Source organism: Copadichromis virginalis, linkage group LG8 (assembly GCF_057382275.1).
Source record: "Copadichromis virginalis isolate Kocher_CV1m ecotype Utaka linkage group LG8, C_Virginalis_male_GT1.1, whole genome shotgun sequence".
NCBI classification, from domain to species: domain Eukaryota; kingdom Metazoa; phylum Chordata; class Actinopteri; order Cichliformes; family Cichlidae; genus Copadichromis; species Copadichromis virginalis.
The window spans coordinates 3455765-3506571 of record NC_140625.1 but is presented as its reverse complement, the minus strand read 5'-3'; the positions used below and the strand labels follow the sequence as shown (position 1 = coordinate 3506571).

Sequence of the window (50807 nt, the reverse complement as noted above, 5' to 3'; positions counted from 1 at the left end):
AAGTTAAAAGAGCAGACACATGAAAAACTGACACAACATGCATTGTCCCTGAGCAGATGCAGCACATGTTAAAATTTAACACACTATGTAGTGTTTTAACACATCCAAGAGTGTAGATGAATTAAAAGACTTGGAATCATCCAAAGCAAGCAGACAGTGCAGAGAGAAAGACTAAAGAACAAAGCAAACTATGAGGAACACGAAAACAGAAGCTGAGGCAGTGCCTGCGTTGTTCTAAATATTGGTGCTTCCGATACGTTACCATAGCTGTATCGGAAGCTGTTGATTATGAGTTTAAGGATGATAACACCATAACGTCTTCCTCCGCCTGCACTTTTGTTTTTTCACCGGCTCTTCCCCGCCTAGGCTCTCCACGTCACATGCGGCGCATCGTTGCAGGCGAATGGAGCCGAACCGCTATCTTCACTGACCTGGATTGTGGAGGGTCTCGATTCTGCCCAGCTCAGCGGAGAAGATAATACTGCAGGTAAACCCGGTATTTTCTTTTCATCAAATAACCACCTCAAATATTACATCTTATCTGTTTTTTGTTTTTGTTTTTTTTGCGCATGGAAGGCTTCGGCTGTGGTAACAAATAAATTGTGTATGAATAATCACAGCATGAGCACACATGCACGCAAACACGTACAGTCCCGTCATTGTAATCGCCACGTTTTTAGGCAGAAGAAAACATTAGGACGCTGTATTGGTGCCTCTTTATAATATGTGCCGCCAGTGCCATTGCTGCTTTAAGATTCATCATTATTTATTTAAATAATCATTACATTTTTTTTTAAAACAACTGTTTTCATGATCGTCTTATATCTCACCGCCAACATTCGTGGTTACAAAAAGATGTAAAGGCAGATGAATCTTGTCTCTGATCTGCTCCGCCTCGCAGATGGAATCTTGACGTGAACGATGCCGCTGCAGGGCAGCGCTGTGCCAGGAGCGTCCGCCGAGCTGAAGGAGGAGCCGGCTTGAGAAATTCCAGTAATCGTAACACCCTTAACTACACCTGGATTACAGCAAACTCACCTCACTGTTTGCACATCGATCTTCTACATGGATATGGAGGGAGCAGGATAGCGGGAAGATGAGACCAGATCTTCGCAATTTAACGCACCAACGTAGCCAATGGTAAGTTTGTTTTTTAGTTTGTATTTTTTTCAGGTTCAGGTTACCACAAAGCACGTGCAACACGTACACTGTATACTGTATAGGTTAATCAGTGTGTAAACATACTCTGATTAAGCAAGATCATGTGTTTATGTCAGATGCAGAAAAAAAATCCTTTAAATGCATTAATAATAAACAAGCTATTTTATTTACTGAATATGAGTACACTGAAAAATGAAGCAAGTAAATTTACTAATGTAATATCATCTTGAACATGCATATTTCCATTTTATATCACTAACAGAACTATCACACACTATACAGTACAATAAGAATGTAACTAAGCATGCACTGAATCTCCTTGTACTTTTTAAAAAGGCTAAACAATATGTTTTTAAGTTTTCAAAAAGGGACTCTGCCTCATACAGTAGTTTGGTACTCTGCCTACCATTCCCTAACGTGAAACAGAAACCGGATGCAAGTGGGTATGGACACTGAGCTGTTACAGGGCCTGTCATATTTTCTGGGTTGACCCATTGAGACTGATTTGGGTGATTTTCAGTGGAAAATATGTCAAGAGTCACACTCTGAATTTCCAACATGTTATCTTTCAGAATGTTGTTTGACATTAAGTGACTGAACCTCAATCTGTGAACACATTTTAACATAAAATGTTCAGAAACTGACTGTCTGCAGGCTGCATTTAAAACATCATTTAAAACACATTTAGTTCAATGTCAGAGTTCTAAAGTTATTTCACCCTCGTCTTCACTCAAATAGTCACATCAACCCCCAGCTCCAACTGTGACACACCTTTTTCGACAAATGACTGATCATTGATCAGTGTGTAACATACAGTAAATGTTTGCACTGGCAGTGCTGTTGTCCACAATGTCAATGCGTGGACTATAAATGTAATTCAGAGCTGATTATAAATCTGTGATGTTATTGCTGTCTGCAGTCCTTTTACACTGGTGACTGTAAAAATGTTCACGTCAAGTACGCAAAATATAAAAGTAATTGAAATTGGGGGCTTTATGAATGAGGAAATGAATCCAAGTGTCAGTCAAAGGTTCAGGTGTAGCAGGAGGGAGGGATGGAGGGTGGGAGGTCAGAGAAAAACTCTAGGTTTTGGTATCACAGAGTCTGTTAGGTTCACCCAGTCTGTTACTCTGTAACTGACTGTGTGAACTTAAGTCTATTCACAGATTGTTGCAAAAAGAGGCTGGAAAAATAAGCTATACTAAAAAAGAAATATTGTGGAAAATTCTGCAACTAAATAGATGAATTGGAGCAGGTCAGTAACATGGTTAAGTTAAGAAACACATATTAGACAGGGAAGAGATTCTCAGAGGTAAAGATGACCTGTGTGTGGAGATGAGAGAGATGGATGTGAATATTAACAAAAAACAAGCCTTTATTTAGGGCTACACACAACTATAAACAAAAGGCAAGGGAAGACTGAGGTAAACTAAACTAACAAAACAAAAGCAGAAACACCTAAACACCAGATATATCAAGGAAAACACAAAGACTGGAAAACCTGAAACTTGGAAACACAAGAGAAGACAGGCAGATGGGCCAACAACACACGGAGGAGAAGAACTAAATACACACAGGGACAGGAAACAGGAGGGAAACACAGCTGGGGCTAATCAGAAACAACGAGACAGAGAGGAAACAAAAGCTAATGCCCTCAAAGTTTGATTAATCCCCAACACTAACTTAGTCTAATACACTCAAATGACAAACTGTCATGAATGCTGGATTTAGCTTGTACATGTTACATATGTGAACAGCAGTATGCAAAATCCAAGTAATAAGAAAACATTAGTTATCTTATCCAGATGAATGTTTTGTATCTTTCCTAAAAAAAACACTTGACTCTGACACCCTGAAAAATTTTGTTTTTACATGCACAAAGGCAAAAAAAAAAGCTAAATTGCAATATCTTATGTAATGGCACAGTGTCTAGTTGGTCATCCGAGACAAGTGGAGTGTTATGCAGAGCTCTACTGCTGCTGTGTGTGCATGCCTGTGTGTGCATTTTTTCATATTATGGGATCTGCAAAGGATTTTATCAGTCATGCGCTGTCTAATAGATGGGTTGTTCAGTGGCGCGTAATGAGAGAGCATGCTGTCTGAGAGAGAGAGAGAGCGAGAGAGAGCGAGAGACAGAGGAAGAAAGATGAGAAGAGGAATCATGACAGTGTCTCAAAAATATAAAGGTTTGGAAGGCAAAGAGAGAGCGAGTTGACACTGTCGTGAAGATGGGGCCAAATTAGCTTTTGATTTCTGTTTCTAAAGGACTTTTCAGTTTGAATTATACAAATGCAGGAGTGTATTCCAGTGAAAGAACATAGATGGTTTAAATGTTTGGAGCCATGTTTTTCCTCCTAACAGAGACGTGTGCTAAGCCTGCCCAGGACATGCACATCGCTTACTGTCTGTGAGTCACTTTTTCAAAGCCTCCTCCACATTCCTTGCTCCTCCAGGACTAAGTGATCTTAGCTTGGTTTAAATAACACCAGTATATTTGTTGGTCTGAAGTAATCTAAATGCGAAATGCGTTTTTTAATCAATCAGATTAAACGATGATACAGATATCATTTTGACTGATTGCACTCATCACATTTCTTATTGTCCAGATTCACTGTCCAGATCCCAGAAAACTGCACATCAATTACAAGACAATCAAACAGAACTTCTTTGGACTAAAATATTGTTTAAACTTGCCAACAGCATGCTAACATGCTAATGGCTCAACTAAGACCTCCATGTACACATAGTGAGATTATGACATGATTAGCATTTTTTTGCAGGTCATATTTGCAGTTGGGTTAGAAAATCAGCACTGCTCAGTGTTAGTCATTGTTAATCGTTAACATTGACTAGGTTACTGTTAGAAATATAACACTGTCAAAAGTATTAATTTAACACTCAAAAGAGTGGACACATATAGACACTTTCTAGTGTCAATTTAACACTGGAGATTTTGCAGTGTTTGTGTCAGATTTTATGAGGACTTTAGATTTCTCGTCTACCATGCAGGAACTGTAATGTTGTTTGTCAGTTCTGTGAATGTCTTTCTGTAGATATTGTGAGAAAATCTCAGTGTTAACACACTCATCTCCAAACATCCTCCAGGTCATTGGTTGTTCTAGCGTTAGTTGTGACATTAAAGTTAGATTCACTCGCTGGGCCCACGTCCTCATTTTAGGTTTGACAGCGTTTTAGTAGATAAAGGTGAATGCCAATCTCTTCACATTGGAAGCAAGCATAATCAACACGGTCCACATGTTATTTCAAAATATTATAGATTCAACTCATCAATCCCTATGGGGTTTGCTAAATTATGTTTATCTAGAACTCCTCTCTGTCTCTAAATTTTGGAGAATTTCATGCTTGGTGTCACAGTTTAGGAGTTTGACCATAGGTGACATTTATGGTGTTATCACCCCATCGGGGCTTACCTTTCCCACTTTTCGATGATATTCCTCCCTCGACCATTTGACATTACCCTCCTTTGGCGGCGAAAAACTGATGGTGTGGCCACGTGGGTGCTATGGGAAACAAAAGCTCAGGACAAAACAGTTATTAGTCACGTGCTTCATACAAATTTTGCATATATTTTGATTTCATGTTGATTCACTGAGTGTAATGGCACACTTTAATTTGAATTGAACAAAGTTCAACACAATGGCTTTTCTTTATTTTGCTTCTGTTCTTTTTGCAGTACCACATCCTAGCACATGCCCCTGTCGGTTGCATTCTACTTTTAATAATTGACTATTTTAACAGGAAAAGACCTCAGTCACGTGGACCAGTGTTTGTTATTACATAACTCTATTTTGAATGTGACAAATCTACCATTCCCCCTTGCTATTCATAAATATTGTTTTGGTTCTGGCTATTTTCCTCTATAAAATTTAATTGACTTTTTACAGTGGCCCACTATGGTCAATAGTAACATATTCCAGTCATAAGTGATATCAAAGGTTTTCTCCACTGTAGCATTTGGCATTCCCAACAATAATGTGATTCCGTAATCAAAACACAGCCGATAAAACACAATTTTCCTAATGCAAACATCAGTAACTCAAAATTGGCAGCCAAAGGGTTAAGTCTGCAGCTCCACACTCTCATGTGAAGCTACAGTCTCCCCCTCTGGTCCCTCTTATCCTCCTGCTCCTGCAAAACAAAACAAAGCATCCTCCCTTTTCTTACCGGCTGGGTGAATTGTTTGTCAGCATTTACTAATCCTACGGTAGGTGCAGTCTCTCAGTATCAAGTCAGTCAAAACTTTAGTCCACATCGTCACTCCATCACAGTCCAGTCACACGCATTCATTCACACACATCCATACCAGATATTGCTGATAGTGGAGTCTCACGTGCAACCAACCTATTCCAGTCTCCATCAACAGCAAGATGATGTCATAATTTTTAAAAGGAAAACAATTCTTTATCATTTTGGACTGGATTGACTCGCTGCAATCCTTTTAGACTTAGGACTTACCATCTAATGTGGTCAGTGTCCCATATAAGTGAATTTCTCCAAAGCCCATTATTATCATGGAAAAGCACTTTGCACACCGGTGGGTCACACCTGTCAGATTTCTTATCTCAGTGCACTGTAACAAAAGCAAAAACAAAAGTAAACCATAAAATAATAATAAAATAACAAATACTAGGGCCAGTTCCAGACAAGTCCAAGCATAAAACCGTCTCTCTCTCTCTCATAGAGGAAGAAAACAACCCAAACCTCACTGATAAAATCAACCTACTGTTAAGAAAAATCAACAGATAACTCACAGGAGTTCCTCATGAAACAATATTGTTTGGGAATTAGAACCTCAGGTGCCGTAGCATGCAGAGTTGCATTCACTGCTCCTGGCTTTAATTAGTTATTAATTAGTTTCTGATACTTTCTTGGTCTGAACTCAGACTTAAGTGTCACTCCGTGACTCTCCAATTGCGAGCTCTGTTACAATCGTCCACAAATCTGCCCAGGTCTTTCCACCTGCTGTCACTAGACCTATCAAGGGGAAATGCACCTTCTTTTGTTCCTCCAGGAATTAAATCTCAATCATAGAAAATGCAGTGCCCCGAATTAAACACTACACAGTTAGTTTATCTTTTTCACTCTGTACCACTGCTCCTCATATCTCTCACCAGGCTGTGTGAGGCACAGTGAACAATTCAGTCCAGGCCTTAAGCAGCCATAAACATCCTGAGGCATGCAGTCACGTGCAAGAAACTCCACTCTCTCACTACACACAGACAGACACAGCAGAGAATTATAGACCTTGTTTGTTAAATGTACTCTCTGGATGTATATGTGCTCTCTGGATGGTATAAAATATATTATATTATATTAATATTATATTTATTCCCAACAGTTTACATTTTTGCAAAAACTCAAATCCTCGATTTACAATTCAATTCAATTCAATTCAATTTTATTTATATAGCGCCAAATCACAACATAAGTCGCCTCAAGGCGCTTCATAGATACAGAGAAAAACCCAACAATCATATGACCCCCTATGAGCAAGCACTTTGGCAACAGTGGGAAGGAAAAACTCCCTTTTAACAGGAAGAAACCTCCGGCAGAACCAGGCTCAGGGAGGGGCGGGGCCATCTGCTGCGACCGGTTGGGGTGAGAGAAGGAAGACAGGATAAAGACATGCTGTGGAAGAGAGACAGAGGTTAATAACAGATATGATTCAATGCAGAGAGGTCTGTTAATACATAGTGAGTGAGAAAGGTGACTGGAAAGGAAAAACTCAATGCATCATGGGAATCCCCCGGCAGCCTATGTCTATTGCAGCATAACTAAGGGAGGATTCAGGGTCACCTGGTCCAGCCCTAACTATATGCTTTAGCAAAAAGGAAAGTTTGAAGCCTAATCTTGAAAGTAGAGATAGTGTCTGTCTCCCGAATCCAAACTGGAAGCTGGTTCCACAGAAGAGGGGCCTGAAAACTGAAGGCTCTGCCTCCCATTCTACCTTTAAATACTCTAGGAACAACAAGTAGGCCTGCAGAGCAAGAGCGAAGTGCTCTAATAGGGTGATATGGTACTACAAGGTCATTACGATAAGATGGGGCCTGATTATTTAAGACCTTGTATGTGAGGAGCAGGATTTTGAATTCTGGATTTAACAGGAAGCCAATGAAGGGAAGCCAAAACAGGAGAAATCTGCTCTCTCTTTCTAGTCCCTGTCAGGACTCTTGCTGCAGCATTTTGGATTAGCTGAAGGCTTTTCAGTGAGTTTTTTGGACATCCTGATAATAATGAATTACAGTAGTCCAGCCTGGAAGTAATAAATGCATGAACTAGTTTTTCAGCGTCACTCTGAGACAGGATATTTCTAATTTTAGAGATGTTGCGCAAATGGAAGAACGCAGTCTTACATATTTGTTTAATATGTGCATTGAAGGACATGTCCTGGTCAAAAATGACTCCAAGGTTCCTCACAGCGTTACTGGAGGCCAATGTAATGCCATCCAGAGTAGGAATCTGGTTAGATACCATATTTCTAGGCTTTTCAGGGCCGAGTACAATAACCTCAGTTTTATCTGAATTAAGAAGCAGAAAGTTAGCGGCCATCCAGGTCTTTATGTCTTTAAGACATTCCTGCAGTTTAACTAATTGGTGTGTGTTATCTGGCTTCATGGACAGATAGAGCTGGGTGTCATCTGCAAAGCAGTGAAAATGTATGCTATGTCTTCTAATGATGCTGCCTAAGGGAAGCATGTATAATGTAAACAGAATTGGTCCTAGCACTGAACCCTGTGGAACTCCATAATTAACCTCAGTGTGTGAAGAGGACTCTCCATTTACATGAACAAACTAGAGTCTATTAGATAGATATGATACAAACCACTGCAGCACAGTACCTGTAATACCTACAGCATGTTCTAATCGCTCTAATAGGATATTATGGTCGACAGTATTGAACGCTGCACTGAGGTCTAGCAGGACAAGCACAGAGATGAGTCCACTGTCAGAGGCCATAAGAAGATGATTTGTAACCTTCACTAAAGCTGTTTCTGTGCTGTGATGAGCTCTGAAACCTGACTGAAACTCTTCAAATAAACCATTCCTCTGCAGATGATCTGTTAGCTGTTTGACAACTACTCTTTCAAGGATTTTTGATATGAAAGGAAGGTTGGAGATTGGCCTATAATTAGCTAAGACTGCTGGGTCTAGAGATGCTTTTTGAGTAAAGGTTTAACTACAGCCAGCTTGAAGGCCTGTGGTACATAGCCGATCATTAGAGATAGGTTGATCATATTTAAGATCGAAGAATTAATTAATGGCAGGACTTCTTTGAGCAGTTTTGTAGGAATGGGGTCTAAAAGACACGTTGATGGCTTGGAGGAAGTAATTATTGAAGTTAACTCAGAAAGATCAATTGGAGAAAAAGAGTCTAACTTAACATGAATGGTACTAAGAGTAGCTGTAGATAATATTACATCTGTGGGATGATTACTGGTAATTTTTTCTCTAATGATTAAAATTTTATTTGTGAAGAAGTTCATGAAGTCATTACTAGTTAACGTTAAAGGGATTGTTGGCTCAAAAGAGCTCTGACTGTTTGTCAGCCTGGCTACAGAGCTGAAGAGAAACCTGGGGTTGTTCTTATTTTCTTCAATCAGTGATGAATAGTAAGATGTTCTGGCTTTGCGGAGGGCTTTCTTATAAAGCAGCAAACTATTTCTCCAGGCTAAATGATGATCCTCTAAATTTGTGACACGCCATTTCCTCTCCAGCTTACGAGTCATCTGCTTTAGGCTACGTGTTTGAGAATTATACCACGGAGTCAGGTACTTCTGATTAGAGGCCTTAGTTTTCACAGGAGCTACAGTATCCAGAGTCGTACGTAGTGAGGAGGTGAAATTATTAACAAGATAATCGACTTCTGTTGGGGTAGCGTTCAGATAGCTGCTCTGCTCTATGTTGGTACAGGGCATTGAAGATGATAACAGTGGGTGGATTATATTCTTAAACTTAGTTACAGCGCTTTCAGAAAGACATCTACTTTGATAAAGTCTACTCTCCACCGCTGTGTAATCAATTATTGTAAATGTAAATGTTATCAGGAAATGATCAGACAGGAGAGGGTTTTCAGGAAACACTGTTAAATGTTCAGTTTCTATGCCATATGTTAAAACAAGATCTAGAGTGTGATTAAAGTGGTGGGTGGGTTCTTTTACATTTTGAGAGAAACCAATTGAGTCTAATAACAGATTAAATGCCATGTTGAGGCTGTCATTTTTAGCGTCTACATGGATGTTAAAATCACCCACAATAATTATTTTATCTGAGCTGAGAACTAAATTAGATATAAAGTCTGAGAAATCAGACAGAAACTCTGTGTAAGGCCCAGGTGGACGATAGATGATAACAAGTAAGACTGGTTTCTGAATTTTACAGCTGGGGTGGACGAGGCTAAGCATCAGGCTTTCAAATGAATTAAAAGTCTGTCTTGGTCTTTCATTAATTAATAGGCTGGTGTGAAAAATTGCTGCCACACCTCCCCCTCGGCCTGTGCTTCAAGATTTCTGGTAGTTAGAATGACTCGGGGGTGTTGATTCATTTAAACTAACATAATCATCCTGCTGCAACCAGGTTTCTGTAAGGCAGAGTAAATCAATTTGTTGATCAATTATTAAGTCATGTACTAACAGAGACTTGGAGGAGAGAGACCTAATATTTAATAATCCACATTTCACTGTTTTACTCTTTGGTTCAGATGTGGATACTGTATTGTTCTTTCTTTGTAATTGTTTATGTTTAAGTTGTTTGTTGCTGGTTTTTAGTTTGTTATTTGTCTTTTTGGAAGCTGACACAGTCTCTATGGAGATGGGTTTTTGGGGGGGTAGCAGGAGGAGAGAAGCTGCAGAGAGGCGTGTAAGACTGCAACTCTGCTTCCTGGTCCCAACTCTGGATAGTCATATTTTGGGGGGTTTAATAAATTTGTCCATATTTCTAGAAATGAGAGCTGCTCCATCCAAAGTGGGATGGATGCCGTCTCTCCTAACAAGACCAGGTTTCCTCCAGAAGGTTTGCCAATTATCTATGAAGCCCACATCGTTTCTGGGACACCACTCAGACAGCCAGCAATTTAAGGAGAACATGCGGCTAAACATGTCACTCCTGGTCTGATTGGGGAGGGGACCAGAGAAAACTACAGAGTCCGACATTGTTTTGGCAAAGTTGCACACCGATTCAATATTGATTTTAGTGACCTCCGATTGGCGTAACCGGGTGTCATTACTGCCGACGTGAATTATGATCTTACTGAATTTACGTTTACCCTTAGCCAGCAGTTTTAAATTTCCTTCAATGTCGCCTGCTCTGGCCCCTGGAAGACAATTGACTATGGTTGCCGGTGTCTCTAGCTTCACATGTCTGAGAACAGAATCACCAATTACCAGAGTTTGACCCCCGGCGGGTGTGTCGCCGAGTGGGGAAAAACGGTTAGACACATGAACGGGTTGGTGGTGTACCTGGGGCTTCTGTTTAGGACTATGCTTCCTCCTCACCGTGACCCAGCCGCCCTCTTTCCCCAGCTGCTTGGGGTCTGCCGGGGAACAGCTAGCGGGGCCTACGCTATCTTCGGCTGCACCAGTTACAGGGGCCTGGCTAGCTACGGGTGAACGAAGGGTGCGAAGCCGAGTCTCCAATTCAGTAATCCTGGCCTCCAGCGCTGTAAATATGCTACATTTGTTACAGATATCATTACTGCTAAAGGAGGCCGAGGAGTAACTAAACATCTGACACAATGAGCAAGAAAGTGCAGGAGGGACAGGTGTAGCCATGGTGCTAACGAGTCGGCTACGAGATAAGCTAAGCTAGCGAAACAGTACAGAGACAGTGAGTGAATACTTTGGCTATAAATTAGGTAGTGAGTACACAGAAAGTGTGCTTCGGATGAAGCACGTGAAGATTATACTATGAAAGAAGAATGTATTTAAAAGTTGTTAATTAAATTGCTAAGCAAATAAGCTACTCAGAAACACCACTGTGTTTGAGCAGGAACAGGAAGTGATACTCTACCGCAGAGCGAGCGAACACCAAGTGACATTACTTTGCTTTGTGTAGGTTGAAGATGTGTAAAGTGTGAAGGTTGATCTATAGGCTCTGTAATCAGCAAACTGTGTCGTTGGCCACTTGCACAGCAAGATACAGATTCAGACCGGATCATATCCAGATCCAAAACTGTACTGAAGTATCCAAAATCTCTGAAAGTTGAGACATTTGTAATATATTCACCTTTTCCTGTGGTTGTCAGGAAGCCATTATCTACCATTGAAAGCTAATATTAAATATAATTATAAATGCGTATGTGGCGCCCTGAGTATTTTGCGCATTAAGAACAAGTCTCAGATGTGTTCCTTATGTGTTCGTGCCCACCCCCCATCATCATTTTTTGCTATTTGTTGTGACAATAGTTTGCATCATAACACAGAGCGAAAAGCTCATTTGCTCCCACCTGATGTGATGTTAGGGCGATATTTAGTTTCGCCAGTAGGTGGCAGTGGCGGCTCAGCCAAACGGGTAACTGGCAAAATAATCCTTCACAAAAGTAACGCAGGCCAGTTATTACAATGGAAGCCGCCAGTAACACTGAATTGTTTTGCTGTGTTTCAGGTGAGAGCAATATACGAGAACTACATACATTTATGTAAAGTTGATGCTTATTTAACATGTTTGGAGTGTAATTCTTGTTTATATGGTGTTTAATGTGAGCGAATAAAGGAGTTGTTTCACGTTATCTGTGGGTAAGGCTAGTAACATTTGTGCGTTAGCTAAGTCATGTTAGCCTCCTGCATTAATCTCTGTAACCGTGTTGTCCCATCAGTAAGGTGAAAGGAAACTATTAGCTGGTTTCAGTTAAAGTTATAGGAGATAGACCAGCCAGTACATGTTATGTTGTCTATTGTTACTGGTCATTTTCTCTGTGTGTTAAGGGCTGATTAATACGTGGCCATTACACGTAATGCCACAAAAGTAACGCAGGCCAGTTATTACAATGGAAGCCGCCAGTAACACTGAATTGTTTTGCTGTGTTTCAGCGCAATAAATCTTCATGTGCACCTGAATGAACCCTGTCGTCCTTCAGTGTGTAACACGTACAATGGGAACATTATATACGTAAACATTTTTAACCAATAATGGCAGAAATTATGGAATTTTTCATTATTTCTCATTATTTTTTATTTCTTTATTATTATGATTACTGGAATTGTAGAAAAAATGAAATGAGCAGTAGGAAACAGTTTTTTTATTTAATAAAAAACAGAGTTGAGGGAAAGTGTTGCTATCTGGGTAACTAATGTCAGAGGTCCATCTGTAACTGCATCTAAACTGTTTCTCCAGATTTTTTCACTTTCTGTCACTGACGTTTTGTCCCTTTCAGGTTACAGCTAAATAATTAATACTTATTTAAATCAAATAATGAATTTAAAATAAAATTAGGATTCAAGCTTCATTTAACGATAATGATAAATTCTAATTTATCATCTAATGATAAACTCAACTAATTCATGATAGCAGACACTGTAATAAAATATATATTTGATGACAAACCTGTGATCCAACTTTTTTTGGTGGATGTTGCTTGGAAAACATGGCTCTGTCCCGACTGTTTTCAGAGATGTGCTGCTGCCCTCAAATTCAAACAGTAAACATTTGATATGATTTCTATTTCTATGGTGAATAAAGTATGAGTTTATTAGTTTATCAAATCATTGCACTCTGTTTTTATTTACACTCAGTTTAAAGTCAGAGTTTTCAATGACACAAAGTTGATTTCCTTTTTAAAGATGGCTACATCATCAAGTTATGCTGAAAAGACATAACCAAGACCAAGTTATTTCTTACTTGCAGCACCAGTGTTGCTTTTTATTGTTTTATTTATCATATTCTATCTCTATCACCTGTTCCTCTCATGTCTGTGGCTGCAGTATGACACACCCATTTTATGTGGAAAAGGAGTCAAATGATGTGCTAAATGACACATTTATGTGAGCATGCACAGAGTCTGAAGCGGAGAGCATGGGTTAACAAAGAAAGTTGCCAAGCATCATTGTAATACCTGTTCTCTGTGAATGGGCTTTTAGGGTTGACAGTATCGCCGAGGCAAAGAAAGCCTGGCTGTTTTGAGCTTGCTTCCTATTAAGTTATTCATATTTACTCTGCTCTATTTGCAATGTTGCGTCAGTGAAGCACGCAGTCAGAGTGGCCTTGTCATCCTAACAGACCAGCACATAGTTATGTACCATGAACGTGACATGAATAAAAGTGCAGTTTGCTATTGATGAAAAAATAATGTCTTTGTGTTAATTCGTTTTCATTTTTCAAAAGATACTGTTGCCATGTTGTACATGTTTCATGATGTTCACTGAGTTATTTTAAGGTAGTGATGTCAGTGCAGTCAGGCAGCACTGCAGCTACAGCAAGGAGCTGTGCAATGACTTAGAGACTTATAGTTGTTTCACATCTTATTGAATCAAAAAATAATAAACAAACTAGAACTCACAGAATCGTTTTTAATTAGTTTTGGTCAGGCTAAAAGAATTAGCATTAAATTAAAGACTAATTAATGTTCACAGCTTGACTCTGGATTTACTTAGTATTGAAACCAGCTCTACAGAGGTCACACACCTCAAATTCTTTAAGCAGTTAAACATACAAAATTTTCATTATTGATGAATATTAATCGTGTCGAATCAATCAATCATTTTTAATCTTTTATAAAAAATTTTGATCTGCAGAAGGTCCTTTTTCACAGATATGAGTTAATTGAGCTGTTAGAAGAATGATGGGTAAGACAGTCTATTCCATGTAAATGATGTTATTTATTTGAAAGACTCAAATTAGTCTTATAGTCTCAATATTTCTAACTCTGACTTTGTGGACAATAATTCTCTCAGTCAGTTTCCTTGCTTCTGTCAGGACAAGCAGGGCCAAAGTAAAGTGATCTCCCTCCTTTCATCTCAGACAATGCTGTCATGAAGCTCATCACCTGTCAATTAATATCCTTGTGGTCACAGTTAGCTAGTCCGCTATTGTCACTCTGTGCTTATTTCGGTCCCATACGAAGCTGCAGATACTCTATGTTTTGTGGGCGTATCAAGCTCCTGTTAACAATGACTGGAGCTGGGCAAGCAACTGCAAAAGATGAGTCTGAATGCTGTGTTTCGCATACATGTATAAAGTTTGGCACACGCCTATAACTTCCCAAGATGCACAGATCTTTGAATGATGCCATAAATCAGTGAGGAAGGCAGATGTTTTGAATTGAAAATGACATTTTGGTGCAGATTTGACCATTTACCAGATGTTATACTTTTGCAAACTCCTCCTACGGATTTTCTCAATTGTGATAATGTTCCGCCCCAGAACACATTTCGGTTGGAATATTTACACACAGTGTGACCTAGCAGGAAAACGGAATTACATATTTTACACTTTGAGGTATAGTTTCAAGGTGGCTGATCCGAGCAACCTTAAATTTCTGAATCCTGAAGGAGTTGTTCTTACTTTATCTTCAAAACTGTGAGTTTTCACCAAACGGTGTGAACCTGGCAACATAGTGAATTTAGATTTTTCACCATGAAGCAGGAAATTTCTACATAGTGGCTTGCAAAAGTATTCGGCCCCTTGAACTTTTCCACATTTTGTCACATTACAGCCACAAACGTGAATCAATTTTATTGGAATTCCACGTGAAAGACCAACACAAAGTGGTGCACACGTGAGAAGTGGAACGAAAATCATTCATGATTCCAAACATGTTTTACAAATAAATAACTGAAAAGTGGGGTGTGTGTAATTATTCAGCCCCCTGAGTCAACACTTTGTAGAACCACCTTTTGCTGCAGTTACAGCTGCCAGTCTTTTAGGGTCTGTCTCTACCAGCTTTGCACATCTACAGACTGAAATCTTTGCCCATTCTTCTTTGAAACAGCTCCAGCTCAGTCAGATTAGATGGACAGCGTTTGTGAACAGCAGTTTTCAGATCTTGCCACAGATTCTCGATTGGATTTAGATCTGGACTTTGACTGGGCCATTCTAACACATGGATATGTTTTGTTTTAAACCATTCCATTGTTGCTCTGGCTTTATGTTTAGGGTCATTATCCTGCTGGAAGGTGAACCTCCGCCCCAGTCTCAAGTCTTTTTTAGACTTTTGCAATCTTTCTTCCAAGATTGCCCTGTATTTGGCTCCATGGTTTTCTGTTAACAATGGCTTTCTTCTTGCCAGTCTTCCATAAAGGCCAACTTTGTGCAGTGCACAACTAATAGTTGTCCTATGGACAGATTCCCCCACCTGAGCTGTAGATCTCTGCAGCTCGTCCAGAGTCACCATGGGCCTCTTGGCTGCATTTCTGATCAGCGCTCTCCTTGTTCGGCCTGTGAGTTTAGGTGGACGGCCTTGTCTTGGTAGGTTTACAGTTGTGCCATACTCCTTCCATTTCTGAATGATGGCTTGAACAGTGCTCCGTGGATGTTCAAGGCTTGGGAAATCTTTTTGTAGCCTAAGCCTGCTTTAAATTTCTCAATAACTTTATCCCTGACCTGTCTGCTGTGTTCTTTGGACTTCATGGTGTTGTTGCTCCCAGTATTCGCTTAGACAACCTCTGAGGCCGTCACAGAGCAGCTGTATTTGTACTGACGTTAGATTACACACAGGTGCACTCTATTTAGTCATTAGCACTCATCAGGCAACGTCTATGAGTGACTGACTGCACTCAGACCAATGGGGGCTGAATAATTACGCACACCCCACTTTGCAGTTATTTATTTGTAAAAAATGATTGGAGTCATGTATGATTTTGTTCCACTTCTCACGTGTGCACCACTTTGTGTTGGTCTTTCACGTGGAATTCCAATAACATTGATTCATGTTTGTGGCTGTAATGTGACAAAATGTGGGAAAGTTCAAGGGGGCCGAATACTTTTGCAAGCCACTGTAAGTCAAAGACACCTTGTCCAATCTCTCCCAAACTTCACAGTCAATTCAATTCAATTCAATTCAATTTTATTTATATAGCGCCAAATCACAACAAAAGTCGCCTCAAGGCGCTTCATAGATACAGAGAAAAACCCAACAATCATATGACCCCCTATGAGCAAGCACTTTGGCAACAGTGGGAAGGAAAAACTCCCTTTTAACAGGAAGAAACCTCCGGCAGAACCAGGCTCAGGGAGGGGCGGCCATCTGCTGCGACCGGTTGGGGTGAGAGAAGGAAGACAGGATAAAGACATGCTGTGGAAGAGAGACAGAGGTTAATAACAGATATGATTCAATGCAGAGAGGTCTATTAATACATAGTGAGTGAGAAAGGTGACTGGAAAGGAAAAACTCAATGCATCATGGGAATCCCCCGGCAGCCTACATCTATTGCAGCATAACAAAGGGAGGATTCAGGGTCACCTGGTCCAGCCCTAACTATATGCTTTAGAAAAAAGGAAAGTTTTAAGCCTAATCTTAAAAGTAGAGATAGTGTCTGTCTCCCGAATCCAAACTGGAAGCTGGTTCCACAGAAGAGGGGCCTGAAAACTGAAGGCTCTGCCTCCCATTCTACTTTTAAATACTCTAGGAACAACAAGTAGGCCTGCAGAGCGAGAGCGGAGCGCTCTAATAGGGTGATATGGTACTACAAGGTCATTAAGATAAGATGGGGCCTGATTATTTAAGACCTTGTATGTGAGGAGCAGGATTTTGAATTCAATTCTGGATTTAACAGGAAGCCAATGAAGGGAAGCCAAAACAGGAGAAATATGCTCTCTCTTTCTAGTCCCTGTCAGGACTCTTGCTGCAGCATTTTGGATTAGCTGAAGGCTTTTCAGTGAGTTTTTTGGACATCCTGATAATAATGAATTACAGTAGTCCAGCCTGGAAGTAATAAATGCATGAACTAGTTTTTCAGCGTCACTCTGAGACAGGATATTTCTAATTTTAGAGATGTTGCGCAAATGGAAGAAAGCAGTCTTACATATTTGTTTAATATGTGCGTTGAAGGACATGTCCTGGTCAAAAATGACTCCAAGGTTCCTCACAGCGTTACTGGAGGCCAAGGTAATGCCATCCAGAGTAAGAATCTGATTAGATACCATATTTCTAAGATTTTCAGGGCCGAGTACAATAACCTCAGTTTTATCTGAATTAAGAAGCAGAAAGTTAGCGGCCATCCAGGTCTTTATGTCTTTAAGACATTCCTGCAGTTTAACTAATTGGTGTGTGTTATCTGGCTTCATGGACAGATAGAGCTGGGTGTCATCTGCATAGCAGTGAAAATGTATGCTATGTCTTCTAATGATGCTGCCTAAGGGAAGCATGTATAATGTAAACAGAATTGGTCCTAGCACTGAACCCTGTGGAACTCCATAATTAACCTCAGTGTGTGAGGTTAACCTCAGTCCTGATGAGAGTGCTTGACAAATTGATATGCCAATTGTCAGCATTAGTTAATACCAAGTAGTGGGAACCAGAAATGTCATTTTTTAAATGGTTGACAACATCCACCTCAAAATCAATCTGAAAGAACATCAGACCTTGATGAGTTTAGTGGGAATTAAAAAAAAAAAAAGAGGTCTCTGTTCTGCCTGAGCCCGAGCCTGGTTTGTTCCAGCCAAAGGTCTCTATGCCGTCTGGTCCTGCTTCGTCCGCACCAGGATTCCTCCGCCACCAGCCTTCAGCCAAGCTGCAAACGGTGGTCACGCAGCCAGCCCCCTGACTTCCACCATCTCCATTGCTGTCCACGCGGGCAGCCCCCTGAGCTCCACCGTCGCTGCTGCTGGCTTCAGAACCTCAGAGTCTCTCCCTGTGGCCGAGTAGTCCCCTGGAACAGTTTTTTGAACCTTTGCTCCTTGTTATATTGTTTTGAACTTACTCTGATAAGCTCATCAGGAACAGGAAACTTGTTGCAGATCTCAGAGTTAGTAAACCCAGAGTTTATTTTCAAAGTGATTGGCCCTGATTTCAATTACTTTGTTTAGTTGTAGTTGCTGTTTTTAGATGTGTCCTTGATCCATCACAGCTGATTCAGATGGATAAATGACCTCCTCAACATGTCCTGAAGTTCTCCAGAGACCTGGTAATGAACTAATCATGTGATTCAGGTGTGTTGACCCAGGGTGAGATCTAAAACCTGCAGGGACACCGGCCCTTGTGGACTGGGATTGGGGACTCCTGATCTAAGACATCGAGATGGGGTGGTGATCTGAACCAGATCAGAGAGATATGGAGGAGAGAGATGATGAATAGCCTTAAATGTGTACAAGAATATTTTGAAATTGATGCGATATTTGACTGGGAGCCAATGAAGCTGCTGCAGGTGATGTGGTGGACAGAAGGGGTCCTGGTGATAATGCGGGCAGCAGAGTTCTGGATGCGTTGGAGCTTGTGGATGGATTTTTGAGTAAGACCAAAAAGAAGTGAATTACAATAATCAATCCAGGAAGTAACAAGGCTATGGACAAGAATGGCAGCGGCATGTGGGGTGAGAAAAGGACGGAGACGATTAATGTTGTGCAATTGAAAATATGCAGACCGAGTAACATTATTAATGTGTGAATTGAAAGATAGAGTACTGTCAAGGATAGCACCCAAGCTTTTCACAGAGGAAGAAACGATAATAGTAAGTTATTGATAGTAACAGAGAAACTGTTGGTTCTGGATAATGTTGATTTAGTACCTACCAAGAGAAGCTCGGATTTATTACTATTGAGTTTGAGAAAATTAGAAGAGAACCATGAATTTAGTTCGGCTAAACAGAGGGTGAGGGAGGAGGGGGGAAGAGCAGAATCAGATTTTAGCTTGCACAGGTTGCAGGTTAAGGCAACTTGTGACCTACATCTACCATTTATATTATCAGAATCAGAATACTTTATTAATCCCGAAGGAAATTAGGAAATTATCTACCGTTTATATAGCGCTTTTCTAGTCACATGGCCACATAGTGCATTAGAATACAATAATAATACATTTTATTTAAAAGCGCCTTGCAAAACACTCAAGGTCGCTGTACGGGTCAGCCCCCGACTATGAGCATGTCAGAGCTTCTCCTCCAGCTCCGCGAGAACCACCTGCTCCCGTTCAGCGACGTCCCGAACAGTGATCTCTGGGGACATTTCCTCAGAGCCACAAAACACTGCAGACACGGACTCAGAGACAGCTTCGGCCAGCGGTTCCAGCCCAGGCAACTGCTCTGACGATACTCCAGGCTCTGGCTGTGCCGACGTGCGTCGGCGACGAGGGCGCCACTTTTTCCTAGCAGCGGCTGTTAATGCGACATTGATAGCTGTGACGGCTGGCTCCTCATCCTCCGACCACATCCTCACCAGAAATGAGGCTGGAGAAGCGAAGTCCGAACGGAATGGTGAGGGTGAGCAGCTTGTGCATGATGGAATTGATGGAGGCAGCTCAGTGAGCCAACCCTAATCGCCTCGGAGCCCCAAGACTGTGGAAACGGCGATGGGGAAGTTGCGTGACAGCGGGACGGTGGTGACACAGCGGCTGCTGCTGAGGACGGGGTTTGGAGGATGGTGCGGAGGTAATCAGAAATCAGGGGGGGTAACGCCTCCCATAACCAGGGAAACACAGTGACGCTCACCTGCAATGGGTGGAGTAACTCCTCCGTATCCTCCTCCCCAGAACGCTGCATCCACTTACAGCATAGCGCTTCCACTGTCTGAATAATCTCTCTTCTCTGTGTTGCTGGGTCCATACTGGTTGTGTCGTACTGTCACGATCTGAGGAGACAGACCGTGCGGTGGTGCGTGTGGTGAACCCAGGTGCGAACACAAGAGAGTAGACCGAAGTAACTTAAACTGAAAGCGAGCCTTTATTATGGCTGAAGACAGGTCTCAAACAAAGCAGAAATACCGTGACTAAACTGAACTAAACTAAACTGGGGAACGGATACTGATAAACTATGAAGACTCAGAAAGCTATGGCTAAGAATACGAAAGACTGGGCATGAAAACATGGAGGGTGGGAAACACAGATGACGCGACACAGACTGCATGAAACACAGAGACTAAATACACATGAGGGATGATCAGGATCACATCAGGGGAAGTGGCCACACATGGAGCACAGCTGACACACATGAACCTAACGACAGGACAGGAGAGGTGAAACTAAATACACTGACATTGAATACAGACTTTCAAAGTAAAACAGGAAACATGGAGATTAGACATGACATGAACTAAACATAACCACGCAGACATGACGCATGAACCAGGGAGACTTAGTACAGGGGGAGATGACATAAACAACTAAGAAACAAAGGGCTAAACAGCACCCTAGAAATTAACTAGACAAACTAAGCTAAAGCATAAATGAATACAAAAGATACATAAAACTCAACACTGGGTCACACGACCCAGGACCATGACACCACCGTTTGAGAAAGACTGTTGTAGAAGATCCTTTTTCTTCAAGGTCCTTTAATATGCTGAATGGGGTGATACTGAATAAAACATTCAGCACCTTCCTATTCAAAGGATACTTTTTATGTAACGTCACTCTCACTTAGTATGTGCAAAACAGAAGCAATTTAACTTTTTTTGCCATCTTTGACAAAACATAGATTGTGCACTTCTTTTTCAGGATCTAAAGAGAGTGCTATCCTTCCCCCCATACCCCGGGGATTACCTACATCCAGTGGTGTATGCCTGCACCGCAGTTATGCTGCTCTGTCTGCTTGTCTCCATCATGACTTACATTGTCCACCACAGGTGAGACCTTATTACAAGATAATTTCACACTTTTCATTGCACAAAATATTCACATGCCTATATGTATGTTGTGACTTTATATCATAAAGGTGTCTGTATATCTCATAATGTTTCTTTATCCTCATCTTGTGTCTGTTAAAAACACCCACCTTCATCCAGAATGAATGTGCAGAAGCAGACAGGTTTCAAGTACAAAGTAGAACTGTCCACTTCAATTTAAACCTCCCAAAACTTTTGTGTTGCTCTGCAAAAACAGCATATTAATTAAGATCAAGGAGCTGAAGCTGAAGGACAATCCATCTGCTCTGATACAAGGCTGGATTTTTCCGTTAGAAATTGATAGGGACTTTTAGAGATATTGAGTTATTTTATGAATGAACTGCACAGCCCATCCTGTTACAAAGGAGAAATTTATTACAAACACGTTTGGTTTATAAAACTAGTATTTGGTGCATTTGGTTCTGTCCTCATGACAGAAATGACTTTATTTTATATAAACATGTGCCATTACCTAATTCTAAAAGCTTGTGTTACACAATTAACATTTTTCTACCATAGAAAGCAATTATATGTGTCAAAAAAATTTATTCATTACAATAATTACTGATTTTTCTTTTTTCTTTTCTTTTTTTTTTTTTTAGCACTAAAGCGCTAAATTACTTAAAATGTCATGTCCCAGGTCAGTTACCAATATCAAAAAATCAAAAAACTTTTTATGTTGTTTCTTACTATTGCATGTGTTTACTTATAATATTATGCACATGTTATTTTTTCCTCCCCAAATTTTGTCCCAGGTCAAAAAATAAATACATAAAAAAAAACCTCTAACTGACACCATTCAGTTCATCTTTAACACAATAAATCCCAACAGTACAGTCTCTTAATACCTAAAGAGGGTTTTGTGCTGGTACAGAATGTTGAAGGACCAGATTTACTAATAAAACTGAGAACTTGAGATATCAAATGGTCTTTGATGCAGTCTGCAAGCAGCCAAAGCAATGAAAAGGTGCTGTTTAGTACAATGTTTTGTGATTGATTTCTCCTAATGACAGTCAGCAAAGAAGAAAATACATTTTTCCCTATTGACCAGATGTTATGTGGTGCTCACTGACCGGTCTTCAGACCTGTGAGACTGAAGCCTTAGTTAACATATTCTTTTATATGTGGATTTAATACTTTAATACTTCTAAATTATAGTCCAAAGGTGACAGTGTGACTCCTGTGTTCATTCCCACAACCTTCTACCTAATTTAAGCTAAGACACTATCTTTCTGATGTTTAAATTTTCTCCTTGTTTACAGTGTGATCAGAATCAGCAGGAATGGCTGGCACACACTCCTCAACTTCCTCTTTCACACAGGACTGACATTTGGTATTTTTGCTGGTGGAATCAATCAAATCAACTTACCTTTTGTGTGTCAGATTGTAAGTGTTGTGTTCTTGGTTTCTTACTGTGGTGATGTTTCAAAGTTCTGTTAAGGGCACTTAACTCTTAAAAGAATGTTAGCTTTTATTATTTTTTTGAATCTGAAGATATTGGTTATTTTATATTAGACTGGCTTCCAAATTGTGTGACTGAGTATAACATGAAAAGCCCTCTAGTCGGTTAAAGTCAGGTTAAATGTAAACACTTCACTTTATTAGGTACACATTGCTAGCACTGGCTTGGATCCCCATTTTACCCTGGGAACTTCCTTAATTCTTCATGATTTCACAAAGTACTGTAATTATTCCTCAGAAATATTGGTCTCCATAGACATGTCAGCAATACACAGTTGCTGCAGACTTCTTGGCTACACAGCCGTAATGTAAATCTCCTGTGTTCAGAGATGCTCTTCTGTATAACGTGGATGTAATGAAAATAATTGTACTGGTTTTTGCGTTACTGTACTTGGAGCTGATAGGAAGGCACACCTGTTCTATAAACCTCAGGGATGGTTTTATGGAAAAATAGACACATTGGCTGTAGCTTGCCAAGTGTTACGATCATCTCTCCAAAACTTTTATGGTTGAAAGATACAATAAAAGGGCGGCTTTATAGTTCCACCTCTGGTACTGAATATTTTTTACATTCAATATGAATGTAACTTTTTTTGAATAAGTAGCATAATTTAAAAGATTGTAGCTGATATAACAATGCCTCCCATTTAACGGCACACACACATAAACAAAGTTATTTTTAGATCATATGTTTTCATGAACCTTCAAAGGTTCTGCTTCTGCACCGTTTTGCTGTTTTATCACCAAAGTGAATCATGAATTAATTATAATCACAATATGACTGAAGCTCAGTGCACGCTTTTGGAGCTTTTAATTTATTCAGTCCTTAGACATTGGAACTGTTCAGTGTGCAGCATATTGAACACCTAATAGAGTGCATTTTTGTTCTATGATGATTCCCAACTACACTCTTAAACTTACTCCAGTTCACTCAATTTTTATGATGTCTATTTCAACCTGTGTTAGGTTGGCATTGTGCTCCACTATGCTTCTCTGTCTACCATGCTGTGGCTGACCTTCACTGCTAGAAACATCTGTAAAGATGTTTCCAAAGACCCACTTCAGGCACAGGAGAGGAATAGGGCTTCCCAGACTCGTACCAAACCAGCCATCCTCAGGTAAGCTGTAAACAGGTGCCTGCGGGTACAAGCAGGGCTGAGCAGTGTTCATCAGTCATCAGTATGTGAATGAATCATGACTGTCCTTGGGTCATTTTCTCACTTTTATATTTTTCTGACTTTTATCATAGCTAATTACTAATTTTTACAGTGTTGAGTCAATTGCTTCTTATCTGCTCTTCCATATTTGAGAATACTGTTGACAGCAAGAGCACTCAGAGAGTGCAACTCCCCCAAAGGGCAAAGGCTTTACTAAAACTTCTATGTCTTATGATGTTTTTATTACAACATGCTGCCTGTTATGGCATCGCTGTGACATCACAGGGTGTCGTATTGAAAAAAGCTCTCTTTCACTTGATACATTATTCAAAAAATTTCTTGAAATTTTTCTTGAAATTTTGACCTGATTAAAATAAAAAAAATAAATAAAAATTAAATAAGCTCTAGTTGTTAGTGGTATCTAGCTTCACACAGTATTTGAGGATACCAGCAGCACAGAATATTTGAAAATGATATTTTCTACCCCTCAATTTACTGCACCTCAGACATTGAGGGTTTTGTCCAGCAGTTAGGTGCTCGTGTCACATATGTGACATGCTCGCCTGCACTATGGAGAGGGGATCGATATGTGTGCATCTGTGACTTTGTTAGTGGGTGGGTATGAATGAGTGAATGGCCTGTGTGTGTGTGTGTGTGTGTGTGTGTGTGTGTGTGTGTGTGTGTGTGTGTGTGTGTGTGTGTGCCAGGCCCAGACACACACACACACACACACACACACACACACACACACACACACACACAATTATAAACATATATAATTTCTCTCTCTCTCTTGCTCTGAATACATATACATATTCAATTCACTTCAGTTTTATTCATACAGCACTAAATCACAACAATAGTGGCCTCAAAGTGCAAATATTGTTGATCCTACAATAATACATGCAGAGAAAAACCCAACAATCATCAACAATCAATATGACCCCCTATGAGCAAGCACTTTGGCGACAGTGGGAAGGAAAAACTCCTTTTTAACAGGAAGAAACCTCCAGCAGAACCAGGCTCAGGGAGGGGCGGGGCCATCTGCTGCGACCGGTTGGGGTGAGAGAAGGAAGACAGGATGAAAGACATGCTGTGGAAGAGAACCAGAGGTTACAGTTTTTTACAGACGCTAGGACACATTTCTCAATACTTAGGTCACTTTTGCAAAACTCTTCACACAATCCTCCTAACTGACCGTCAGCTTGGCAAAGCAGCTCATTTCACATTCAAAATGCACTACAACTACCAAAACACTTCATTCAGGTCTCAAATAAACTCATTCTTCCAGAACACTAGCAAAGGTTGACAGCCGACAAACACACTTTGTCACCCACAAAACAATGACCTAAAAACACTAACAACATGTAGCATTACACAGTGTTTTCTTGTGTAAAACAAGGACACATCTCTGTTTATAATTTCAATATATGTTACTGGAATGAATCAGACATCATGCAGAATTCGTTAATATTTGTTTATGTATTTTTATTTTTTTGCACTAAGTAATCCCAAAATACAAGAATTTGTATACACACCATCCACTGATACACATACAATAGTAATGCTAATCTACTCGGTCTCCTCCATTTGGCCACAGGTTCTCATCCACATCACATCTTATGTCATCTAGGGCAACACACCTAGGAAAGAATCTCCTGGCTGCCAGAATTGAAGGAGTTGAAAAATTGAAGGAGTAACACCTGTGTAGATGTTCATCTACAATGAGAATCAGCTGTGGCTGGTTAAACTGCATTTTTAGATTTAAAATATGTTTCAATAAAATATTGCTGTTGGATTTTGCTGTCTTTTTAAGTTTTGCATTGTGTTATTGTTTTGGCCATAAGTTTAACAGTTTTGAAAACAGTATGTAAGCACATGCAAAATGTCCTGTACGTACAAAGATTTTTGGCAGTTGTTGTGTCTGAGTGAGAAGATAATTCATGAAATTTGAGAGATGTAGTCATTGAATGCATTTTGTGCCAAAACAATGATAACTGGTCCTCAGTTTAGCCCACATAGACTTCTGTTGTGCTCACTGTGTGAGGAGTTTTGCAAAAGTGACCTAAGTATTGAGACATGTGTCCTAGCATCTGTAAAAAACTGTAATAACAAGTGCGATTTAATGCAGAGAGGTCTGTTAACACATAGTGAGTGAGAAATGTTCAGTTTCTATGCCATATGTTAAAACAAGCTCTAATTCTTCATGGTGAAATTTTTTTCAGATTTTATCTTGTAAGTGATGGAATCCCTATCATAATAGTTGGAGTTACAGCAGCATTTGGTATGGATAACTATGGCAGCAGAGATGATGCACTGTAGTAAGTATACTCAGATTATTATTTGTTGTTAAATATAGAACATTAAAAAAAAAACTTTCTTTTTTCATTTTTTTAGTTGCTGGATGGCATGGGAACCAAGTCTGGGTGGTTTCTATGCGCCCATGAGTCTTCTGGTCTTAGTCATGTGTGTGTACTTCTTGTGGACTTACGTCCAGCTGAAGCGCCACCCAGAAAGGAAGTATGAGCTGTGGGTTTTAAGTGAAGAGCAGCAACAGCTGTCATCAAATGAGTCGCACCATCACTGCCACACGGACACTGGGTCTGCTGGGGACTGCCAGCCCTTTGCTGCTGGCGTGTCAGTTCTGGCCAATGAGCACTCTTTTAAATCTCAACTCCGGGCCACAGTCTTCACCCTCTTCCTGTTCCTGGCTACCTGGACTTTGGGAGCATTGGCTGTTTCACTGGGACATTTCCTGGACATGATATTCAGTTGTCTCTATGGTGCTTTTTGTGTCACTCTGGGACTCTTCCTTCTCATCCAGCACTGTGCTAAGCGTGATGACGTGTGGCACCGTTGGTGGGCTTGTTGCCCATCTAGATCAAAGACAGAGGATGGGCCTGGAGAAGGACAGAGCCAGAGGCAGGAAGTCCATCAGCCACACTGCCATTTGAATTCCCCACTCTCAGTGAAGCAGCAGATGCTTTCTCCTTACCCTATTCAGAGTTCTCACCACAGAACAACACCACCTCCCCAAAGCCCAACATTAAATCACACAGGTCCATGCTGTGTGGCTGTAATGACTCCTGTTAGCCCTTCCCCCATCTCACCTCATGCTGACCAAATGCCTTCACCACGTCCACAGTCACTTCCTGATGAGCTCCCTCATCCAGCTCTTCCCCTGCAGAGTTGCATTGCTGATAGGACAAAGACACGCTCTTTCAACCGTCCACGCCAATGCTTCCAGGATTACCGGTCTCATATCACTTCCACCAGTATGGATGGGAGTGTGCACAGTACTCACCTGGACAGTCCTCATAATGTGCACCACATTGAAGCCTCACCACTGGTTTCTAATAGTCCACACCCAGATCTCCAGCTTCCGTACATCAGCCCTCATTTAGATAGCCAACTTGTAGTGTCCTGTCACAGCTTGGAACGCCAGACCTCCTGCCACAGTGTGCAAGACTCGGTTGCTTCCTGTCACAGTCATGCCCACAACATGCATGACAGTATCTCTTCCTGCCACAGCCTTCTTATGCCTTCTCATGGGGTCGACACCAGCCAGTGGCACATGTACTGCTCAGTCGATGACTCTTCCAGCACAAACTGTTGTGAGAGAGCTGATCCCGTCACCTTGCAGTATGAACAAGACCCTGACAATTTGAGCTGGATGTCAAAGACGGCAGACAAAGAAAAGATCTGTCTAGAGCTGGAACAGAAAGGTTTCCCAAGGAACACCCTACCTCGGCAGCATGGCACTGTGAACCGACGGGGACCCATTGGTAGAAACAGGAGTCTGCAGGAAGATAGCCTGTTTGGTTCAGATGCCACAGGAAACATACGGACAGGCCCCTGGAAGAATGAAACCACCGTATAGTCTTGAAATCCTTGGAGCAGTCAAACCTTCCAGCAAATGACTTTTTGTTTGGGTCCCTTTGCCTTCCAGGCCCTAAGACCACAGGTTGAGTTTTTACATCCCAGTAACATTTCAGATCTCTTTATGTCAAAGTTAACATTTTATTGTTTCAAAAATCAGATCTGAATAAACACACACACACACACACACACACACACACACACACACACACACACACACACACACACAAAATGATCAGTTAATGTTAAATATTTTTTCTGCTCCATGAAATTTAAATTGCAATCAGTATTATATATTGATCCTAAGGAGCAGCCTGAAAACATATCAGTGTTACTGAAAGAAGTTCACATTCCTCCTATAGTCCAAGGATATGCAGACAGGCAAGAAAAACTCAGAAAGGCCAGTGACAGTCATGCATCGACTAGACGTGATCAAAAAAGAACTGAAGGGTTATTTTTTGAATGAAACAGACCCAAACTTTGATACAAGACAGCGGTGATAGTAAGATTTATTGGATAAGTTCATTTACCACAGATATTAATTAAGAGAACTGATACAAGCAAAAATTTAAAAAGTGAAAATCCTTAGAATTCTTACCACTCAACAGATACTGTGAAATGTTTCAGAGCATAAAAACTTACTTTTCTTAAAAAACAAACTCTGGAAGGTGTACATCTCTCAGTAACTTTACTGTTTGAGAATTCAACAATCTTGTTATCTTGTTATCGTGTATGCCCTGCCCTTCCCAGGCGCCTCTAATCCTCCTATTGCTCTTGAACAGTTCAACTTTATTTATACAGTGCCAATTCACAACAACAGCTGGCTTAAGTCACTTTATATTGTTGTGTCTTACAATACAGATGTTTTTAATATTTTCCTTGTGATTGCTTTGGTTGCTACCAGATTGCTGTGGTCGCCTGTAGTTTGCATGCATCAGAGGTGAATTGTCTCCATTTCCAACGTGTGTTGCACTTTTCACAGTTTTACTACCACTTATATCAAGTACTTAGCAAGTGTTGTCAGACAGGTCTGGCTGTTTGGCGACTGTGGCAATCTGTTACTGAATAAAACATTTGCAAGGAGGCTTTTTTGTGCAGCACTGTATACCTCTTTGTGACCAATTTTAGCTTGTGAGAGCAAATTAGTTCCCGCATTTGCCAAGTGGTCGGGCAATACACGACTGCGAATAACCTCTACTGGGAAATTTTGTCTAACAACCAAGGGATGAAAGGCAGCTTCCAATCATTCACTAGTGGTGTGTGACAGGGGCCTAAAGATGTGCAGGTTTGCATGGACACAGATATTAGTGCATATTGTGTTAGAAGGAGCTTGTTTTTCAGAGTGCAAAGTGTTGTGAGAAAATATTTATTTGAATTAAGGTTGACTTGCAGAATTCTATTAATTTCATTCTAAAAAAGCACATAGTATTTCACTACTGATGTGGTGAAATAAACTCAATAATAATAATAATAATACTAATAATGATAATAATGATAATGTGTCTGTGAGTGTTCATTCCTTTGGAATAGAGTATAACTTCCCTGAAATGAAATGTCTTTTCTCAGCAGTGCGCTTGCACAAAACCCTTTTTTCACTTTTCAATTAGGATATTTTGGATTCATATATCCAATACCAGACAGAAGTTGTTGTTTTTTTAAGTACAGCTGTTACTGAGACTTTGTTGAGACTGTCTAATGTTCTTCTAATTAGTGTTCTTCTAATACAGGTCAGCTCTTACGCACAGATTTCAGGTTTGCAGGATGGAATATGGTTTGCAGTTTTATAAATCCTGGGATTCACCCAACCTATAGGACCACACGCAGTCCTCAGCAATTTCCATCAGAAAAGTTATTCCTTATATTATAAACATCCTTCAGCAGCTGTGGCTCACGAGGTAGGGTAGGTCATCTACCAATCAGAAGGTCAGTACCTTAATCGTCAGCTCCTCCTGTCTGCATGTTGAAGTAGGCAAAATAAGGAACTTCAAGATGTCCCCTATACATCTGTGCGAGTGTGTGCGTGAATGTTAGACAGGTTCTGGGTTAGATTCTGGGTTACAATCCCTGGATCTCCATGCATTCTGCATGGGGTTTCTCCCACAGTCGAAAAAACATGCTGTTTCCCTTGGCTTGCCTAATACAGTCCCAGTGTGGGGAGTTCATAAGGAAAGCCAAAGCCCTCAGTGTTTGTGGGGGCAAATGTTATTATAAAACCAAACTAAAGAAACTCTTTAAGATTCTTACCATTCTAAATTCTTTACAGGCAAATCACTCTGGAATTTGGAGAGGCTATCATCCACATCTTCAAACAAAGTGCAATATACAGTTTTATGCAAAAAGGCAGTAGATGGTCAGTGATTGCACCTTTAAATACTTGGATCACTGGACAATTTTTTAAAGTTATATATTTGTTAATGTTATATTTCTTATTGCATTTACAAGATATTTACACGTGGAAACCCATGGAATCAGAGTGAGCATGTGTGTTTTCATGTGTGCAACAGTGCATGAGTAGGTACATAGAAATTTAGTGTGTTTTTGCCACATCTGTTTATAGGACCACCCTTGCAGAATGAGTTTAGTGAATATCTTGGTGAAGATTCATTTATAAAGTCTATGGGTTTTTTATTGAGACATTTTATTTATACTGCCAAACAGAGTCAAACAGACTCTGGCCTGACAAGTATTGCACTAATGTGTGACCCTCACATTGTGAGATAATGATTCCAAAAAGTACAATGTGCTACAAAGCACAAACTTTGTGCCAGAATTATGTGCCAATTTTCACTGTGATGATAAACTACACACAACACCTTCTCAAAGAGTGATTACATAGTTTGTAGCACCATATCAACTCAGGTTTTAAAAGATCATCAGCAATCCTTTAAAGCAGAACACAGACTTCTTTCTATATGATTCCCCAGTGAGGTGTTTCATAAAGTAGTGTTGGCAGTTGAGCAAAGCCTTCTTCAGTAATTCAGGTTCCGTTTGAGTTTCACAGAACAGATAAAATAACCCTCCAGTTCTGGCAAAATAAGTTTTAACCCCTAATTCACCACTGGTGCTGTGTAAATACCTTATTAAGAGGTATGATTCTACAATATGACCGAGAACATTCCAAAAATCAGGAAGTCCACTTGGTGACACTTGGTGAAACTAGATTCAGAGTGGGGCACTAGTCATCTGCATGACCGATTTGGAGTGAGGGGGAAAGGAAAAGAATGAACAATTTGGACACTGCAATGGGAAAAGAAAAGAGAGAGAGAGAGAGCATACAGACCATGAATTAAATAAATGAAAAAACACAAACTATGGGTGGCAGTACCTGAGACAACCAGGTGGGGTTACATGAGTGTTCTCCAGAAGTACAGCTGATTTCTTTCTGAGTAAGAGTTGAAAAGATAGTTTTAACCCAATGTCCATATTAAATATGAGCTAGAGTCCAGATGATTTACAGCCTTGGTTAGAATTTGTAATGACTGTCATTTTTGTCTATCAAGGGACAGAAATGACAATATATGTAATAGCCTGTGTTTCCTTGACTAATTACCGAGTGGTGAGAGGTGTGTCTTTTAGAATTTAGACTGCATATAAAAGGTGGACTTGAAGCCTCAAGGTTAGTTTTGGTGCAGCAGCCATCTTTGTTTTTTGGAGCGAAAATAACTATTTGTAAGAGAGGGCAGAGTGCCAAGTTGATAGTGACAACATTTTGTGTCCTTTGTGTATACTTGGTTTCATTTTTTAGTTTGCACTTGCACTTTTACTGTTTCAGTGTGTTTTAGTTTATTTTAGTGTTCCATTATATTTTTTTGTCGTCTTCTTTCTCTCTGTTAGTTACTTGCTTTTCTATTTTGATAGCATTTTCTCTCTGTTGCTTTGTAGTTTTACGTGCTTTGTCTCGTTGTTCCTTTTCCTACTGCATTCCCCACCTGTTTCTTCTCCCCTCATTATCTTCATATTGTGTCACTCTCCCCTTGTCCTCTGTTGCATTGTGTATATAGCTGTGTCTTCCTAGTGTTCCTGGATGTTTGGATATCCTGGCTTAGTGCCTTACAGATCCCAAGATTTCTGGACTTTTTCATTCCTGGGCTTAGAAGCTTAATGTTTTTCCTGTCTTCTGCATTTGTGTTTGTAAATTTTCAAGACACACAATGGGTCATGATAAAAAAAAGCCATAAGGCCTGCTTTTTTAAAACCAAATTTTTATCTATGAAACACCTCTCTGGCTTGTGTTATTTAGGATGTGGCACATTGTGTAGAAATTAGAGCGCATAGATCTTTTCAGTTTTATCCAGTGAAGATCATTTCACTCATATTCTGGTTTTGGGGTGAAACTGGTGTTGATTTGAAGAATTTGAGTCATACCACTCATAATGTCACATGTTGAAGGTTAAACACATTTTCACTTTTATGGCACCATATCCCACTCTGATCGAGTGACACTAACTTTTAGCCTGATGTCGATCACTGTGCATGTGTTGTGTTGTCCTGTCCCAGTGTTTCAACAGCTTTAAGTGTCTTCCCGGGTGGGGTAGGAGGATAGTCAATGTTAAAATGCCACTGACACCAGCTGTCAAATGTGAGATCCTTTTAATGTCACATGAAATAAAAAATAAACAAATGGATAAAAGGGGATGCCAATCTGAGCACTGAGTGTTGCCTGAAATAAAGATTTACTGTGACATGCCTTACGAGTAATTGTTCTTATTTTGTGCAGGGTTCTCCCACTGAGGATCCTGTGCTCATCTTCTCATTATTTTGTATTAACTTTTAAAGGTTAAAAAAAAAGACATGACACATGAGGGATGCTTCAGACAAAGCTGACTTGATAAAACAACTGATGCTAGATCCATGTTGCACAACCAAGCTATCCAGCTCATTGCCCCATATTGGCTTTTACTGCAGAAAACAAATGCAATACAATGTGCTTTGTGTAGTTAAATTATTATGGCACAAAAACACTACTGTCTCAAACTATACATAATTTACAATGGTGAGTCAGATTATCTAATGAAGTAGTCTGACAAGTCAGCTTGTTTGCATCTCCACTAAGTTATGAGTTTGCTAAAATATGGTTGCATGTTGTAACCATGAATTTTATCACTGTATCTTGATTTTGGTCACTACATCTCAAACACATTTCTGGATGTAGAAAAGCATAACACAGGTGTGGACCCATCAATGTGTGTCTGAATACAGCAATGTTTTACAATAATGTCTGAATATAATAATGATTTTCTTTTTAAAAGCACTTATTTAGGTCTGTGAATAAGCTGTAAGTTTTATATTTAGCACAAGAGTTAGGAGAAAAGGAGATAGCAATAGTGTTCTTCAATATTTAGGGGGCACTGCTTGTCAAATCAAATGCACAGCAATAATTATTTATTAATTATTATAAAATATTTATATTGTGAAGAAATATCTTATTTATGATGTTGCGTTGTAAATGACAATCAGTTGAGATTTTTTAAAAAGCCCTCACCTAACTCCTGTGTTTGTCTCAGCATCTCTGATACATAATGTATCATCATCGTCTTCATCCATCACATCCCCCACACAGAGCGCTCCTCTACAGCCGTAGCTGGACTGGACTGACCCACTCCAGCAGCAGAGAAGTCAAAAAAAATTATGCGCATGTCTCTGATGTGAACATGACCTATTTTGATGTCCTACTGAGATCTGCAGACATGGCTTTCTTCCTGCTACCCTGTTCTACTACCTTCACCTGCCTGGACAGCCTGGTATGTGTACAGCAGCTCTTTCTGGGTGTGATGCGGCTTATAAGCATACATTTTTAGCTAATTCTAACAAATCTGCTGGACAAATGTCCAGTCTTTCTGTTGCCAGCTTGGAAAATAAAGCAGTCCTAGTATCATCAGAGCTGGGGTTAATTGTCTCTAGGGTGAAAGCCACAGCTTTAACAGACTCTGGGATAGCTGATACGGGGTTAACAGGCTCAGAGAGAGTTAATCCAGGCTCAGAAGAAGCAGAAGAAACACAGCCCTTTGTTTTGTCAGAAGTCTTAAAAATACCAACCTGGGAGAGGCCAGTTACGACAAAGCTAGATAAGCTACGCGTATTAGCTCTCATCGACACACCCTGAACAACCCCAGAAGAAAAAGTCTCAAAGTTCAAACCAGTAATATTGTCCTTTTTACTCACCACAGTCGGCCGCTCTGATATCCCGAGGTCCGACTGTGGTGAGGGGCGTTGACGGCGTGAGCGCCATTTCCCTTTCGAAGGCTGGGCAGAACAGCCTCCGTCGGGCCAGGCAGCGAAGCATTAGTTGCTGGGTGGGTGGTACCAGCTGGGGGGGTGAATGCGAAGCTCGTTCAGAATGACATTCTGTGCGGGTGAAGAGAGCTGAAAAGCCAGGGGAGACCGGAAACCAATCGCTGTAGCCAGTTAGCCACAGCTTGGCGAAATTCTTTCTCCTCATGGTCCAGCCACAAATTAATCAATTTGTCCACAGAGTACACAATATCCTCACGGATCTCCTTGGGCAGGTCGAATGCTGCTTGGTCCATGGATGGCTGGTTCATACTGTCAAGACCAGCGGGGCAAGCCGTTTGTAAATGATTAAAGGACCCAAAATGCAAGCACTGTTTCTGATGAGAGTGAGCTTTATTGACTGGGGCTCGGTCACTCAGGCACGGCTGGCTGCCGGCGGAGCTCACGGGCGCGTCACTGCAACTCCCCCTGGCTTCTGCTCCGCGGCTGCTGAGTGAGCCCTCATCTGGGACTCTCCTCAGCTCTTACTGGGACAGTGGCGCGTCCATGCTCACAGGTGTACACACGGGTGATCACACCCACAAACTACACCCTTTTTGGCTCCTACCTCAAAGCACACTGTGTTCTGTTGATCTTATGTGCTGCACAATAATGTTTAATATTTAGTATTTACTGTCATATTCCCATATATCATTGTGATGCTGTTTATTCTATTACTCTTGTTCTCTTCTGCTTGTTTTCTTTTTTCTTTCTCAGCAGGTGATCCAGGTGATTGATATATGCATTTTTTTTTTTGCTGCTCATTCTGTTGGTTTATGTTTTTTGCCCTTCTCCCCCGTCCCTCTTCTCAGCTGTTTCTCGTTCCCTCTTTCTTTCTCCCCTTCTTTCCCCCAGTCAAGTCTGTCCCGTATTCAGTAAGTGAAAATAAAATAAACAATAAAAGGTGAATCAAATGGACCATTACGGCAAGGCTGGGATGGTCAGTTTGGTAAAGTAAATCCGTTGGGCATCTTTCTTTGCCTTTAGACAACAATTCTGATGGCAAAAGAGCCAAACGGGACAGGCAAAAAAAAAAAAAAAAAAAGACAAACAACAAAAAAGGGTGAGGGTGGCGAGAACAGAACTGACAAACCTAAACTGGGAAAACTAACCCGAAACCGGAACAGAGATGACACAGACCAGAGAACAAAACACCATATAACACAGACAAACCAGCAACTAACAGAGGCAGACACAAGGCTTAAATACACAGAAGGATAACGAGGGAATGAGACACAGAAGGAGGGCACAGCTGGGAGTAATTAGACATGACGGGACAGGGGAAACGAAAAGTGAACACACTGACATCAGACACGGACCTTCAAAGTAAAACAGGAAAACACACACAAGCAAAGACACAGACTCAGAGACGCGGGCTTAACACAGAGACCTGACTACACTAGAAGGGATATACAGGCAGGGATGACACAAAACAGAGGGAGCAAAGAATAAACACTGGGAAACCAAAACACAAACAGTCATAATTCATAATAAAATCAAAAGTAAAATTACAAAACCAAAAACACATGGTCACCGACCCAGGACCGTGACAAAACCTATTATCCTGATTGGATCACATCCTGTTACTCCTGTTTGCCCAGTGATCCATTGACCACCTGGAGGGCCTGTAGAAGTCTGTACTGAGTTGTGGGTGTGGGTGCTGCAGGGACCCGTCAAAAGTCTACCACATCCAGCTGATGGAGAGGCATGCTTACACTCGTCTTTCATTACACAGACACCAGAGCTCTACAAAAAAGCTAAACAGCTCCTGTACAAAATGAGACAACTACGAGCTACTGGAGGATTTGAGATACAGCAGTGGGCCAGTAATGTGCCGGAGGTGGTGTCCCACCTGCCTAGTACCACCGGGTCTGACAGTTGTGAGCTCTGGCTGACTTTTAACCAAGCTGATCCACAAGAGTTGATGTTTGGGTTACGTTGGCATTGCCCTACTAATACCTTGGGGTAGAAGCATTGCCCAGTCTTCTGCATGGCACCAACTCTCCGCAATGTGTACAAGGTGCTTGCTAGCCAATATGACTCTCTAGGGTTTATCATTTCCTATACCACGAGAGGGAAGATTCTTGTACAGTCTATGTGGCAAAAGGAGATAGGGTTGGGATGAACCTGTCACCGGTGTCCTTCTTCTCACCTCGTTAGAATGGGAGAAGGGACTACCTTACCTGCAGAACATTACCTTACCAAGATGCTATATCCCCCCTGCTACAGACTCTCAAAGTTTCACCTTTGAGCTGCATCTGTTCTGTGACGCCTCAGAGAAAGCATATGTATCTGTAGCTTATCTGAGGACCACAGATTGCCACAGAAATGTCAGCACTTCATTTCTGATGGTGAGATCCCGAGTCGCTCCTTGGAACAGATTGCCCATGCCCCATCTGGAGCTCAGTGGTGCTCTCACTGGAGCGCAGCTTGCTAAGACTCCCCAAACCAAGCTTACTCCACCACTGCAGAACACCATCTTGTGGACGGACTCTACTATGGTGCTGACTTGGTTACAGTTTCAGTCTTGCCATTACAAGGTCTTTGCTGGGACTCAAATTGCTGAAATCCAGGAGCTCACCAGTTTTCACCAATGAAGGTATGTCACGTCAGTGGAAAACCTGGCTTATGACATCTCAAGGGAGAAGGAAACCAAAGTACAGAGGTAAGCTCTCAAAAGATGGCGCCGGTGTGTATGGCTGGCCGTCTTCCTCCTCCCTGCTTTAGACTCCTTTTTCTCAACTTTTGCATAGTACTACTCATTCTTTTAACATTATGTTCATCTGGGGGTTTTTTCTGCTCTTGCTCTTGACGAAGGCGGACGCACTTTTCTCCTCTCCCTTAGCTTCCCTGTTTAGCCTCTTATGTCCTTGTCTAGTCTCGTGTTTTTTTGTATTACTTTTCCCTGGAACACTCTCTCACAGTCTGTTCTCTAAAACCTAAAAGAGGAATTATGGATTTGATCAACTGGTCCCTAAATGCAATTGACACCCCTTTCTCAAGCTTGGGTGAGCCTGAGTGCTGAAGATATCTACCTATTCGGAACCATGATAACAGGGTCCTTGCTGATCGGAGCTGGCTTGGCCCTGACTTATCGAAGAATTAAGAAAGCAGAACCGGCTGTTCAAACCCCCACAAGGCTGCCCGCTGGGATTGAAACGATGGGAAGAGGCGTGAGTTTCTCAAAATGGGCTCATTGAGTGCAGCACGGATAAGATCTTGGAGAGGCTCCGGCTGCCATGAATACTCAGAATAAGATCTCTGAGTGCAGACTGGATTACATCTTGGAGGGGCTTGCTCGGAATAACATCTCTGAGCGCAAATTGGATGACATCTTGGGGAGGCACACTGTCGTGAGTTCTCAGAATTGGCTCTTTGAGCACAAGAATGACAACATCACAGAGCGTAAGTTTGATAACATCATGGCGAAGCTCGCGGTGTTGGACTGTTAGAACTGTTTTGAAATTCATATGAGTTGTTCACACTAAAGTAAAAAGCACCATCACTTCATGCGGATACCCTTTCGGCGCCAGTTGCGGTTGCAAGGCTGGAGCCGAACAAAAAAACACCCTGATAACGACTGTGTTTAGTCTGTTCCTTCCCATTTCATGCAAGGCCACCTGGGTTGGCTAAAAGACTGTTTACTTAGCCTAGCAGGGCGAAGGACACTGTCTCAGCTGAATTCTGGACACGCACACACATACATATACACTAATATGCACACACTCATCCCCCCTCCCTTTCCAAACGCCTTCGATGCTTGTTCCCTCCTGGGAACACGGCGGGTCTGAGCCCGCGCTGGAATGGTAGCACTGGGCAGGATGGCTGCTGTGTTTGCTTTGGATTACTCCTCACCCCCCACCCGACCCTGTGGCTTGTGTCATGTAATTAATATCCTTAGTATCCTTATTTTCTTATTATATTGTTTTATGTACTTTAATAATGAAGGCTTGTAGAGCAAGGCCACTTTTGACTCACAAACTAAGTGCTCAGCCAGACTGAAAAACAGGAAGTTTTAGTGCACAGCCATATTAATAGATAAGACACAGAAAAAAGGAACTTTGCCATATAAGCAATGTTTGAAACTGTGTGATGTGTAAAGTACCAAAATAAACCTATATGAGGCACAGTTTATGATTCTAATGTCAGAGATCCTGCAACTGGCGTTTGGGCTGTGCAGGGGTCTCTCTTCCGGAAGATGATTGAATAAAAAGAAATATAAAATGTTTTGACCACTATGACTCGGGTTTTCTCTGTTCTATCATGGGGACAAAAGAATCGGGGTTTAATACTTGTCACGTGTTCCATAATGTTGTGTTGTGTGCCTTGATTGATTGATTGATTGATTGATTGATTGATTGCAACGCACTAATTACCTATGACCGGCAAATGCTTTTGGACCTTCGTTTTTCTCAATCTCATGACTCGGACCCACGATGGACCTTGGGAGGCGCCAGATTGATGCGCTCGGTCTCCTCCACCAGCATATCCTGCCTGCCTTTACCCACCCTACACAAGAAACGCTAAAAGAAGCGGGGTAAACGGAGCGGCATTTGTGTCCGCCTTAAGGCTTATTTTCGAGCTCAGGCTATGGCTGATCCATATGCTACCACGGACCTTCTACCTACCTCTTCCTGCTCCCGGCACCGGCTTTCTGTTCGATCACTCAGCCGTTGGTGGATTTCGTCGGGCAGCAAGACTACCCCGCCCTCCCATTGGCATGCCTACCCGTTCGGACCTGGATATCGTCTTCCAGAGGTGGTGTGTGCCGCAACAATCTAAGTCATCTGCGCCGCGCTATGAGCAGAGACGCAACTATGACGCGGATGGCTCTGCTGAATATAAAGTCACTCGTGAACAAGACTTTTATTTTAAATGACTTCTTCCTCTCTTCGGGGCTTGATATCTTGTTCCTGACAGAGACATGGATTCCCCCTGATGATTCCTTCTCCTTCTTGGAGCTTCTTCCCCCTGACTGTTCCTTCTTTAGCTCACCAAGGCTTACGGGTAGAGGTGGTGGCTTAGCCTCAGTTTTTAAAAATATACATAAAGCTCGGCAGCTACCTTCTCCTACCTATGGTAGCTTTGAAGTTCAATTGGTGGAACTGGTCAATTCTTCTAAAACCTTGTGTGCCCTGGTTTATCGACCGCTGAAGTATAATACATTTTTTATTCATGATTTTACTGATCTGTTAGGATCTATTTTTGTTGACTATGACTGTGTTCTTATTACTGGTGATTTTAACATTCATATTTGCTGTAAGGATGACCTTTTAGCCACAAACTTTCTTACCTTAACTGACTCTTTTAACCTTGTTCAGTGGGTTAATGAGCCAACCCACTTCAAAGGCCATACCCTCGATTTGGTTTTCTCATATGGCTTGGATTTGTATTAAGCATATTGATAACGTTGGGATCTCTGATCACTTCCCAGTTATCTTTGATATTGATTTGTGTAAGATTGAACTGTATCCTGAGAATCCCCGACGCCCTATGCGTATTATTAATCATGAATCTGTGACAAATTTTTCTTTGGCTTTCCTCAACTCTGCCTCTACTTAACCAGCTTTGACTGCTCCAAACATGCTACGATTGACGACATCGCTAATTCTTTGCTGTCCATGTGTTCTTCCATCCTTGATACTGTAGCTCCGATCAAAATGAAATCTCCTAGAACTAATTCTCAACATTGGTTTAATGATTCTACGCGTGCCCTGCGGCGTATATGCCACCGAGCCGAGAGGAAATGGAAGAAAGATAATCTCCAGGTATCTTTTGATACTTTGCGTTCTAGCCGCCTGGAGTTTCAAAATGCTGCTAAACGTGCTAAAGCGGCCTTTTTCTCTGATATTATTGTGACCAATGGCCATAACCCTCGATTGCTATTTAAAATCTTTAATTCAATTAATTCAATTAATCCCTGCCTTGATATGCCGATGGTCCCATCCTCAGCAATTTCTAAAATACTTTACTGATAAAATTCTATCTCTCAAATCCTCGCTCCCCCTAGTGGTGAGCCCTGCTCTCACTTGAGAATGTGCTTCAACTTTTCATCAGTTTGAGCCAGTGTCACTCTGTACAGTTTCCTGTCAGCCTGTGACGTAGTCTCAAAGCTGCCCTTGTTCTATACATAAAACAATCTAATGAGCAGATACGCATTAAAACATATTTTTCTATTTCATAACATAGTGCAGGTGGAGCCCTGATGACTTTGGCTAAGAAAATTGTCAGGAGGTGGAAGGATTACTTCGAGGACATTCTTAATCCCAGTGGCACGTCTTGGGTAATGATGAATTAATGATGAGTTTTTATAGACAGAATTTCTAGGTGCAGCCAAGTGGTGGAAGGCTTTCACTTAGGTGTCTCAGAATCTCATCTCTGCTTTTCGCAGATGATGTGGTCCTGTTGGCTTCATCAGGTGGTGGCCTCCAGCTCGCATTGGAACGGTTTGCAGCCAAGTGTGAAGCGGCGGGAATGAGGATCAGCACTGCCAAATCTGAGGCCACGGTTGTCAGCCGGAAAAGGGTGGAGTGTCCACTCTGGGTCGGGGAGGAGTTCTTGACCCAAGTGGAGGAGTTTAAATATCTCGGGGTCTTGTTCATGAGTGACGGGAGAAGGGAGCCGGAGATTGACAGACGGATTGGTGCTGTGGCTGCAATGATGTGGATGCTATACTGGTCCGTCGTGGTGAAGATAGAGCTGAGCGTAAAAGTGCAGCTGTCAATTTAATGGTGAACCTACGTCCTTACCCTAACCTATGGTTAAGAGCTGTGGGTAGTGACCGAAAGAACGAGGTCGTGGATACAAGCAGTAAAAATGGCTTCCTGCGAAGGGTGGCGGGCCTCTCCCTTAGAGATAGGGTGTGAAGTTCAGCCATCTGGGAGGGGCTTAGAGTAGAGCCGCTGCTGCTCCATATCGAAAGGAGCCAGTTGAGGTGGTTCGGGCATCTAACAAGGATGCCTCCTGGGCGCCTCCTGGCTGAGGTGTTCTGGGCCTGTCCCACTGGGAGGAGGCCCCGGGGCAGACCCAGGACACGCTGGAGAGATTATATCTCTTGGCTGGCCTGGGAACGCCTTGGTGTTCCCCTGGACAAGCTGGAGGAGGTGGCTGTGGAGAGGGAGGCCAGGGCTTCTCTCCGTAACCCAGCCCCAGATAAGCAGAAGAAAATGGATGGATGGATATCAGAAAAAGAGAATTGCACATGGACTGACTGATTCTTATATAGCCCGTTTCTTCTCTCCTGGAGTACTGAAAGCGCTTTATACAACACGTAGCATTCACCCATTCACACAAGCACTGTTTTCTATACTTTTCAGTGCTTTCTAACTAACATTAGACATTCATACACATATATACTCCAATCGATGCTTCGGAGAGCAAGTCCGGGGTTAGGGGATTAATTATTTCACATGTGTGTGTTTGGTCAGCTATGAAGTCCTTTTTGTGGAGTCTGACAGCAGTAGGAAGGAAAGACCTGCGGAATCTCTCTGTCCCACATCGTGGGTACCGCAGCCTGCCACTGAAGGAGCTGTTAAGTGCTGTCGGGGTATCCTGCATGGGATGGGAAATGTTGTCAAACAGGGATGACAGTTTAGCCACCATTCTCCTGTCACTGACCACCTCCACTGGGTCCAGAGAGCATCCTAGAACAGAGCTGCCCCTCTGGGTCATTCTGTTCAGTCTCTTCCTGTCCCCAGCAGAGAAGCTGCCACCCCAGCAGACCACACCGTAAAAGGTGGCTGAGGCCACCACAGAGTCATAGAGGGTCTTCAGGAGTGGGCCCTTCACTCAAAAAGACCTGCGTCTAGAGGGTTTCTGAATTGTGAGTCCAGTCCACTTCAGATAAACACCAAGGTACCTGTAGCTATCCACAGCCTCAACGTCCATACCTTGAATGTTCAGTGGAGGATGTTTGTGTCTGCGGAGGTCTACCACCAGCTCCTTGGTTTTTCTAGTTTTTATCTGGAGGTAATTTAGCTGGCACTAGTCCACAAAGTCTTGGGTCAGTTCTCTGTACTCCCTGTCCTCCCCATCAGTGATGAGGTTGACTATTGAAGAGTCATCAGAGAACTTCTGAAGGAAGCACTAGATGGAGTTGTGGGAGAAGTCTGCAGTGTAGATGGTGAAGAGGAACGGAGCCAGAACCGTTCCTTGTGGGGCCCCTGTACTGCAGACGACCCTGTCCGACACACAGCCATGAGTTCTAATGTACTGTGGTCAGTCGGTGAGGTAGTCCAGTATCCATGTTGTGAGGTGATGGTCCACTCCTGAGTTTCCAGCTTGTCCTTCAGGCCTGGAGAAATCAAAGAACATGATTCTCACAGTGCTCCCAGCGGTCTCCAGGTGAGAGAGGGAACGATGTATTAGGTGAATGACGGCATCATACACTAAATGCCAGGTTGGTAGGTAAAGTGAAGTGGGTCCAGTGCTGAGCTCACCAGGGGCCATAGCTGAGCCAGGACCAGCCACTCCAGGGTCTTCATCAGGTGGGATGTCAGAGCCACCGGCCTGTAGCTGTTGATGTCCTTGGGACGTGGAGTCTTAGGCACTGGTGCAACACAGGAGATTTTCCAGAGCTGTGGAACTTTCCCCAGCCTCAGGCTCAGGTTGAAGATGTGCTCCGTTACCCCATGGATGATAGACTAAAGGCAGTGAGTGTTAGAAGTAACACATGTGGACTGTGGTAGCAGGTCACTCAGACTTGGTAGTAGTAAAACAGATTCATTTACAGTTCAAATAATGCAACCACAATACAAGGACGAGGGAGCATGTTGACAGAGACAATCAAGTGTTCTTTGGGGACGGAGAGACTTAGAAGAAGTTAATATAAAGGCAACAGTCAAAGAGGAGATGAGAGTTACACGAGGAATTAAATCGCAGACCTTCCTTGTCACATTTACTGAGGACTCAGACTGGGTGCGTGTAGCTGGTGGCTACTGAATATGGGGTTGGCGCAGGTTAGTGAAGGTGTAATCGGGCAAGGTAACTGAAATCCAAGGGAGGTAAATCAAAGAACCACAGTAAGGCAAACTGGCATGCGTGCTTCTCAGGCTGTGGATGGCCGGGTTAAGTGCAAAGCAAGCTGGCAGCGAAACACGTGAGAATGACTCCCATAAACACTTTAATTACCGCAGATTTTATACATGAAACATGACTGACTTGTTACCACCTGTGCCTGAGACCATATTCTGACACCAGACATCTGCCATGCTGCTCCTTAAATAGCCTAGCTCATGACGCCTGATGCACCACAGTTGTGTGAGTGCAACTTCGATCGTACGATTACAGTTTATGACAAAATGGATGACAAAAGGACCTAGGGAGCATGGGGCCAGTTTTTTGGACATGCACTTGAGAGGAATATTCATTGTTGATAACCAAACCTGTTGACCGATGGTGTAGTGTGGAGACAGGGTTCTTCTCCGATCTCCGAGATGACGGGTTCTTTTCATAGTCCAGAGCAGTGCCAGAGTAGCCTGAAGACAGATTTACTTTAGCTCCCAAGGCAATGCAGAATGCCTTCCAAATGTCAGAAACTAACTGGGGACCTCTGTCAGACACAATGTCCAGGGGGATCCTGTGCTGTCTAAAAACGTGATTAACAAGCAGAGTGGTGGTTTCTAGGGCCGATGGAAGCTTAGAGAGAGGCACGAAGAACCTGTCGACTATAGTTAATATGACTGAATGATTTAAGGAGAGTCTAAAGCTATGTGTGACCATGAACAACTTAGAACCAGAAAGTAATGTAAAAAACCAGGAGGCACTTGATTAAGGCTCTTGTAGCATGCAAAGGTCTCACGTTGAGGTTAGTGTTGCATAAGCCGGGCTGGTAGGATATAAAGAGTGGAAAATACATTATTAGATAATAGGGCTTTTATCAGCAGTGTTGGGGAGTAACGGAATACATGTACCGCCGTTACGTATTTAAAATACAAAATATGAGTAACTGTATTCCGTTACAGTTACCGTTTAAAAAAGGTGGTATTTAGAATACAGTTACTTTGTTGAAATAAATGGATTACACTGCGGTACTTTCCTGTTTCATTTTGTCGCGGGTCAGCACTGTTTGGGTTTTGTTTGACAGCTACGTTCTTTTGTTCCAGGCGGCAGCGTTACAGTTGCCATGGTTACAGGGCGACGCTCTCTCTCTCTCTGCGACTGTGTGTTTCCTGGGTGAGAGAGCGCCTTTTCGTTGTTGTTGTTGTTGTGCTAAGCTAACAGGCAGAATGCTACAAGCATAGCTCTAAAGAATGTAGCATCATGGGCAGTGTAGTCCGTGTTGCAGGGAGAATGCACTGCCATACACGTTATGTGTCTGTGAGCGAGGAGGGAGGAAAAGGGGAGTGGAAAGGTACGAGTTGTCATCGAGCAAAAACGGGAGCTGGAAGCATGTAAATATAATAATAACCACTTCAGCCAAGAAGAGTGCCTGACGAGCCCAGTTGTAAGTAAGCTATTAAGACTCGACTGTACGCTGTGTTCATGTTTTCCTCCGAAAACAATAAGTTCCGTTGGAGCAGCCTTTCAACGCCTCTCTCTGTCTCTGCTAGCAAAGTTGACCCACACAACAAAGTAAAGCTATTTTTCGGCTACAAGCCGACAGGGACCCCGCCGTATTAGTCAGAGGTCCCTTTACTACAGTTCGGAGTCGCGGACCTTCAGTAATAGTAATAAATCACACAGCAATAGTACATTCACATTGTTGTAAAAAGCATGATAATATATTAAGTAATCCAAAGTATTCAGAATATGTTACTGTCATTGAGTAACGTAACGGAATACGTTACAGAATACATTTTGGGGCATGTATTCTGTATTCTGTAATGGAATACATTTTAAAAGTAACCTTCCCAACACTGTTTATCAGTTAATCTAGAAGCTATTGGATGTGCAGGGCCTTAGAAAAAGTATTCTGCTTGTAACTTGTAGATGTGCCTGCTTAGCTGTAGTTAAGTACAAGATGTGCTCCAGATGGGCCCCAGACGGGTACGAAAAGAATAGAGCAACAGGAAACATTTGCAGTCTAAGACGACTGAAATAGTTCTTTAAGCGGGCGATCGTGGCTCAAGAGTTGGGAGTTCGCCTTGTAATCGGAAGGTTGCCGGTTCGAGCCCCGGCTTGGACAGTCTCGGTCGTTGTGTCCTTGGGCAAGACGCTTCACCCGTTGCCTACTGGTGGTGGTCAGAGGGCCCGGTGGCGCCAGTGTCCGGCAGCCTCGCCTCTGTCAGTGCGCCCCAGGGTGGCTGTGGCTACAATGTAGCTGCCATCACCAGTGTGTGAATGGGTGGATGACTGGATGTGTAAAGCGCTTTGGTGTCCTTAGGGACTAGTAAAGCGCTATATAAATACAGGCCATTTACCATTTAAGACATACAGACAGGAAGTGTCTAAAGGTCACTAACTGTAATAGGGATATGATAGGTTATTTGCTTACGCACAAAGAGGCTGAACCTAATATACAAAAGCAGTGTGGTGTGTTTTTTAGTTGAGATCTATGCAGACGGTGACGTTGTGTACTTCTCCCACACGTGTTTAATAAATCATTTTTGACTTTACTTGGCTGGTGTATTGGTGGTTTTGTTCTCAACCCCACATCAAAGAATCAGAACAGAAGTTAAACCGGTGGAAAAACAACTGCAACCCAGTCTCCCTGGAGTTCAGTCCCTTGGCTGTAAGGGTAAGGGTTATTGTGATCAGTCCAGACTATAAATGGCTGTTCAGATCTCCCCAACCAATGCCTCCACTCTTATAGGTCTTATTAAATTGCTAGGAGTTCCCGGATACCTGTGTCTCCAAAATAAACTGCTTGAAGGTGTCGGGATGGATAAGAATAGGAGAGGTGCTGAAAAGCTCTTTTAATTTTGAAAATGCTTGATGGGCCTCAGGTGATCACTGGAAGGTTTCCCCCTCTAGGGGCAAGGGTACCTAGACCTGGGGTATAGAGTACGCCTGGGGAATGTGATTGTGTGTACAGTGTCTATTTATGTCTGTCTCCACATTGGGTGAGTGTTGAGTATTTGCATATGAGAGCATGAGGGTGTGAATGGATGTTCGTATCTGTGTGTGCTTGTTTGTCTATGTCTATATGTCAGGTCGGGTATCAGACGCCACCTCTCTGGGGACATCTCAGGACCTCCAAGGTATGGAGGCCTATCTCCCCCCACCACTCCCCCTGCTGGTCGCAGACGCCCTCAGACATCAGTGGTTCTTGGTGTCCGGGGATGGGTGTTCAGATACGCACCGGCTCACTCCTGGTGGCTGCTTGTCGGGGTCTGGAGAACTGGGCCTCGCTGGGGCCCCTTCGGGGGGTGGGGTACCCTCGTCCTCTGGCCCTGGGGCTTGGTCCACTCTGGCAACACTCGGTGGGGACAACACTCGGTGTATAAATGCTCAATCAACAATCATTTTAATCCATACAATTCTCATTATTCCATACAACACTGTTGCGCACAAACCATCTGGATGGGGAGATATGCATGAAGAGGGTCACAGCAAATCTCAAAAGCATTACTCAGACTCTTATAGCCTCTGGTGGCCCCCACCTAGTCATAAAAGCCTAAACATCCACATACTTTCTAACTCTCAGTGAGCCTAAGTTATGACCTTGGCTTCCTGTGCAGTATGTTCTGTTCTTTCTTATCATAAATGATATATGATTAAAATTTCGATTATTAAATTTAAGTACCTGGGACACTTTATGTGACTCTTAAAGGATAGTATTGGGTCTAGAATGACCCCAAGATATTTAAATTCTGGAGCTAATTCAAGCTCTACTCCATCCAGAAATATGTTTGATTGCTTCAAATTTAAGGGACATTTTGTGAAGTACATGCAAACAGTTTTTGAGGTGTTCAACATTAGGCATGAGTTCTCCAGCCAGCTATGCATTAATGCCAAAGCAGCAGTAAGGTCCTTTGCCACCTGCTGGACACTTTTGGCTTGCGTATATATAACTGCATCAAGCCCCACAAGCCGACACTGACCGTGCACTCAGGGAACTGTACAGCGCGATCAGCAGCGAGGAAACCGCACACCCAGAGGCAGCGTTTATCACAGCCGGAGACTTTAATAAGGGAAACCTGAAGAAAGTCTCACCAAAACTCCATCAACACATCCTTTTCAACACACGTGGAAACCGGCTACTCGACCACTGTTACACCTCTTTCCGGGATGCGTACAAAGCCCTCCCCCGCGCCCCATTCGGCCAATCAGATCACTGCTCCATCCTGCTCCTGCCCGCCTACAGGCAGAAGCTGAAACAGGAAGCTCCAACCCGGAGGGCGGTGCACTGTTGGACGGACCAATCGGAGTCTGCGCTGCGGGACTGTTTTGATCACGCGGACTGGGAAATGTTTCACGTGGCCGCCAGAGACATTGATGAATACACAGACTCAGTCTGTGGATTTATCAGGAAATGCGTGGAAGATGTCGTCCCATCCAGAACAGTTAAATCCTTCCCAAATCAAAAACCCTGGATTAACGGAGATGTTCGCGCGGCACTGGCGGCACGGAACACCGCCTTTGCCTCCGCGAACACATCGGACTACAAACACGCACATTACCAACTCCGGAAGACGATCAAAGCAGCCAAACGTGAGTACAGGGACAGGGTGGAGCAACAGTTTGACAACCCTCGGAGTATGTGGCAGGGACTAAACACGATCACAGACTTTAGAGGGAAAACCAGCACACCGCAGACCACGGCCTCTCTGTGTGAGGATCTAAACGTATTCTACGCTAGATTCGACACAGCGAACACCATGAGACCGGACAGTGTGCGCACCGCGGATGACGTCAGTGCGCACACTGTGTCTGAGGAGGATGTGCGGAAGTGCTTCAGGAAGGTGAACGCGCGCAAAGCTACTGGTCCGGACGGGATTCCCAGGCCGCGTCCTCAAGTCATGTGCGGCTCAGCTGGCTGGAGTGTTCACGCACATCTTCAACCTTTCCCTCTCTCTGTCTGTAGTCCCAGCCTGCTTCAAAATGGCCACCATCGTCCCTGTACCCAAATCCTCCACCATCTCCTCATTGAACGACTGGCGACCTGTAGCCCTGACCCCCATCGTAAGCAAATGCTTCGAGAAACTGGTCAGGGACTTCATCTGCTCTGCACTACCCGACTCACTGGACCCTCTACAGTTTGCATACCGCCACAACAGGTCCACTGATGATGCCATAGCCCTGACACTACACACTGCCCTGTCACACCTGGAGAAGAGAGACACGTATGTGAGGATGCTGTTTGTAGATTACAGCTCAGCATTCAATACCATCGTTCCCTCGAAGCTGGACAGGAAACTGCAGGATCTAGGACTGAGCAGCTCCCTCTGCAGCTGGATCCTTAGCTTCCTGTCTGACAGACGCCAGGTGGTCAGACTGGGCAGCATCACCTCATCCCCCATCACACTGAACACTGGTGCTCCACAGGGGTGTGTACTGAGCCCTCTCCTGTACTCACTCTACACCTACGACTGCACAGCCACTAACAGCTCCAACATCATTGTGAAGTTTGCGGACGACACTACAGTGGTGGGTCTTATCACCAACGGTGATAAGACGGCTTACAGGGAGGAGGTCAGCGCCCTGCCCACTGGTGTCAAGACAACCATCTCACCCTCAACGTCGCAAAGACAAAGGAGTTGATAGTGGACTTCCGGAGGTGCAGAGAAGTACACACCCCCATCACCATCAACGGCGCTGCTGTGGAGAGAGTGAGCAGCTTCCGGTTCCTTGGAGTACACCTGGCTGAGGATCTTACGTGGTCAGTACACACAAACAAAACAGTGAAGAAGGCGCAGCAGCGCCTCTTCTTTCTCAGGAGACTGAAAAGATTCGGCATGAGCCCCCGCATCCTCAGGACCTTCTATCACTGTGCCATTGAGAGCATCCTCACTGGATGCATCACCACCTGGTATGGCAACAGCACCGCCTACAACTGCAAAGCTCTCCAGAGAGTAGTGCGGTGCTCTGAACGGATAATTGGAGGTGAGCTTCCCTCCCTCCAAGACATCTACAGGAAACGCTGCCTGAGGAAAGCGGGGAGGATCATCAAGGACTCCAGTCACCCCAGCCATAAACTGTTCAGACTGCTTCCATCAGGAAGGAGGTTCTGCAGCATCCGGTCCCGTACCAGCAGACTGAGAGACAGCTTTTTCCATCAGGCCATCAGACTGCTGAACACGTCATAGACACCTCAGCTTCACTACTGGAACTTCAACATTATGCACTCCACACTGTATATAAATGCCACTTGTTTTGGACATATTCAACTCTGTATATTTTACATATTTTATTATTATTATTATTATTATTTTATTTTTATTTTTTTTACTATTTAATTTGTAAAAATGTGTATACACACACACACACACACACACACACACACACACACACACACACACACACACACACACGTAGGAAAATATTTAGTATACACATCCAGAAATGCATACACTATTATATATTGTACATATATTTATTAGTTTCAGGTTGGCCATTCTTGTATTTTGCTCGTTTGTGTTGTTGTGTTTGCACATCTCTGTTGCTTGTGGGGCTCGCACACAAGAATTTCACTCGCATGTGCTGTACCAATGTACCTGCACATGTGATGTGACAATAAAAGTGATTTGATTTGATTTGATTTGATTTGATCATCCGCATATATTTGAGCAAATATATTTGGACAAACTTCAGGTAAGTTATTGATGAAAAGAGAAAACAAAGGCCCAAGAACGGATCCTTGAGGGACCCCTGTATCGCAGTCTGAATATGGAGATTTAACCCCGTCCAACACTACACACTGTTTCCGCTGTGAGAGATATGAGGCAAACCACTGAAGAGCCTGACTGGAGATATTAAACTGAGTCAATCTGGAGAACAATATCTGATGGTTTACAGAGTCAAAAGCCTTCTTCAGATCTAAAAATACAGCTCCAACACAGGGACTCTTGTCCAGCAAGCTCTTCAAGTTCTCCACTAACAGACACAGGGAACTATCTGTGGAGTGATGGGCCCGAAAGCTGAACTGCAATGGATGTAATGAGGGTTGGGTGTTTTCTAGGTGAGCAGTGAGACCACTTTTCAGCTATTTTAGATATAACCGGAGTATGCTTATGGGGCGATAATTAGACATATTCAAAACATGAGTTGTTGGACGTACAAGCAGATCCATATGTTCCTTTAGGAAATTTGTATTAATACCAAATGCATCAAGTGCTTTGGAATTTTTTAAACCTGTAATTAGTTTAACAACTTCAGTGTCTGAAATATGAGTGATGGTGAACAAATTTTGACCAGCATCATTCACATTATCAGAGCATATGACTGGGTCTCCTTAGCAGATGAGATAAAGAAAGTGTTTAAGTTAGTGGCAATAGATAGAGGCTCTCTAACAATGGAGTTATTTACATAAAGTTCAATTGTATTTTTGTTTTTGTTTGAATGATGGCCAAGTAATTTATTTAGATGTTGCCAGCTAACTTTACAATTACCTTTGCCTCTTTAAATTGTATTTATAAAAAAATTAGCTTTGGCCTGTCTCAAAGTTGTTACCTTATTCCGCATTGAAGTAAATCTCTGTCTATCCAGAGTTAGACCTGTTTTCAGAACTGTTTTAGTAATTGATCTCTTGTTTTCATTAGATTCTTGCACTCTTTGTTTAACCAGGGCAAATTAAATGTTTTCTTTATTTTTTTGTCGACCTCTAGTGGAGGATGTTGATATAACATCCTTGACAATGTCAGTAAAATGACTGCTACAGAATTGTGGATCATCACTACTCAATAAAGGCTCCCAGTTAACTGATGCTAATGCTTCTGCTACATTTTGTCGCTGACTTCTTGGTATAAATTCATAAAAGGATCTCCTATTAGATGAACTATAAAAATTATGATTCTTAACCCGTGATTTTATAAGTTTTCTAGAAAATAATATGAAATTGTGATCTGAAATACCAGTGATGAGATTATAAGATTTAATAATTCGCTCTGGCTTATTACTGAAGACCAAGTCTATTTTAGTTTTAGAGTGTCTCGTTATTCTTGTGGGTTGTTCAATGTGTTGAGTATAGTTTAAAGTCTCCATTATATCCGTGAGTGTTTTTCTGTCCTTTTCACA

The 50807-nt window shown here is 42.3% G+C and overlaps 1 protein-coding gene across 1 annotated transcript; it reads left to right on the top strand.

Moving 5' to 3' along the window:
* Positions 1 to 261: 261 nt before the first annotated feature.
* adgra1a (adhesion G protein-coupled receptor A1a) lies at positions 262 to 27647 on the top strand. Its single transcript, XM_085465422.1, has 7 exons — positions 262 to 487; positions 902 to 1140; positions 20759 to 20886; positions 22188 to 22311; positions 23353 to 23504; positions 25769 to 25864; positions 25941 to 27647. The coding sequence occupies exons 2-7, from the start codon at positions 1138 to 1140 to the stop codon at positions 27421 to 27423; spliced, it is 1986 nt and encodes a 661-aa protein (XP_085321548.1). The 5' UTR covers positions 262 to 487; positions 902 to 1137; the 3' UTR covers positions 27424 to 27647.
* The last annotated feature ends 23160 nt before the right edge of the window (positions 27648 to 50807 follow it).

Excerpts from the sequence above, each read along its gene's own strand:
- adgra1a (XM_085465422.1), top strand. Across the intron at positions 20,887-22,187 it reads ACTTACATTGTCCACCACAG|TGTGATCAGAATCAGCAGGA; the intron begins GTGAGACCTTAT and ends CCTTGTTTACAG. Across the intron at positions 22,312-23,352 it reads TACCTTTTGTGTGTCAGATT|GTTGGCATTGTGCTCCACTA; the intron begins GTAAGTGTTGTG and ends AACCTGTGTTAG.